We start from the raw sequence: 71,251 nt of genomic DNA on the forward strand, positions 1-71,251 counted from the left end.
TAGATCAATGAACTTATGGCCTAATGGTACTAAATGGATCTCTCATATGGGAGGTTATGTGTTTGAGTTTTAGTAGAGTCATTATTAAATTTCTGTGCTTCATAGTTTGAGAAATTAATTATGAACATACACTATATTGTAACAGAGACCACCACAAGGGAGTTTTTTGCACTTTTAGTCCCACGACTATAGTGGCACTGGCAGAATTGATCCACGACTTTTGAACCTTGCAATTTTAGTCCACGACTATTGATTTTTTTTGCAAAAATGGTCCTTCCGGCCACTTTTCCGTCAAAATTTTACCAGAAAAAAAAAATTCTCCATTTTTAGCCGGGTTAAAATTGACATTTTACTTATCTCAAAAAATTAAAAGAAAAAAATTGATATTTGACTACATACAATATTACTGGGCTACATACTACTGCCCCAGGCGGCGGAGTTCCTGGAGCAGGCAGGGCTGTCAGTAAGCGGCGGAGCGGCCATGGCGTTTCCCGGGCTAGTTGGGTTATCCGGCAGCAGCATTGGACTGCTCCAGGAACTCCACCGCCTGGGGTAGTAGTATGTAGCCCAGTAATATTGTATGTAGTCAAATATCAATTTTTTTCTTTTAATTTTTTGAGATAAGTAAAATGTCAATTTTAACCCGACTAAAAATAGAGAATTTTTTTTTCCGGTGAAATTTTGACGGAAAAGTGGCCGGAAGGACCATTTTTGCAAAAAAATCAATAGTCGTGGACTAAAATTGCAAGGTTCAAAAGTCGTGGATCAATTCTGTCAGTGCCACTATAGTCGTGGGACTAAAAGTGCAAAAAACTCCACCACAATGTTTGGCTAATTGAATTAGTAACAGTTTTATAGAGTACATGCACCTAAGTGCAAAGTAAAATGTATTATAATTTATAAGTGCAACAATATAATATACATCATGCAAATCCAATAAAGTAGCTCAAGTGTCAAATGAGCTCTCTTTGTGACAGTGAGATTTGGGATAGCCTTGGGTTTGATTCCCACAAGTGATGATTTCTTTTGGGCCAGCTCCTGTGCCTCTCAGAGCGAACCGGGTGGACCGACAGAGAAAAACCTGGACCACATTGTGGTTTACACCAAAAAAAATATACACCAAGCAACAATATTAAGAATTTATCACTAGGTGCACCAATGTTAAAAAGTAAATTACATTATTAAAAAAAAATACCATTGTATTTTTTTAAAATTACATCCGTTAGATTTGGACAGATGGGCACCTGTGATTAGTTCTCATTCCTCTCATGCGCACCCGTTCTGATCACCTGAATGTGCCATGTTGTTAGGTGTGGTCATATGGTCAATTACAGGCCATTAGATTAGGTAAATCCAATGAATCACATTAATCAAGATTCTTCCAGTATTTTCGCGCACGTTCTCCTACGCAGCCAACTGTAAGGGTAAACTCCTCACAGGGCACCCGGAATAAGGGAAATCACATTGTTGTGTGTTTTATTTGTGTAATTGGTGCATTATTAGCCTTACTCTGGTATATTTGTAGATTCCCATTGGTGCCAAGTTCAGGTGCGGCAACGCCTTCCCGTGTGGTCAGTGCGGCCGCACAAATTGTTATACAAATATACATCATCCATGTTATGAAATGCACAACAAAAAATATACACAAATTAGGTACGCATCACCAAAAACGCGCCATTAGATATGAATAAATACATCATACAGTGTTCGAAAATATACTATTGGTGTGCTTCACTGTAGTGTGTTTTATTACACTATTGGTACATGTTGTCAACACTGTTGTTGTATTCTGGAACCCGGCCGCTATATATATATCAATAAATTAATTATAACAAACATCACAATTTAGTATAGATGTTCTAACGATAGAGTTCTCCGATCCATTTGATGAGGTTGCTTTTATACTCACGTCACTAATAAAGTAGACAAAAAATATATATATACTTTTCAATTTAGCAATGCTCTTCTTTTTTCTTTTTTTTTTTTGAAAACAATTTAGCAATACTCTAACAGCACGTTTGGTTCATATAATGGATTTGGAGGGAATAGGAACGCTATTACACAGAGATTGGAATAGGTAAGGAATAGAATAGGAATTGTATTCTATTATTTAGTTGGCTGAAGGAATAGACTTTAGTAATTGTATTCCAGTGTTTGGTTGGTTAAAAGAATAGAAATGGAATATGTTTTAAAGACATAAATACCCTTATACAAAATAATAATAATAATAATAATAATAATAATAATAATAATAATAATAATAAAAAATATGATTATGATATACTGAATGTTATATATATATATATATATATATATATATATATATATATATATATATATATATATATATATATATATATTTATTTATTTATTTATATACATATTTATTTTTATTTTTATTTTCTCACTTATCCCACTGATGTGTAGCAAAAATGAGATGTGGTGAGTGTACGGGTGTGTTATGTCGTCCTTGGGGGATTGGGGGATATGGCACGCAATACGCAATCACAAGAAACTAGGCACTAGCACTAGGCAATCAACAAGAAGCTAAGCAAACTACAAGTTTAAGGAAATGATAAGACTAACACATATACACAAAGATAAACACAAAATAAAGAAATAGGACTCAATCTTGGGAGCATTATCATCTAGATGCTTTAACAACCTAAGGGATTAGGGAGAACAAGTAAGCAAGGAATCAAGCGGGAATGCACGTAGGTATCCTAGTCTATGAACCATTTTCGTGATTAATAAACAAGGATTAGAACAAGAAATTGCCCCACTTTCGTGGTGAATCAATTCCAAGTCCATCAAGCACAAAAGCATCTAAAGCCCCCAATTTCCCCTATTTTCGTAGGAAGAAATCGGGTCTATGCTAGGGGTGGCTTGGATTCATCACCCAACTCTCGTTGAGGCAAGGAATCCTCCAAAAACAAGCTAATGAATGTGTACATCAAACATTAACAAGATATAAATACAAAACCTTCACAAACACATGAACCCTAGGTTGGAGTTCTTCCCCTTTTTGCAATAATCACAAATCAAGCATCAAGATAGATAATACAACCCTAACTCAAGTCCATAAACTAACTACTCATGATTAAATAGCATAAAGAACACAAAAGCATAAGTAACAAACATAAATCTTGCAAAATAAAGAGATAAAAGGAAGAAAAGCTTCTCTATTGAAAATGGATGGTGGAATCTTGAAATGTTGGAATCCAAGCTTCAAATCCAAGATTACAAGCTTCAAAAGTGTTAAGAAACATAAATCTAAGCCTATTCTAACCTAAAAATATGAAGGAGAATGAAAGAGAGTGTCTAGGGTTCTAACAAGAGTCCAAACCAAGTAGAAATGACTAAAATTCGGAGTTTATAAAATTGCAGAGCACAGTGACACGGCCATCCATGGCCGTGTCCAAAAAAGCAGTGCACACTGGAATTGCTCAGAAATTACACGGCCACAGACACGGCCGTATACTTGGCCGTGTATTTTGTCCTTCAAAACATCAGAATTTGGAACTATGGTCTTCATGAAAGTTGTAGCCCTTCAAGTCTTCTTTCCAATGGAGTAAGAATCATTTCATTTGGACTTTCGTAGGCCGAGATATGGTCCAAAAACCAAACAGTGGTCAGTTTTGGATTGTAAGTTTGGAACTCCAACTTCAAGGATAATTTTGACCCCTGTGGCTTCCTTTTTAAGCTTTGATGCATTTATATGAATTGTAGCCCTTTGAGTCTTCTTTCCAATGGAACAAGAATCACTTAATTTGGATACTTCTAGACCGAGATATGACCCAAAAACAGAACAGTGGCCAATCCATGCGAGAATGTCAGCTTGTTGACACTTGTTCCACTTTTGCCTTGGTTTAATTTGTCCATATGATCAACACCATTGAAAACATCACTCTTTGGCTCCTTAGGAAGTGTTGCATCCATCTCCTTAGCTTCACCTTGGCTCCCCTTGACTCCAAATGCATCCAACATGATCTAAAATCCTTCATTTCTACTCAAAGATAATGAATTGTGCATAATGGATCAAATCAGCAAAATAAAGATCATTTTGAACAACATTGTGACACTTGATAAGCAAAACAAGGCTAAATATGGGGTAGACATGGGGTATAAATATGAACAATTATGCACTTATCACCCACATCGGTTGAAGAAGTGAGAAACGTAGCCTTGAGGCTCCTATAAAAGGAGTCTCAAGACTCCATAATTTCAATTGCAATGCTCATCCGCTAGACAAGCTTGCAATGCCCATCTGCTAGGCATGCAGATGGGCAGACTACTTAGTTTAGGAGCCTAGGCTCCATAGTCAGGGACGGAGCCAGAAAATATGTTGAGGGGGGGCAAAGAAATAAGGATGGATTCAATGGCGGATTCAGAAAATTTTTTTAGTGAGGGAAAAAAATTAAAATAAAAGAGAAAGTTTAAAAAAAATGAAATACTTAAAAAGTATAACAATAAATATTGTTGGATATAGTGAAAAATAAAACATATTAAAACTTTATAAAAATATTTATAACAAAATATGAAACATAATTAATTTGATAAAACAATTCGAATATAAAACACATTATAAATTACACATTCCATTATTAATATAAAAAAAGTTATAATGGAAGTTATATATATCATGCCAAAATTTAATTGTGTTAATCAAAAAAGTGAAGAAGACTGTGACATTGTCAATGCAAAGACTCGAACCCAGGTCATTCCGAAACTCATACATATTAGCTACCACTTTGTCTATTACAACTTTTATTTACATAATCTGTTTTATAATACTTATATGAATAATGTACTATATATACATATTATATACAATATAGGGTAGGGGAGGGGAGGGGTGGGGTGAGGGGGGGCAGCTGACCCCCCTGCCCCCCCCCCCCCCCCCCCCCCTCTGGCTCCGTCTATGTCCATAGTTAAGGAGTCTTATACAATTTTATATTATTATTATTATTATTATATATATATATATATATATATATATATATATATTAGTTTTTATACTGTAGATTCATAAAATTTATAACGTAAATTCATAATTTCTATACTACACATTCATAATTTTTGTACTGTAGATTCATAATTTGATAACTATGTGTTCATAATTTGATAACTAACATTTTAAAAATTATGAATCTACAGTACAAAAATTATGAATCTACAGTACAGAAATTATGAATGTGCAGTATAGAAGTTATGAATCTACATTATAAATTTTATGAATCTACAATTTAGAAATTATGAATCTATAATATAGAAATTATGAATGTACAGTGTGTCCACTATGCACATGATAAACACGGGTCCACAGCATGATTTGCCAGGTATCTTACACCCCGGCCAGCAAATCTTGCCAACACAAAGGGGTTCTCATCTTAATTATAAATTGAATACCGAATACACATGTATACATTTTTCTCCCAAGAAAACCATAAATGAATAAAATTTCTCTACTAAAGATTAAATTGTTTCCAAAAAAGTTAAATCCTCAACCCCCCCTCATGCTCCAATCCGACAGAGCATCTGGGAGAATGTAAATCATGGTAACTTCTCTGAATACAAAGGCTAGCCATTTGCTTGCACCTTGCTGTGCACAAGGAGCCCCTCACCTTTGCTTGCACCTTGTTGTGCACAAGGAGCCCCCTCACCTTAAGAGATTGCTCCCAAACTTCACTCGTGTGACAACTTGAGCTATTAAAGGTCCCCCAAATCTTTTGTGGCAATTCATCTGTCACTTCGATGCTGGCTACTGCCCGTCAACGAGTCAAGCCTCCTTTAATTTGGGGCAATTCTCTTCACGTCGGCTGTAACCTTTATTGCTGTTACTAATTGTGCTTTGCCGAGATGCACGTGTCCGCTCATGGCGGAAACTTTAGCATGCAAAGAAGTTCTTTTATGGTTGATGGATCGCAGGGTGACATCTGTTAGACTGTACACCGATATAATTGTTCTTTCTTACACGGCAATTTAACTGAATCCTACGGTTGAGCTCCGATTATGTGTTGGCATTACTGTACCACAGGTGATAATCAGGGGGTGTGGCTGAGTGAAAAGGACTCATTTATCCTTAATCAAAGGTTAAGGGTTTGATCATTGGCTTTGAGTATGGAGCAGCCATTAAATCTCCAGGCCAACTCTTTTACCCAAAAGAAATGCCTACAATCCAGTGGGGCTTTGTCACGTACTGTGTCCATTTACCGATTGTTTTATGACTTCTATCCTTCTAAGGCTCACACTTTAGCTACAGCGACCTATTCACAAGCTAACCCATTCAGCTAGCAAAATCCTCACAACCACAAAGGGTTCTTATCTTCAAATAATCAAAAAGCATATACACGTTGTTGCATTTGAAAGTACCAATAATACAACATTCATGTTAAATTCTAAGTATATATCTAACTCCTTCAATATTAGCCCAACAGTTGCATTTCAAGTTTGACTATAGAAACACTTTATTGATCTTCTTGGTTTGAGATGGTCATCAGTTATAGACCATCTAAACTGATTTCTTCTTTGTAATTTTTTTCAGTAAAAAAATTTAAAAAAAAAAAAAAAAAGTTTCACCCGGAGTACACATTTGAGTAGCGGTGACAGACTTTTTCATGAATCAAAGTCAAATTAAAGTCTAACTCTACTACAAAAGTTAGTTTAAAGGTGAAACTTTGACCCCAAATTAATACCATTCCACAATTTTGTGAAGTCGATGTAATACCATATCATAGTTTGATCTTCTTTTATATCAAAAGAAAAATACAAAATACACTAATTTTCAAATATATTTTCAGAAAAAATAACAAATGAAATTTATTTTAATGAAAATATATATCAAACACATATTTCAAACGTGTTTCTTCATTGAGCATGTCTCTACCACACAAATCCTAGCTTGGAGAATTCGAGAATCGCATGGTCGATCTTAATTATTGATTGAGTCTTGGGGTATGGGCCTAATCATAATTCGGCCAAAATGGGGTTGAAAGATTGTATGGTTATACCAACTCCGTACCAATAAAAATTAGGACCCAGTACAATATCTTAATTTGAGGTTTTTTTTTTAAAGTAATAATTTCTATATATAAATCATAGTTGTTCAAAAAAGTTGTATATATATATATACATACCCACACACACAAATATATGTACTTTTTTAAATTTTTAAAGTAATTGCCAATTAGGCTCAATTTCACCCTATCACAGATTGACTCAATCTCCCTACACTTAACCTGAAATCATGTATACTATATATACATATAATTTTTTTTTAATATGAAGCCCCCAAAAATTGGGAGTCCTGTGCGGTTGCACATGTTAGACATGCTCAGAACTGACCTTGGGTTATACTAGAATCTGCAGAAAAATAAGTCATTAATTTTCAAACTCTATATAACATGAAGAGGACTGAGGCCATGTTCGAAGAAAATGGAGCTAACATCGGTGTTAGGAGTGTCGAGTTCCAATCTACTAGGAGAGTAACCGAATTGGTCATTTATTACTTTGGGACTATTAAAACTATAAAAAGATATGTTTTATCAAACTCAACTAGATCAATTAATTTGACCAATAACTTTAATGTCTTTTTCAAAGGGACGAAGATTTTCATGCACATGCCATGTTGTAAGCTAAGCTTCATGCAACCAAAGCCCGCCCCATGCGGTTAGCGGATCGATACTCAATTTTTTTTATTTATTTTTTGAATTCAAAGTTCAAAAAATAAGTAAAATCTACAAATAATATTAATTTTTTCGTAACTAAAATTTTTTTAAAAAGTTACATTTTTTAAAATGTTTATATATATATATATATATATATATATATATATATATATATATATATATATATATATATATATATATATATCAAAAGAGTGATATTCACAAAGGATTTTATCAAAAGTATCAAACAATTAAAATTTTGAAGTATTCAATTATTTTCATTTTCCTACTCATTTTCTGAAAAATGAACCAAACATACAATGACAGTTTTCCGTTGTGTAGCCAAACACTAGAACGGAAAATATTTTTTTAGAAAATGAGTCATTTTCTAAAAAACATTTTCCAAAAATCATTTTCCTACTTTCTAATCGGAGCCTAAATCTTTTTTCGTCTTCTTAGCTAACCTCGAAGGAAAAGGAGGTCAAGAAACATAATTAAATAGATCAGAATTTGTATAGTAGAACTTACCTTGATATTCTCCTTCAGTGTGCTAAAAGATCCTAAACCCTATACCCTTCTTCTTTATTTAGGGTGTCTTTGATTCACACATGGGAATTAAAATTGGAATGAGAATTAAATACTTGGTAATGGTAATGGGTTTTGGTGAAATTATTTTGCATTTTTGGTAGTACTATGGAATTAGAGTGATTATCAATATTGATGTTTGGTTATGTATGACCCTATAATGGGAATAAAGGTTTTAAAAATTATTTAAAAAAAAAAACAATATAATGACATCCAAAGCACTAATATGAACAAAAAAATCAAAACAAAATTTAAAAGCATTAATCCAAACTTAAAAATCATATTACTAATGAGATGAAATGATACTTGTTTTTAATTACAGAATGTGATTTTTAATTGAGAGGGTAATCAAATCTCATAGTTAGTGTTTTAAAAAATTGTCAACTAAACACTAACAATAATGATTTTGATTCCCATTACTAAAGCGCGCGCACACATATATAATGGGGCTGGTGGGGGGGGGGGGGGGTGAGGGGGGCATGAGGCTTGTTTAAGAGTTAAGAAATAATTAGTTATTCAATTATGACATAGAACAAAATATGACATCAAGTTTAATTTTTTAGCTAGTTAATCACTTAATCAAAGTTGGAGCTTTCATGAAATTGTTGATCCATCATGCATGCATATTTTATTGGAAGATAATTGTGGTGTCTCAAGGCCTAAGAAGGTTACGTCTTGAGTTGTACTATACGTTGAGTTTTTTGTGCTCTCTTCTTTTGGATTAAAACGATAGAGAGAGATGCAACTAAATATGTTGAGCTAGATGTTTAGACAATTGATAGATTCACTTAACCATTAATTAATTCAACAATATATATATATATATATATATATATATATATATATATATATATATATATATATATATATATATATATAAAATATCTAAAAACATAATAAGCTTCAATCCAGGTTATACCCCTGGTTTATGTCCATGTTTTCCGTTAATTATTTTTGTACCTTGTGCTATAAAAGTTGTACTACATAATTTTTTGGACAAAAATATCATTGCCATTATAACTTCTGTTATCTTTCCACATTATTATTACCATGCACATGCATACACAATATTTTTTCTTACATCCTTCAATGGTAAGTTTGAATTCATTTAGGTTTTAATTAAAATATGAACAGATACTACAATGTAATAGAGCTAGTAGCATTCAAAAAAAAAAAGTTTTAATTAAAATGTTAACATAGTTATATTTAGTAATTTATCATTTTTATAATTCTTACCTCAATAATATTAATATGAATTATACAATTATATATATATATACACACACACACACACTCACACACTAACACACTATTATTTTTAAAAAATTAATATAACTAAGATTTTAATATTTAATTTTAATATTGGGCATATATTTTTTGCGCATCGCGCATATCAAATACTAGTATATAATTGATAAATGTCAATAAATCTCTAATATAGTGGTCAATCTCTATTAAGACACAAAGCAGATAAATCAAGTAAATAACTTATTCCATAAAAATAAAAATAACTAAAAAGTATTGTTGTAAGAAACTCATCATCCATTCTAGAGTTTGAAAGGAAAAGTACGGTGCTGAAAAAATCTATCAGAGTGTGGACAATTTTATTAGATACAATCATTTTTCAACAAAAGAATGAGCTAATAAGATTATGGAAATGCATTAATTAGCAGTCAAATCCAGATTGGAATAAAACCCTTCTTAAATCCATTATGACACCAATTTATTGTCTCTCCTTCACAAATTCTATAGTATTATTGCTGAATGCCGATTCTGCATTAATCAAGATCCTTCAAAATTTTAATTAAAACCCCAAATTACATAAAACTAGATTCAACTCTTTCAATCCCTCATCACACCTTTATTAACATAATTTTAAAGTAACATATTAGCCAAATAAAATAAGCTAAGGAGGGAAGCTACGAAGTAGTAATCAACCATTACCGATAGTATTTTCATTACAGAAAAATTTATTTAATTAGTATATTGTAGTAGATGATGGTTGACTACACGTAGAGATTTTTGGACAATCGCGGTTTCGCTAATGCAAATAGTGGATTTTCAAGAAAGAGATCATGTTTAGCCTGAGTTAAGTCTATGCATGGCAGGTCAGCTGGAACACTCCAAGTGAAGCCTTGAACAAGCCTAGCCATCAACATTGTAGACATCAAAGAACCTAACTTCACACCCGGACATCCTCGTCTCCCGGCACTAAACGACAACATCTTCAACTCCGAATCGGTTAATACTACTTCCTCTCCGTCCCTTTTGAGGTGACGCTCCGGCTTAAATTTGAGAGGCTCCTCCCAAGCTCTTCCGTTCCGGCCAAGCCCAATGCGACTGATGAGCACTTGGCTGCCCTTGGGGATGAAGTAGCCGCCGACAACGGTGTCCGCCACGGAGACATGGGGGATGTTGAATGGTGCGACTGGGTGGAGCCGAAAAGCCTCTTTAACACAGGCTTTTATATAGTTTAGCTTAGGTAAATCGGACTCCTCAACAAGCCTCTCCCTCCCCACCACTTTGTCTACTTCTTCCACTGCTTTTTCCAATAGTTTTGGTTGGTTTATCATCTCTGCCAGCGCCCATTCCACAGCATTCGATGGATTGTCCAAAGATCCTACCATTATTTCCTTTAAAAATATTATGACAAAACATGGGTTAGTTGATAAACAACATTTTTAACCATTATTTCCTTTAAAATATTGACAAAACATGTGTTAGTTGTTAAACAACAATTTTAACCATTATTTCCTTCAAAATATTATGACAAAACATGTGTTAGTTGTTAAACAACAATTTTAACCATTAGGAAATTATAGAAGAGTAATACTAGATACTCCTATTATTCCCTTCATGGACACTATATATATATATATATATATATATATATATATATATATATATATATATATATATATATATATATATATTGCACCATTATGTATGCATAAATGCACTACAACGTGTTCAGAAATGTATCAGGGTGAAATACACAAATGCACCACAATCTTGGGACGTGCACTCATGCACCATTAGATATACCTAAATGCATGACAACGTATACGGAAATGAACAAGGGTAAAATGCACAAATGCAGCACACTTTGGTGCATTTTTGAACATATTGCGGTGCATTCTTGTATACATAATAGTGGATGACTGCACGTCTGCACGAGAAGGTCTGTGCGCACGAAAACCAGACCCTATATATATATATATATATATATATATATATATATATATATATATGGTAATGTTTGAGTACCCCTGTTCCCGACTTTCCGTGAGAACCTGCAAAAACTTGTATGTAAATTTACAAAAACATCAACATAAATGCACATACACAATCTCATATTCATGTGTACAATGCACTCAATCTTCAATTTTTATGCATTTATGTAAATATTTTTGTGCATTCATGTTGGTTCACAACTCACAAGTTCTCACTAGAGGAAGGTTATGTTGTTATTTGATCATGCATTAATTAATATATAAAAGTGGGTTTTATATTACCAGAAGTTGTGTTTTGATCTCTGCATCACTCAACATTGGTCTTCCATCATTATCCTTGAGCGTAACAAGAACATCAAGGATGTCTTCTTCGGCAGTTTTACTCCCATCTTTCCACATTTGAATCCTCTTGTCCACTTCGGAATCAAGGTATTTTCTCGTGACCGCCAGAGCTTTCTTGATCATGCTTTTATGGCCGTCAATATCGAATACACTCAGCCAAGGAATGTAGTCGGAGATTCCCATTCCATAAGTATAGCTAAGAATTGAGAACATGGCCTCAACCACCTCTTCATCTTCTTCGGCACTGCCAAAGTATCTCTTGTTGAAAAACATCTTCTTAGCGACGTTTCCGCAGTATTGTCGTGTGGCGGCTCGCACGTTAACCACCACGCCCATGTTGCTGGCCTCCGAGGTCTTGCACTGGTCGTAGATGTAACGAAGGAGATGATCGGCTTCTTCCACCCTTTTATCGTGAAGCCAATGGAGAGTCGCCGGAGAAAGCACGTGGGAGGTGAGAATTCTTCGCATTTTCGTCCACTGATCGCCGGAGGGGAGAAAGAGGGAGCTCAGGTATCCGTTGCTGACAAGATCGGCGGACATGCAAAGGGGCCTTGACGAGAAAATGGAGTCTTGCTTCTTCAAGAACTCGCATGCCAGCTCCGGGGAAGTGACGGGAATCACGTAGGTGCCCCCGAGACGGATGCATGCGATTTCAGTCTTCATTTCGTCCATGAAATTGTGTATCCACCGGAAAGCAGGCTTGTTCCGGAGAATCTCCGGGAGAGATCCGACGAACGGCCAGGGTTTGGGCCCCGGAGGGAGTGGCTTTCTTTTGGAACTTAGCCAATTGATTGTGACACTAAGCATTATAATAAGTGCCAATAATGGGAGAAAGATAATAAAAGGGAATCTAATTAGGTATAGCATAATATCGGAGATGGCCGCCATTTTTTAGATTGTAAATAGCAGCTTAGCGAGGTTGCTAGCTTGGATTGGGAATAAATATGGATGCAGTTTACCCTATTTATAGTTGTCCGGAATCATTGATATATATTTCGCTTCCTTTGTTGTTCTTATCCAATTTTTTTGGTTGATTTTTCTTTTTCCCACTGGGTTGGGAACCATGCAAGAATATTCATGTGCATGGAATTAATTTCTCCCCAACCATTCAAAGGCTATGAAAAATTAGTTCTTTCAACGCAATCCCCATCAAGTTGATCAGGTTGCTGATTTGATAATCACAAGATTACAAATTTTATTTTTAGCGAGAGTGATCCATTGACCTTATTGGTATAAGCCGGTCAGTTCTAGACAATCTGGACTGGTTTAATTTATCCTATCATATGGTCTTTTGTCGGCTAGGATCACAAAATAGACTAATCCGATGCATATTTTTAGGTAGTGAATACGGATTTTTCTAGTCTTTTAAATGACCGTGGTAGGCTGTAGGAAAAATATATTGACCTAGAATAGTATTTAGATCATGGATAAGGGTCAAATATACCCTCCAACTATATACCAAAGTTCAATTAGACATTCAAACTATTAAAAAAAATCCAACTAGACCCTTAAACTAATTAAATTTATCAATTAACTTATTTAATAGGTTACCAAAAGGTAACTTGTTAACTTTACTTACATGACATGCATCTTTTGTGGAATCTTATTTAAAAATATTAAAAAAATAAGGGAAAATGACACTTTTTCCCCCTATGTTATATACTTATAGCATTTTTTCCCCCTCAATTATTTAAGTGGCTCTTTTTCCCCCTGAAATGTTAAATGGACATATTTACCCTTAAAATAAATATTTCATTTATTTTTATTCTCCAATAAATTATTACTATAATTTGGTTCAAACCAGATACTATAGTAACCAAACCAAAATATTCCAATTACAATTTATAATCAAAACGCGATATTTAGAGTTTATTAAAATCGCGAACTGGAATGGCCGGTTCATGTTCCGAACTGAAAAAATAAAATACATTTATTGTTGAATTTAAACTATTTTAAAATAAAAAATAAAATTTTAAAATAAAGACGGTTCAAAATCGCGAACGGGATCCGGAACCGCCGGTTCATGATCCAGTTTTTTTTTATTCTTAAATTTAATAAATTGAAATCCAAATATTGGGTTCTAGATCTGAATCATAACTGAAATTTTTAATTCGATTGCTATAGTGTCTGGTTCAGTTCGAACCGAACCGTGGTAATCGCTACATATACGCAATAATTTGTTGGAGAAGTAAAATAAATAAAATGTTTACTTTAAGGGTAGAAATGTCAATTTAATATATTAGGGGGGAAAACCACCACTTTTAAAATAATTGAGGGGACTAATGTGCTTACATAAATAATTGAGGGGGAAAAAGTGCTATAAGTATATAACATAGGGGGAAAAAGTGCCATTTTCCCTATAATTTAAAAAAAAAAAAAAAAAACTTTCTATCTAAAGAAAGAAACCCGAACTTCTCCGTTAAGCTTCTTCGTCTAAGCTATCATGGACGACTGCCAGGCAACTTAGCTGCCATGGCGGGCTTTTCTGTCTAGGATGGAGATGCCCGCCAAAATTCTTCGTGCTGCTTTCGCAGCCAAGCTGCCATGGACGATATCCGTGGCAGCAGCCAAGCTACCATGGACGGTTTCCATGGCAGCTTGGCTGCCATGTTTTGTTTGTTTGTTTTTTTTTTTCTTTTAATACTTTAATTTAATTTTTATATAAATATTGGCAGTCAAGATGCCATGGACGGTTTCCATGGCAGCTTGGCTGCCATGTTTTTTTTAATAATTTAATTTAATTTTTATAAATAAATATTGGCAGTCAAGCTGCCATGTTTTTTTAAATAAAAAATTAATTTAATTTTTATAAATAAATATTATTATTTTAATTGTTATACAAATATAATTTTTTAAAAATGTTAATCTAAGTGGCATTTAATAGGACCTTTTTTGTTCAACTATTTGACCCTTTAGATGATGATGAGGTGGTTGGATTTATAATTTGTACTTGTAAATGGTCCGTGCAGCCTCCGTATGTATGAAGAGTATACGTGAATGTGGCATGAGGAATAAAACAAGAATTGTTTCCTTTTTTTGAATATGGTGTGAACTTAAATTATGCAGGAAAACAAAAACGTATGGAGAAAATTACACAAGAACAAAGATGATAAAATTAATAGATTACTTGTGGATCAAAGCTCATCCTATTAACAACTTTCTCCAAGCTTGCTACATCATTATATGAAAACGTACAAAGAAAAGGAATAAGGAAAAGTGAATACAGCAACGAACACAACAATTTCAAAACATAAAAATAAAAAACTGGGCCAAATAGAACTTGCCTTAATGTTCCTAATAGAGTAAAAACTAGGAAGTAATCCTGACAAAAGAAGCTTTCAAGAACTGGCTTTCATTTTCAATCTGTAGCAGCAAGAGCTGACTGCAACACATCTTCAAGGTACTTCTCAGCATCACCATACTGCCTTTTCTTCTCCTCAATTGCCAATGCAGCCAAGGCTTTATCCTACATCATAAGCTCCAGAATTCAATGGCGAAGCATGTGAAGAAGGCAATTTAAAAGGTTCAGATAGAATTCAGTCGATCTTACCGGAGGCAGGTCTTGGTAGCTTCTCAAAGTATCAAGAATAGGTTTTGTTTTGTTCTCCAAATCCTTTCTGTGCTCCGCCATTTCAACCAGCACTCCATGACTTATCTCTGGGGTATAGCCAACACGGTTGAGCATTGCCTGCATATGGAACATTCGTCGTAACTATATGCATAACAGGATAACGTGGATTACAGGTTTCAGATTGATCAAGCATACTGTATCCCTTTGAGCAGAGCACATGCCTTTCAAGTGGACAAAAGGAACCTATAAGGTGGCTTGTAACTTGTTAACACCCAATTCCTCTATGTTGTCTCATTTTCTCCCTATAAGGTGGCAAGATGGTAAAAAAGCTCTGCATCTATTTGGACACTATTTCCAGAGAAGATAAATATTATCTAGCAATAGCAGCATAAATATTGTCACCAAGTTACTGGCTTTTAAGTTATACATCCTTTTTGTTCATGTAATATTTAGTTCCAGAACTTCATCACTCAAAACCATCTCAGTACCTCGCCACCATATGCGATACTTCAAAGAGTCTCCATACCGTAATCAACACTTCCACAGCCAGCTCAAAAAATGGAAAACTTATGTCTTAGAGCTGTAGAGAAGCAAAATCTAGCATGAATAGTTGTGGCTCAGTTAGTAGCTGCAGTTAACTCAGGTACAACTCATTTGGTAATGGATGCATTTTAGTCAAGTTTGGCTTTGTTAATTAACCAAGCTAACAAGTTTGCACTAGGGGTACATAGCTTGGTATATTAAGCAAAAGAAAAATGCTCCAAACCACACAAGATTGTCAAACAGTTAGCTTTGCAAATAGCTTGGTGTTTACCAGACATCTGCCTATCCCTCCCAAAGGAAAACTAACCCCAATATTAAACACGTATCTCCGAGCTTTATTTTGAAACAGTCATTGAGGTTCACTGCTTTCTAGAATAAAATTTGAGAGGCACCTAGAGTCTAGACTCTTCAGAGTTAAGCCACAAAAGTCCAGCAGAAGAAGCAATATAGTTTGATGCTTAATGCACTTCAAATACTACTACACCTTGAAGCTCTATCACACAGAAGGAGGTTAGCACAACATAAGAGTACCAAGCAAACGGAATACTTTTCTTTAAAAATAAGCCCCAACTGTGGATTTGATAGTGTAAATGCTATATGCAGACAAAGCATTTGGCTAAAAATGCAGAGTTCATACAACTTTTTCCTTAACAAAAAATAGGATAAATCAAGCCAGAGATGATTGGAAAAATTAGGCCTTTGATCTCTAAATGATGCTTAAAGCAAAATGGAGTTACCTTGTAATTAGAATACTGTTGAAAATATTGCCTCTCTTTGGAATCCATAATTGTCAGGTTCGTTTTCCAATTTTCCATTTGTGCTTCACAAGGAGCAATGTCATCTTCAAGCTGAGCAAGCGTTCTACCAAGTAAATAATTAAAAATCAGTAATAGAAACATTACATACCGGTCAACCTTTCTGACATTCAAAAACATATATTTGCCTCAAGTATTGCAATACAGCATAACATTTGATCAAACCATAACAAAAGCCCTCAATCTAACTGTCTCTAGATTTACCTTTTCAAGTAAGTCAATCTTGCTATTGCCTTCCGAGTGTAATCAAGAAGAACTTTAGATTCCTGTTGCACTTTAGCCCTCTTCTCTTCTACTGCTGTTTTCCTAAGAGAAAGATCTGCCATTGCTACAAGAAAGCTACAATTTTTTGTTCTTTTGTAAGACTACTATGAAATCCCAAACAAATAGAAAGCGAAAGAAGATGTAAAACAACAAAGCCAACCCACCTACTCAATTCAGTGTCTCTAATATTCAACAAATTCGCCATACTGGCAAGCACTTGTGCAGATGAAACCACATTCGGCGTCAAACTCTCTTGGGCCAATCCCACATTTTCTAATACCTCTCTTATCCTCGCAGCTACAATCATGACAGATTCAGTTCGTGGAAAAGTTTAGGCCGATGAACAATAGATCAAACTAAATATATAAGAAAAAATAGGGCGACATAAAATCATCCAAAAACATTGAGAAGGTAGATCCTAGTACCTTGAGACCTATACTCGGCAGCTTTTTGACGGAAATCATTGGCTACGATCCCTGCGGCTTGATTTTTGGCCTGAGAAATGGTCGCAATATTGTGCAAATGCGCAACGCTTCGTGCAGTGTACTCGAAATCAGGGACGTCCTTCCCAACAGCGTCGAATTGGGAAACTAGCCATGATTTTACCTCTGCGATTCGGCTCGCATCTAAAGCACTACTCCCCTTCGTTGTTTCCGTCGATACTGAAGGATCGCTTCCGCCCAACATTTCACTCATCTTGCTAAAATGCAGACAGATAAGTTATATGTAATTGCTTAGAAAAAGAAATCACAACGCCGGTCTTCCCCGCAAAAACTTCAATTTTCTTTCTGTTCGATCGCCGGCGAAGCTGAGGGTCGAGTGTCTACTTCAATTTTTGAAAATATATTCTACAGCTTTTGTATGTCTACTCAAAGTTTTCTTTAATAGTAATCAGGTCCCTAACTTTGCCTATAATTTTAAACCAACCATATATCTTAAAAAATAAAATTAAAAATATTATTTAAAAAATAAACAAACAATTAGGGCATGTTAAATTCTTTAGATCGCAATATAATCTATCTTGTTAAATTCTTTAGATCGTAATATAATCTCATTATGTCTCATTGTGACTAATTAAATGCGGGCAAATTATTGTGCGAATTATGAATATGCATTATATATTTTTAATAGAGTTAATTACACTTTTAGTCCTATGACTATTGAGGTCTTGTTAATTTCAATCCACGACTTTCAAAATTAACAATTAAGTACCCTAACTATTCAATTTTTCTTAATTTTAGTCCTTCCGGTCAAATTACCGTTGAAAAGTAGCCGGAAATTTTTAAAGGCTAAAAAGATGGGGGCAAATTTGTCTTTTTACATCTATTTTTCTGTTCCTTCCCTTCCACCTTCCGTGACCGCCGGTGCTTTCTCCTCCATTACCCTAACTCTTATTTGCACATATTTACCAAAGATTTTTTGACACCATACAGTTTCAGGAAAAAATTAAAAACAATTCAAAATGAACTGAGACCTGCGATTTGATTTGGCCTTGGAGACTCTGTGGGGGAACTCCACAATTTTAATACATAAACAATTGATGATGATCTTTTAATTTGTTTGTTCAAGAGGGCAGACAAATGCCCCCCACATGATCTGATCTCTCCTATTTTACCTAGGATAGAGGTTAACTAGCATGGTGTTGACGCCAATCATCAGCTCCAGCCGCCATCGCCGCCGCCGGCGACGGCGAAGGAAGATAGGTGGTTGTGTGTTGTAGGTGGCAGCCTCCACAAACTAAATTGCAGGAAAATTTGATTCTTGAACATACACTTGACCAATGCAAAAGCAGGGGCATCAGTGTTGTCATTCCTCATTGAATCCAACAAAATTTCATGGAAATTTCATTGCCTTTACGATGTGATTTCTTCTAGTTTAAAAAGGCTCCTCAACTCCATGGAAAAGGCTCCTGGACGGTGGGTCGGTCGTTGGCTTTTGAGACGGCGGCGGACGGTGAGTTGGATGTTCAGAAGGCCGGCGGTGCCAATGTAACCTATTATGTCGGAGAAGGGAGAGAAGAATAGATGTAAAAAGACAAATTTGTCCTCATCAATTTAGCCTTTAAAATTTTCCGGCTACTTTTCACCGGTAATTTGACCGGAAGGATTGAAATTGATAAAAATTAAATAGTTAGGGTATTAAATTGTTAGTTTTAAAAGTCGTGGATTGAAATTAACAAGACATCAATAGTTATAGGACCAAAAGTGTAATTAACTCTTTTTAATATTTGTAATATAATAAAAATATATTATTTGTATACTTAATATACATTATTTGATAATATATAAAAAAAAAATTATGTACTTTCAAATATACTTTATATATCCAAATAATTTACTTTTACTATATTTTTCAAATATACTTTATATATCCAAATAATTTACTTTTACTATATTAAAAATTTACTTTTTTATGTATGATTCACACAAATGTGTTGATCATGATCCATAGAATAATGAATAATGAAAGACTGATTAAACAATGGTATGATCCACCTTATAAAGAAAAATATGTATATGATTCATTATTAATATATTGAAGATTTATTTTTAATATATTATTTTTTTTTAAATTGTACTAAAGGTTTCTCAGTTTTTTTCTTATCCTGAATGTATTCAGCATTTATGTTTGAGTGATTAATAAATCTCGTTTTTCTTGGTTTTCAAAAAAAATTAAGTTTACTATTTAAAAATAAATTTGTAATACATTAAAAATGAACATTTAGTATAATAAAAATAAACATTTATCTATGATTCTAATATCATAGTATAATTTGCCTCAAAATCGCAAAAGGACTTAAAAGAGGATAGGAGAGACACTTGATATGATGTTAATAATATCTGAATGCACCCTTAAACATTCCCCCATAAATCAAAAGATGGCAACAAGGGGTTATTGTCATGGCTAGTTGGCTACTACACATTGATAAACATCATACAAGTCACAAAATGTTTCAGGGGGATCCTAAACTAATACGACATTGAATACAAGTACATTCCATTGGGGTTTGCTAACCCTGTTTGGAGGCGGTGGTGGTGGTGGTGGTGGTCGTGGTGGTAACAGGAGAGAGCAGGGTGAACTGGAAAATTCTTACACGTTCCAATCATTTCTGCCATGGCAGAGAGGAAGCCGACAACTGGATAATGTTATATCATAAGAGCATCACCAAACACAGCGATATGTAACATGTGTCTCAATGATCTCACCGGTGTATGTAACCTTCACAACCTGGCCCTTCTCGAGTCCAAAGTAGCGGGCAATTGCGTCCTTCTGTGACATCCGAGGGAGCTGAAAATTTTCAAGAACAACTACTTTAACTGCTCAAAGATTTCAAGAATAAGTGACTTAAATAAGAGAAATGAGATCCACATAAAGCTATTATCTTGCTAAATGGCCAGTAAGCATAAATCATTGACTTTAGTATATATGTAAACTCCAGCAGAAAGAATGCATATTGCATAATATCATCCATTTCCTGCCTAAAGATGGAGACTGTAACAGATACAGTACTCACAAAATGGTACCCTCTTTAGCCTCCAGAAAAAAAAAAAATCAATTACTATGTGTTTTCCATAAGGAAGTAACTGATAGTACTTTATTCAACCAGATTGGAGATGTGCGAGTGGCATAATCTACCAGACACCAAATTTGTTTTTTAATAAGCGTATAATCCAAGTAATTATACTATTGCATTAAGTGAGGCCAACAAAATTTTGGTGCCAACACTACAATGATACCAGCAAGGCTCGTAAGAGAAAATTACCGTGTTCAAAATAAATCAAGAAAGCAATACTCTTACACTAACCTGCTTGTCTTCCAAGCTGTATTTCTGTAACAATTGTTGTTTCTCTTCATCAGACAGCACTTGATGCTTTGGCTTCAAGGCATGCTTTGTGATGTTGACAAGCAAGTCCTTGACCTGAAGATAATAAGCAAGAATGACCTAACAAGTCAATATGCTGCAGGAAAACAATCTGTAGCCAGTAGCCCAAAGTACATTATAAGCTCATATTTCAACCATTAGGCATAAAAAATGGATCTTCAAAAAACATAATTAATCAGAGAACATACCTGGAAGATTTCAACTTTGCACGAAAAGAGTTCCACAGCTTTCATGGCTTGGTTGGTTAGTGTGCTTTGCACAATCAGTATAAGCCGATTCAAGGTCTCCTTGTTGACTATCTGAGTTAAAATACCTCGGATAATATTTACTTTTATCACACTTGGACCACAGAATATGGCCAGAATCTGAAATAAACATTTGAACATTATAAGGTTCCAAATAGTAAAGGAAGAAATACATAAGGCACCAAATGAGATAAAGTTATCCCAATTCCCATCATTCTAGGAATAACAAATTTGGCCCTGCTAAGCCTAAATACCCCGTTAACTCACACTCAAACACAGAAACACTACCTATTGATCTTTTCAAGCATTCAACTGCAAGGGAGTAGAAAGAATCTTAAGCCAAAGCACATGTAATGGCTCCATCCTTACCATTCTGTACAAGAAGTCAATAAACCACATTTCTTCCTTTAATTTTTGGTAATTTTTTGTTGTTCCTGAGACTAATTGTAATGGAGTTACCAGTTTATTAGAGGATAATCCCCCCACCCCCTCCAAAACCTAATCTCTGTTAAGTTTAAGCCCTTCTTCGTCGATATTTCACAATTGAAATTAGAAGCATCCATAATAATCTCTTCCTTTTTCTAAACATTTGAATGAATTTATCGAGAACCTGTGATAAGGATTGAAGAAAACAACAACTGGACAAGTAAATAGGAATCTAAATTCAGAATCTAGCGAGCAGAAGAGTACCTTATTGTCAGGATCGTACTTGTGGAGAGCGGTTATCTTAAGGCGGTCAATGTCGGGTCTCTGGCCGTATTTGTCGCGGAAATCTTGGAGGGAAATATCAATCTCAGCCATGGGGACGGCATAGCCGCGATCCCTGAGCATCTCCAGCACCGTCCTCCGAGAGAGGTAATAGCGGTGGCTCTCGACGGTTCCGTCGTCAATGAAGCTGCTCAAGCACTGCCCCAAACTCTCCATGTCCATCGGCGGCGACCCATTCATGTCCATTGCTGATTTCCGGAGGTTCTGTTAGGGGTTTGGTCTGAGCAGCCCTCAAAATTCTGAAAATCTGAACGAGAATACTTCGCACCCAGTCCCGAGATGATGTAAGCAATCTCACTTTTTTAATCATTTTTTTTTCTTTTCTTTTAATTATAATTTCTCTTTTCTTTTAACATTTACGTTTTCTTTTTTCTTTTCCCATAAAAATTTTGACCAAAATTTTTAAATTTTATATCAAGCTAGTACAGTGGACCTCGTTGTGTGATTTATGAATTATTCCGTATAACACATAAATAGTGTTTACTCGAAATACATCATTCGTTCATTCAATAATAATAAAATAATTTTATATTAGACTTTTTTAATTTGTTTAATTTAACTAATCTTACAATCCAATCTAAATAATGATCTATAATTCTTGCAGTGTGGAAATGTTAGAAAATTTTGGTTAAAAATGTGGCTTATGAGTTAGGTAATGAAGATGTTAATGTATAATTTCTAAAAGAATTTTTATACCAAGAAATTGACATGTAAAATTTTTGGTATAAATTTACTGATTTTAAAAATGTTGGCCCAACTAACACACACACACTCAAGCCAAAGCATTAAAATTTAGTTGACGTTAAAAAACACATCAAGCCAAAACATAATTTAACTAGTTGACTAATCTAAAGAAAGTTAATAGTTTTGTTTTGCTGGCAATCACATAGTATTTTTGTTATTTTTATTTTTTTGTTTTGTTGGCAGTCACATAGTATTTCCTTTTTTTTTTGGTCAAGGGGCAAAGTACTGCCGAAGGGGACGGTCATTCACGTCATCCAAGTTGGTAATATCTGTTCTATATTTTCTCTAACTAATGCAGCTCAAAGAATCAATACCCCACCACCAGGTTCGATCCTGTGACCTTCTCTCAAAGGGAACCATAGAGATACCATCTGAGCACAAGGTTCTTGGCATATAGTATAGAGTTTGGTTGTTAACATTTTAGGAATATAGGTCAGCTCTTCCACCTTTCTCGAGACCAAATTCCCAAAAAAACAAATTAAAACCTCCTGAGGGATACTCTCCCTATATGATTCTCTGCAATATTCAGCACAATATAATTGTGAATTGGGACCAGTTTTGCAGGTTATATACTCAATCCTATAACCCTAGTAGTTAATTGGCATCATATTCATATCAAACATAGCAATGAAAGAACCTGTAAGTCTCTGAATAGAATACACAGAATGTTGAACAGACCCCATCAATGTGAAAATCAGACATGGAAGAACTAAAGAATGCCTCATTGTACAGCTTAAATGTATCTGTGATTTGGAATCATAAGCCTACATTAGTTAAAGTTACAGCAGACAGACATCTCATGTCATCAGTATCCAACAAGAATCCATGTAACAGAAAGTGCATAGTTTCACTTCCATAGTTAGCATTTTATTCCTTAGAATTGTTCAAAGAGACGATGAACATAACCGGCCACAAGCTAGATAATATAAACAGTTGATGAGATAGAGAGGTCTAGAGCACAATATACACAGATAATTTAGAATAATACAATATTGTTGTACCATTCTCAGGTATCCTCACGAAAAATTGATCAAGAATGTTGGGCACCAGTCAATGAAGAACTTCTAACTTCTAAGGGTAGCAGCTGGGGCATCGAATCAGTCCGTTCTCGTTGCAGTCCGGGCACCTCCTCAACTTCCCTTCATCGTCTTCAAACACTTTTCGACTCCCGTAGCAATTTGGGCATGGCAGGAATCTTGCATCGCCACAACTTTCACAAGCGAGTCCATGGTGCTTAACGGGAAACCCTTCCAAAAGATTAGCCAATTCGCCTGACTCGTTAAGTTGTTTAATCTCCTCCACTCCACCAATGTACCTCCCCTTAATAAACACCTGTGGCAAGCTCACCCCTCTCTCTCCCAACACGCCCTGCAACTCCTTCCTATATGATGAGTCCATGGATATATCCCTTTCATCTACACAAACTCGATACCCTTTAAAGATCACCCGGGCATTACAACAATCTTCATAGGTCTTCCTAATTCCTCTTAAACTGGTATAGTACAGAACAATCCTCTCCTCACCACCCTTTAGTCGAACATCATTGTCAGGCAACACCAAGCTCAATAAACTCTTATCATTTTCATTGAACACTTCAGATTTCGGTGTTTTCGGTTGTGGCATATCGATCCCCTCTCTACACCCCGATTGTTTAGCCGACAACGCTTTCCTATAGCTCAAAGCTACATTGGGATCCATCTTGGCCAACAAGGACTCTTCAGACAAGTGCTTCCACAATGGCTTTGAATCTGAGTGCTCAACAAACTCATAGGACTTCACATCAAATTCTTCTTCAATTTCAAGACTTTTCACACTGGGCTTCTTGGGAGACTCCACTACATGAAAACCAAACTCATCATCCAGGCCTTCCATGAGCTCCCAAGTGTTGATTACTGAGTCAAGGGACAAATGACGTAACGGGTCAGTCCCATTTTCGGGTTTCCCCATCTGGGCATTCCGGTTCCCACCCTCCGGACCACTGAACTTAGGGTTAGGGTTCGGGGCTCTGGGACCGTCAATCAGCACAAGAGAGCCGTACGTGGTGGAGGTGAGCGACACCAGGTGGTTGGTGTCCCCTCTCCTGAGAGGCGGGTGGTGAACAAGCGGCGTCGGCAGGGAAAATGTCCGGGAAACCGGAGTTGACCCGGAGTCGGAAAACGAATACGGCGACTGTGGGCGCGAAGAACCCGAATTGGAGGGATTCCGGTGGTGAATAAACTCATGCGAGCGCGAAGCAGAGCAGCCCATCTACGAAAAGCAGAAAGATTGCAAATTTGCAATGCCTTGTTGTAATCCTTTAGTGGGTACAAGTGAAAATGGTGGATGGGGCGGAGAGAAGAAAGGGAGAGTGTAGGTGAGAGGAGGCTGTCAAGAACAGTTGGAAGAAGAAGATTATTGGGAAGCAGAGAGAAGGATGGAGTTAATGGAGTGGACCTGTGATGAATGGTTGCCTGCTGGGAAATTAAAATGGAGTTTGAAGAAGTAATTGATGAAGACAGGAAACTAAGACTCTGGAAACTGTTGCTAGCTTTGCTTGCCCAATAAAGCTCAAATCTACTCAATTTGGAAGTTATACTTGTTAGTTGTTGCCAACTATTAATAGTATATATGTGCAAAACAGGATATTCGTGTTATAATTAAAAAGTTCTAATCAGACTTTATTTCAAGTAAAAATTAAAATCAACTAATTTGAGATTAAATTTAAATTAATGTAACCGTAGTGAGGAACAAGTAATGCATACAAGGAAAAGTTCTCTTTAATGATTGAAGAAATTGAAAAAAGTTGCATTATGTTCATTACTCATTAGCCTATGAAGCCAAATATAGAGAAAATGTTCACATGGACATAAATGCATATATCATCATCTTACTTCCTACTTGCGCTTTTCATTTTCTTGACTTCTCACAACCTCTCCAAACACACATTTGTGCTAATATGATTTCAAGACACATCTGATTGAGGTTTAATTTACATGATTTTATCATCGATGTATCCAAATCACCATAATGATATAGATATCAAATATGTACATATTTAATTTTTAATTAACACAAAATTATCATATAAGATTGATGTCAAATTTACATATTTACACATAATAATATAAAAGTAGTAGCAATTAGCACTGATCAAAAGAGATATTTTCATTGCTAACTCGTCACTATACATTTGCAAAGATCTATAAAAATTAAAATCTAGAATAGAATGATGTCGAACTTTATTAATGCAATTAATAAATTAATTATTTGATGGGTAAGTTTGGGCCTTAAATGGCACCATTTAAGCCCAAAGATATATATATATATATATATATATATATATATATATATATATATATATATATATATATATATATATATATATTATCATTTCTTATTGGGGTTAAGCAAATATAGAAAAATAATTTTTCGTAAAACTTTTCGTGGTCCTAGAGAGTAGAAACTGAGCAATTGTTTAGTTCGAGGGGGCTTCTACCACTCCATCAAAGCACGCTACAAGGGTAATCTCTTTGATCTTCTTTTGAATAAAAACAATAGAATTTGTTTTATGATGATTTCGCCATGCGTATCCTTTTTACAAACAAACAAAAAAATCTTCCTTTAGATATGGAAGAAGATGAAGCGACAACATTATATTGTTTTTCTCTAGATTTAGAAAAAGGTGAAACAATAATATCGTCTTCCTCCATATTTGGAAGAAGATGAACCAAAATAGTTGTCTTCTTCTAGATCTGGAAGAAGGTGAAAAGGCAACTTAATCTTTCTCCAGATTTGAAAGGAGGTGAAAGCGGCAATGTCATCTTCATTAGTACTGTCAAAGCGGGTTGGCCCGCCTATTAGGCTCGTCCCATCGCGGGCATAATTTTTTGCGAGCTTTTGCGAACCGACCCGCTAAGCCCGCGTGTTGACCGTAGCCCGTGCGGGTTGCGTGCTAGGCCCATTAGGTCCACATTTTGTATGGGTAAGTTTGGGCCTTAAATGGCTAGCACAATTAAAGCCCAAATATGTCTATATATATATAGCTATTATCATTTCTTACCAGGGTTAAGAATATATAGAAAAGTAGTTTCTCGTAAAACTCTCTATTTTATTTCTCTCTTGCCTAGAAGGTTGTCAGACTAGAGAGTAGAGACCGTGCAATTGTTCTGTTCGAGGGGACTTCTAGGCTTCTAGCCTTCTACCACTCCATCAAAGCACGCTACAAGGGTAATCATTGCGATCTTCTTTTGAATAAAAACAATAGAATTTGTTGTATGATAATTTCGTTATGTGTACCATTTTTACACACACACAAACAAGCTAACCTTTAGATATGGAATAAGGTGAAACAACAACATCGTCTTCTTCCAGATCTGGAAGAAGATGAAGCGACGACAATGTTGTTTTCCTCTAGATCTGAAAAAAGGTGAAACGATAACATCGTTTTCATCCAAATATGGAAGAAGGTGAACCGAAGTAGAAGAAGGCGAAAAGGCAACTTAATCTTTCTCCATATATGAAAGAAGGTGAAAGCGACAAAGTCATATTCGTTAGTACTATCAAAGTGGGCTGGCCCGCGCCATCGCGAACTTAATTTTTTGCTGACTTTTGTGGGCCGGCCCGTGGGCTAGGGTTCATATGGCCCTAGCCCGCCTCATGCGAATTGGTGGGACCTTGCGTCTACTTTTAAAAAAAAAAAAAAAAAAGAGTTTGGCCCATGCGGGTTGCGTGTCACAGCGGGTCAGGCTCGTTAGGCCCGCATTTTTGCAGGCCAACTTTTCTACAGCCTTAATCCACCCCACCGTGGGGCGAGTACGAGGCTTCGGCCCAATTTGACACCCCTAATCTTCGTCTATATCCGGAAGAAGGTGATCAAAAACGTCATCTTCCTCCAGATCTAGAAAGAGGTGAAGGAAACAACGTCTAGATCTTTAAAAAGAAAAAAAGATGGATTTAAAAAACAATCACAATAATCACTGTTTTGTCAACGTATCTCTCAGTGTCATTCCTCATAATCTTAGCCTCTTAGGGGTGGCATTATTCGAATTATCCAAACTACCACATAAATTTGGAATCGGATTTTGAATTCTGGGTGAACCCAAATAGGTATTAGTTTAGATATTTTAATTATGGTATATCTGAATTTAAATATCGAGTATTTAAAATTTATCCATACTCGAACTAATATGATATTTTATTATAATTAAATATAAAAAAAATATACATTATATATTGACTATTAATTGTATTTCATAATTAATATTATATTAATTTTAAAATTCTAATACTTAATTATTGGTACCAATAATTAAATTATTTTAAAACTTGCTACTATGAAGTATTATATACTTTGATGGCACCTTTATTACTATTATTAATAGGCAGTCATAAGATTGAGCCACATAATGAATTTGAATACTTTTGTTTCAAACAAAAAATAATTTTAAAACTTCAAAACTCAAAGTTGATCCAAACTAACCCGAATTTTGGATATTTAATAATAATAATAATAATAAATCTCTATTTATAAGAATATACTTGTGAAGATTTTGTCTTATTATATTACGCTTTTTGCGGATTCTGGGATTTTTATTCATGCCAGGGAAAAATGGATCCTGGCATCCTGCAATAGAAGAGTATGCTGCCTTTGAAGAGAAAGTAAAGCGCAGTGTGCTGATTGATAACCTTTCTCCTTTGGCTACTGAGGCTGTCCTGAGAGCAGCTTTTAATCAATTTGGGGATGTCACCAATCTTCATATACTCCCCAACAACACTGCATGTGCAGCTTTGGTGCAGATGAGAACATCAAACCAGGCAGAAAAAGTGATCCATGAGGTCAGCAATTCCCCATTTATGACCTTAGGGATGCCAAGGCCAGTCAGGGCACGTGCTGCACAAGCAGAGATGTTTGATCATCGTCCTGCAAAACCTGGAAGAAGGATACAATGGCGTTGGGTGGCCCCTGATGATGAGCCTGAGTTTGAGGAGACAAAGAAGATGAAGGCTCTGGTGCGCAAACATGCTGCTCAGGCTCACTGTTTAATGAAGGTATATATATATATATATATATATATATACTGTCCATAATCAGGTGCGAACTGACCTTAACGTGCGAACCTGTGAATGACTGAATGATTGCACTGCACCGGATACTGCAAAGTTCATCCAGGCATGTGGTAGTCGTTGCGGTGCAATCCTTTAGTTTGCAGGTTCCTAGGTTAAGGGTGATTCGCATCTTATTATGATTATGTGTCTCCCTATAAGAAATGTTTGACCATTCTAGTTATTGTAAAGCCTATGATTTATGAATTAGCTTCTTTATTTTGGCCCTGTTTGGTAAAAAATTGGCCTATAGGCCAATTTTAGCTTATTTGATCACTATTAATTGTTTGATTTAGTTAAAATATCAATATAAATGTTTGGTTAATTAGCTTTTTGCAACTCCAAAAGGCTAAAATTAAAAAAGCTACTCCTAGCAACTTTTTTAATTAACTTTTTGAGAAAAGAAATTATACCAAACAGCTATCAGCAAACAGCTAATTTACCAAACACTTTTCTACAATCAGCTAATGTTATCAACTATTTATACTCTCTAATTAACACAATCAGCTAACAACCATTTTACCAAACAGGACCTTTATTTTTTTTAAAAAAAAAAACATAGCTTTTTCATTGATTTTATAGCATTTATCATTCTTCCAAAAGGTTGAACCCCAACCCTAAGGGCCCCCCACACCCCGGCCCGACAGAGCATTTGGGATGATGTAAATCATGGTGACTCAACTGAACATGAACCACAGAGGCTAGACCGGTGCTAACTGCGCACAAGGAGCCCCCCTCACTTTGAGAGGTTGCATTTATCATATTTGCATATTTAGTTGTTAAAGATTGCTTATTTAAGTGTGATAGTGTAATTGATGATAATTATTTCCCTTTTTGCAGATGCAGGGAAAGATGGATCCTGCAATTGAAGAGTGTTGGATATTTAGTGGTAAACACTCAAGTTTTGCTGGGGAAAATGAATATATTTATTCCATTCTATCTCTGCTAATTTATACACAATTAACAGAGAAAATAACTCAACAAACAACTCTAAAATATCTCAACAACTTAGAATTAAAAAAGATAATGAAAGACTAATTCAAAATAAAACTAATATGCAGTAAATATAGCATTTCTATCACTCCTCGCTATTTTTGCTGCAAACTCTCATCTTCTCTCTCAACACTTCAAATCTTGATCTTGGCAATCCCTTTGTCAGACTTCAAATCTTGATCTTGGCAATCCCTTTGTCAGAATATCAGCTAGTTGAACGCCAGTACTGCAGTGAACCAAGTTAACTTCATTTGCTTTTTGAACTTCTCTAACAAAATAAAGCTTAACTTTGAAGTGTTTAGTCTTGCCATGAAAGACTGGATTTCTTGAAATTTCTATGGTTGCTGGTTGTCCACAAAAATTGTTGTTGCTTCCTCTCGGGTCATCTTTAGATCAGACATTAACTTCCTTAACCAAAGAGATTAATTAAAAAGCTAAAGTTGCTGCAACATACTCAGCTTCAGCTGTTGATTGTGCCACGACGTCCTGCTTTGTTGAACTCCAACTAAAACAACCGGATCCAAAACTAAAAAAATATTCGGATGTACTTCTCATATGAACCTGCCCAATCACTATCAGAATAACCATGAAGAAACAACTTCTTTGTTTTTTCAAACTTCAAACCATAGTCTAGAGTTCCCTTTATATACCTAAGAATCCTCTTTGCTGCTGTATAATGCAACTCACTAGCACAATGCATAAATCTTGATAATAAACTTACAGGAAATATTATATCAGGCCTTGTTGCTGTCAAGAACATAAGGCATCCAATAATACTCCTATATGTGGTCTCATCAACTTTCTCAGCACCATCATTTTTGCTAAATTTTGCATTTTGAGAAAGAAGAGTACTTTCTGACTTGCAGCTTTCCATATGGAATTTCTTCAACACCTCCCTAGCATATTTTTGTTGTCCAATATAAATTCCATTTTGAGTTTGTTGAACCTCCACGCCTAGAAAAACATTCATTTATCCTAGATCTGTCATTTCAAAAGCTTGCATCATTTGAGTCTTAAATTCATTGATTAGCTTCACATTGTTTCCTGTCACAAACAAGTCATCAACATATAGTGAAATAACAATCAGATCATCATCAACAACTTTAATATACAAGGTTGATTCACTCTTGCTCTTGTTGAACCCCATGTTCCACAATTCTTCATCAATTCTGCTATACCAGGCCTTTGGAGCCTGTTTTAGGCCATACAAGGCTTTCTTAAGCAAGTAAACCTTACCTGAATCTGTTGCATGCAAAACCTTCAGGTTAAGGGTGATTCGCATCTGATTATGATTCTATGTCTCCCTATAAGAAATGTTTGACCATTCCATGGATAGTTATTGTAAAGCCTATGATTAATGAATTAGCTTCTTTACTTTTTTTTTTTTTTTTTTTTTTTTTAAAACATAGCTTTTTCGTTGATTTTATAGCATTTATCATATTTGCATATTTAGTTGTTAAAGCTAAGATTGCTTATTTAAGTGTGGTAGTGTAATTGATGATAATTGTTTCCCTTTTTGCAGATTCTGAGATTTTTATTCAGGGAAAAATGGATCCTGCAATTGAAGAGAAAGTAAAGCGCTTCAGAAATCCTTTGGCTACGGATGGAGGGTGTCTTGAAATCAATTTGGGGATAGATATATAGATGTCACCTCAGTCCTCACTCATCATCTTCATATACTTCCTTCAATTCCCAACAACACTGCAGCTTTGGTGCAGATGCGAATTGAACATCAAAACAGGCGGAAAAAGTGATCCATGAGGTGAGCAATTCCCCATTTATGGAGATGTTTGATGATCATATCGTCCTACTATACAAAAACTGGAAGAAAGATAGAATGGCGTTGGGTGCGTGGCCCCTAACGAGCCCGAGTTTGAAGTGGCCTGGCAAAGAAGATGAAAACTCTGATCTGATCTGATCGGTTGGCTAAACATGCATTATGGGTTGCGTACGTTCTGGGGATTCAAAGAAGTTTCAGTGAATTTCCTTTCTTTTCTAAGCTCATTGGCATGCATGGAGAGCAATTATATTGATGAAGAAGCTATAGAATAAAAGTATGTCATATTGTGAGAATGTGAGTATTGAGTCTATATATATTATATATATATATATATATGCATGCCATTGTACAGTGTACAGTAGTATATATTCATCAGAAATTTTACCGTCTTAATTGTTTTTTAATTACTATTTGGTGCAGGTGTTGTGCAGTATTAGTGTATCTTATGAATTCTTAAACATTTAATTACTATTTGGTGCAGGTGTTTTGCAGCATTAGTGTATCTTATGAATTCTTAAACATTTAATTACTATTTGGTGCAGGTGTTGTGCAGTATTAGTGTCAAAGACTGAAATGGGAATAAAATTTGTTTTGTTGATAAAAATGAGAAGATTTTGAAATTTGGACTAAAATAGGAAATGAGCGTTTGGGACATGTTTTTGATGTCAGAAATGAATGTCTCAGGTGCGTTTGTTATTTTTGATTTTTTTTTTCAACATTGACCACAAACGCAAGTGGGAAATGCGTTTCTCGTACAATACCAGAAACGCATTTCCAACATGCGTCCCTCACCACCGGCCATTGTGTTTCTTCGTTTCCTTCTAATAACTCACTCAGTCCGCCATGGAAACCATAGAAGCAACAAATAAAGTTCTTTCCAGGATTCAGTCCTTTGATCCGCATAATATATGCCTCGAAAATCTTGGGTTATATTCTGATTCGGGAGCATGGGGACAAGGATGTTATCAAATTAGCACACGGCCCGGACATTGTCCTCCTCTGGCTCGCTTAGGGCATCCTCAATAGTGTGAAGATTTTACCGGTGTGATTAGGAAAGAGAAAATGGGAGGGGAAAAAAAAAAAAAAAAAAAAAAAAAAAAGAAGAAGAAAGCGTGCACCGCCTGGGCGTGAGAGTTGCGCCTCACGTGCGTGAGGCGCAACTCTCCTCCTCCATTGGTGGGACCCACTCACCTGCAAAATTCCCATTTTAGCATGACCAACTCCCCCTCTCTTTCTTCCCCCTCACCCCAACTTTCTTAAAATCTGGTCCAAAATCCCCTTTAGGACTTTCTGCTTCTGCAACTTCGACGTCTTCTCCTCCTTCCCCAAGTTTAGGCTCGTTTTACCAGGCGTCCCTGAGAATCACGATTCCCAATAACGCCTTTCAATTTCATTCATTCTCCCCCCCCCCCCCACCCACCCACCATTACCAATGTTTCTCCCGGGCTTCCTCTCCCCTTTTGCAATGCACGACTTCGTTGATCAGTTCTGATTTCTGGATGAGTCTTCGCCGAAGGAGGAAACGCACCACCAGCTTCACAAGTAGAGATGCTTCGCGAACAAGGTTGAATTCGCCAGTGATTTCGACGATGTCTCTGGAGAGACGCAAGTTAGAAATATGTTTCTCGTATTCTGCGAGAAACGCATTTCCCACTTGCGTCTGTGGTCAACGTTCGAAAAAAAAAATAAAAATAACAAACGCATATGTGACATGCGTTTCTGACATCAAACGCATATGGGACATGCGTTTCTGACATCAAACGCATGTCACAAATGCTCATTTCCCATTTCAGACCAAGTTTCAAAATCTTTCCATTTTTATCAACAAAACAAATTTTATTCACATTTCAGTCTTTGACCCTCCCTACATTGCCTTCCTCTATATTTGGAAGAAGTTGAATGTGACAATATTAGCCTTTTTATATATGTAATTGAATTTTAAATAAAGAAAAAAAATAATAATAAAAGTGGTGAATTGTGTGTTGTACACGTACTAGCTACGTGCAATAAATTGGCGAGCAACTACTATTTTTTTTAAAAAAGTATTTTTATATTTATAGGTAACGCTACATAATACTCGTCTCATTTTATCTGTCATACTCATTATTCATCAGTTAAACCAACTATTTCTTCTTTGTTTATTTTTTATAGTATTTTTTATTTATTTTTAAATTTAATTTTTTTTGTGTGTTTAATAGTACTCTTAATGTAGTTTCTAAATATATAAATTTTGTATACTAATACTAAATTTAATATTATAATAAATTAAATAAAAATAATTTCAGTAAAGTCTCTTTAACCGAACCAGATACATAAAATGCGTAGGATGGAGTATGTATTTAGGAATGCATTTTATATGAAAAATAAAATAAAATAAAATAGTTCAAATAAAAAGACCCGAAAGAAAATTATAAGAAGCAAGTCAGCAAGCAAGGGAATAGCAGTCACCGAGTCACGTGAAGCGGAAGGGAGAGAGACGAGCAGTGAAGAACGAAAGAGAATTGTCTGAAGGTAAAATGTCCGAACTCCATCTTTGTTCTTGTGATTATGGGCTTTTCTCTTCTTATCTCTACGCCTAAATATGCATACAAGTTTACTTCTTTTTCATGATCACGTCGTTATTAGCTTCACATTGCGATTTTCTCACACCCCATTTCATAATCCTACATATTATGTGTGACTTTCACTGGATTCTCACCATGCACTAACTCTGATCTCTAAAGTTTGTGACTCTGTGTAAAGGTAATAAAATGGAGTGGTGGGTTCTTGCCAAAAATGGGTATATCATATAGGGTTTAGTAGCCTTGAATATGAGAAATAAGTTAGCCTTTTTGAGATTATGGGTGTTGATTTCTCAGGATGGGTTGCTTGAAATTTTTGTTTTCTCTTTTAAACTGTGAGAATGGCTCTACTGGAAGGAGTTTGTGGGTGTGGGTTGGGGTGGGGTTTACGTTTCTTCTTGCAAAGTGGACTTCTTTTTATGTCGTCCCTGTCATATGATTAACTGATCCCTTTATCATTCAGCCATTTGTATATGTGTTAATCAAATATTTCTTGGTATTTTAGCCCTGGAATTCTTGATTGTGAGCTTATGCAAAAGAAGAAAGAAAAGAAATTAATGATTTTTGTGTAATTTGAACATAACCCAATGCAGGGTTAATTGAGTATTTTGGCAATACAAAATGTGCCCTCTCAGTCTGTTAGTCAATACAGGGTTCTACATTTTTCTATTTTGTTGCCCATAAAGCAAGATTTTGTCTCTCTCTATATTGTAGTGGAAGTTTCTATTTGTTCTTCCCTTGTATCCAAAAACAAAGTCTCTATTTTGAACATTTCCAAGAAAACAAGATGGTGATTATGGGGTTGTTCTGTTGCATATCAGGGGAATAGAGAATGGAGCTATTTAGTGTATTTGTATGATTGTATTAATGTTTATTTTGGAAACCTGCAGATTCTGGGATTTTTGTTCAGGGGAAAATGGAACCTACAAACGAAGAGTATGCTGCCTTTGAAGAGAAAGTAAAGCGCACTGTGTTGATTGATAACCTTTCTCCATTGGCTACTGAATCTGTCCTGAAGGCTGCTTTTAACCAATTCGGGGATGTCACAAGTGTTTATCTGATTCCCAACTACGTTGAGCCCATCAACACTGCACGTGCAGCTTTGGTGGAGATGCGGACTCCAAATCAGGCTGGAAACATAATCTATGAGGTGAGCGAATCCCCGTTTATGATCTCAGGGATGCCAAGGCCAGTCAGGGCACGTGCTGCAGAGATTGAGATGTTTGATGATCGTCCTCGCAAACCTGGTAGAAAGATGGAATGGCGTTGGGTGGAGCCTAATGACCCCGATTTTGAGGTGGCAAAGAAGATGACGGCTCTTGTGCGCAAACATGCTGCTGAGGCCGACTTTCTAATGAAGGTATAGTATACACACACACACACACATACATATATGTTGATTCACTATCACTCGCTCATATACTCTGAATTTTCATTTCTGTGAATAGCATCAACTGGAAGAGGAAGAAAAGCTCGCGAAGAAGCAGGAATTGGCCTTGAAGGCAAACCACAAGAAGTATAAGCTGTTAGAAAGCGTGAGTGGTAATGGTCCTAATGGAAATGCTAATCAGTTGGCTAAACATTATGGCTTGCCTTTCGGAGACTCTAAGAAGTTTCACTGAATTGCCATACTTTTCTAACTCATTGGAGACCAGATTTTATGAAGCCAAAGAGTGTAGTGTTAAGCAATTCTCCTGCCCTGTTTTGTGCCCTTTTTTGTGGTGCAGGTGATGTGCACTACTGGAAATCTGGAATTCACTATTATCATCTATGGATATGGAATTGGTAACTGTGGACAAATGCTTATAAATCATCTAATGCCTATATTAAACTCTTTCTGATTTCTAGTTAAAAGATTCTTCTATTCCTTGGTACTCTAAAGATTTGTGAAAAATAAAAAATACAACCCTTAAAAATGACCCAAAAAGTGAATTAAATTAGGTGAACAATAAAACTCCATGACAATATTTATTATTTAAGCAGGAATAGTCTAAATGTTTAAAAATTAATTATTTAATATTTTTGTAATTCATAACTATGTTACAATGTAATACCTGTCCATATATACCTTCTCAACCTATTGAAACACAAATAGTTAATGTCTCCACTGGTGTTTGAACTTGTGACCTCTCACAAGAGTATTTCTATAGTTTAAAAGTTATATTATAACGTAGAACAAGATGAATGTTAAAATTCAAGCGATGGTAAGAGCAATTAAGGAAATGACTGTCAAGTATTAATTGCTTTTATAAGCTTACAAAAACTGAAATTCAGAAAATACACAAGTATATGTCATAAGCGACATTTCTCCAGTGGAGAAACTAACACTAGAGTGAGGATTGTATCAATTACAGACGCAATTTACAAACAAACATAATTTTCATCAGTGGCTCCCTGTCATTCTGCCGTACAACCAAAAGGAAATCACGTGCCTTAATCTACCTGCTGCATAATCACAAACCAAAATTTGAACATAAACCATACAAGAATAGAATAGGTTGTCAAAAGGTTGAGTTGTGAACAAGTATGTGACTCTCAAGTCTCAACCACTAGTGTAAAATTAGGAAGTTACCTTCTACTGGACCGGGTAGTTCTTCTAGTGGAAGTGCGAGTATCAACGCCTTGGTCAACTTTGTTGGTTTTCTTGGCTCTTGATCTAGTGGCAGCTGCAAATGGTGACATGGGAATCAAAATTGAATCCATAAAATAGTATCAAGACATCAAGACATAGAAGAAAAAGACAGAAGAAGAGCAGGTAGTACCTCTTGTTGGATGAACAAGAGGTGATTGAACTTCACCCTCATCCAATTCTGAATCTGTCACCTCGCTGGAAGCATGAGAATGTGTTTTTGACTCGGGAAATCTTGTCTTCGAATGTGTGATTTCGGTTGTTCCTTCAGTTGACATATCAGTGAGTTCACTCTCTGTTCCACCTTCACAAAATTTAAGTTACTGCTTATATAAACATTTATGCCATCTAATTGGTTCAAACACTTTAAATTGTGAGTATTATGTACTGGGTATTTATACTTTTCCCACTATAACTAACATACTTTTACCTTCAGTAACTTCAGATTCACTGCTTTCCTCTACCTCTTTCTTGCTCACCATAAGGCTTGCCAGTTTTTGTTGATGATTTTGAGCATTCTTTGCAGTAACTTCCTGCTCTTTCTGTTCAATGTGGAATTTGTTGATCTTTTCTTCAAACTCTTCAATGCATGACTTGAGTTCTGGCTTAGAAAACTTCTTCCCCTGATGATTGAAGAATTATTCAAACAGGAGGAGTCAGAAATACTATGTTGAAATAAATCTCCAGAAAAAAAAAAAAAAAAAAATGTGGTGATGCCAAGCAACAAAAAGTACCTTGCTTATAATATTTCGGAAATGATCCATCACAGTGTCCTGAGATAAGGCATGTTCATATGTCTTAAATGACTCTATCAGCTTTCTTATGCTCTTCTCATTGAACGTTAACTGAGAGACGCAATATGAAATATATTCCCATTGCCTAACATCTGTAGCAAGAAAAGAGATAAATAATGTTATCCTGATTAGATGATTTAGTACACTGTTGAAACAGTGTAGTGAAAAATTGATTCTGAAACAATAATCATAAGCAATTAAAAAACGTCATACCTGTAACTCCACTAAATCTATTGCAAAGCTTCTCAACAAGCGCTTCCATCTGTTTGTCCTAAAAATTCAAAATATACAAGTCAGTGGATCCTAAAGCACAGCTTGACAGCATATCAAGTAAACCAATGATACCTTCTTTATTGAACCAATTAAAAACTGCATTATGTTGTAAAATGATTCTTGCTTCAGGTTCTGTGTAGATAACTTGCCCAGGATATCTGGAAGTAGGTTATAAATTGGATTGCTCCCTGAAACAGAAACCAAATGGGTTGCTTCTACATGACCTGTGCTCACTTATAGATTAAAACTGCCAAAGAAATTCATCAACAAAGAACAGATGGATATGAAATATTACCCTTTTTTGACAACTCATTGAAGAACAGTTTTGCCAGGCTTGATATTCGTTCATCTTCATCTTCTAAACAGATTGTCATTTCATTTATATAACCTTTTACCTGCACGCAATAGATAAAATAAAAAATGCTAACATAAGCTGCAAAAGGATTAAAGACAATGGGCACTTGGCACATTGAATGGTAACTGTAAGTTACCCCCCCTAACCTTCATCATGTCATTTAAAATGAGGTGAGACAGAACCAGTACAGCATTCTTCCTGACAGAAACTGATGGATCTCTTAGACGTGCATACATGTGCTCAGTCCATGGCTCTAATAAGTTAGGAAAACGAACTGCCAAATCTCCAAGGGCAACTGTGCAATTTGATCGAACAGTCTCTGATGGGGCATTCTCCACAACAGTGAAGAGAAGTTGGAGATTTGCATCACTGTAGAGAATCATGAATTCAGACTATTTTGCTATAACCACCAAGATAAAAGCATAGAGGCAAAGAGCCAACTAACCAGAAGTCAGCATCAATTATCATAAATCGACATAATGAAAGCATTCCGGATGCTTGTAGTTCAGGATACTGAAAGATTGAGGAGCCAAATCAGTATATGGAAAAGATTTTGTATCCAAAAACTATTAAAACATGAATAAACCATCAGTCCATAAGACATTCTTCAAATAGAGTACAGACATTGAACTTTAGACTTTTGGATGCAATAACTATGCTTATACAAATTAAGTCCATTTTATTACTGATTTTTTGCGTAGTATCTCAAAGATTTGCACACTCATGCAAAAAGAATGCAATTACCTTTTGCATCAAAGCATAGTTCCTACATAATTTTGAAAGAAAAGGTGCACAATGACCAATCAAGTTTTTCCCAGCAGAGCCACCAGAAACAATTTCTTTTTCTGCTTTATCAGAGAGTGAATCCAGTAAAGCATCTTCAGAAGCTGCCACACCTAGCTCAGCATTGATACCTTTATCCTACAATTTGTCAGTAGAAAAAATTCAGAACAACAAATTATCTAAATTCAAACAAACTGTGCAGTTCCTCACAAAATAGTTACTCCACATAGTGCAAGTGTGAAATGCTGATCACCTTCTGAGCATCAGGAGTGGTATTATTAGCATCAGCATTCTGTTCAGAAACGATTCTCTCTCTCTTTGCTTTCTCTTTCTGAATCTTCCGAACTCGTGATTCAATGTAAACCAATTGGTTCATAGCTACATGGCTTACAATAAATAGATATCTACTAAGTTTTGTAACATTAACTGAGGCAAGCATATTAGTGCTTCCATTCTCTATATCATTTTGTATCTCATCTCCCCCACAACAATCAAATACAGAACTAAGAGATCTTCTCACCAGGCTAACAGCTACATTTTCAGGAGAGGGATGAATAGTATATATAGTAGCTATTGCTTTATCAGCAGTTGCATACCATATACTTTCAGAAAGCCAATATCCCGTAACTAAACTTTCTAAAATACTAAATACTCGACTTCCATTAGCAGACAACAATTTTTTTCTATCTTCTTCAGACAGCCTTTGCAATGCAGTGCATGCTGTCCTTGCAAGTAAGGGTTCAACCTTTGCCCAGCGACCAAACCCAATGTCAATAATATCTGGAAGGTGAGAGCTAAAAACCATAGTTGACCTTTTTGCTGCCATGCACAAGACAGACAATGCACCGCGACTTTGTTCGGCTGTTGTTCCACTGAAATTGAAACAAAAGAAATCCCACAGTGCTGATAACTGCAAGACAGATAAATTATTTCAAAGTCTTTCCTCGAAGATTTCAGCAAAAGAGGAAAATCAGAGAAGTCCATCCAAATTGCTACAAGAATTAGTTACAGATGTGTTCAGGGAGGTATAAGTTATGCAGATCAATCAATTCTTTACAGAAATCCTTCAACATATAGGAGATATTTAATTATTTTACAACAATCATATTCAATGCAGTATCTTCAAAAATCTTTCAGAATTCAGACAGACATACTTGAACAAGGATTATCATATTTCTAGACACCATTTACTTTCTTCATCAGGGTCAACAACTACAAGTCTACAACCAACTACTTTTTCAATTGTTCAGGAAAAATGAAAATACCCTATATCTGCGTAAGGATCCTATTAGAAATAGTTCATATAGTTGTTACTATGATCAAATATTTGTTTTTGTTTTTTGTTACATCAAAATAATAAATAAATATCAAATATATAATTCAAACATACCATACTAGAAGTTATATCGCCTTTGGATATCAAGGCTCCAATTACAAGCTCAAGGGCTGCAAGATCTCCAATGTTTGAATCTACAGCAAGACTCAGGAGATTCTTTGCAGTTTCTATGGGATTCTTCTGTATGTAAATCGTTATGAAAGCATTCTCAACAGCTTCATAAATTGCTTTGTCCTGTGAAAATACCTGCACAATGCCATATTTGGCCCAGAATTTGGTCAGAAGAGCATTAAGGTTAGGCAGGGAGGCCTAATTCCTCTGGGTAGCAATTAGCATTGAGCTCTTATTAGAGGGGACCACTCCCAATGGATATTCAGAGGGGACCCCTCCAGGCTGAGATTCGGGGTCCGCCCTAATTCAATAAAACAAGAAAGATCTTCACTCTAATGATGCTAATAAGCAATTACCAGTGGCAACATCTTGCGTAGGCATGCTTCTGAGCCATCAATCTGAAACTGCCTGCACCTCATTAGCAAAAGAATTGTGTTCTCCACATCTGTGGCAGAAGATGAAGCCATTAATTGGACAAGAGTTTGCATTGTAGCAGAAACACACTTGGAAAATTTAAGCCCTGCTTCTAATGATGCAACCAAAGTCCTTGTTTGCTCCAAGTTGCCAACATCTGGCACAGAAATATCCTCCTGCGGGATAGGATCTTGCATCTGAGACAAGCAACTATCAGTTAAGCTATCATTCAGTTCCTTGGACATCCTTTCAGCACCTTCCTCATGTATCTCACCATCCCCATTGCAATCTTCATTGTCAGAAGGTAACCCATTTAAAACAGTATCTGATTGAGCCATCGGTCCAAGCTCATTCAATTTCTTATTATATTGTTTTAAAGTGGCTTCGAAAGAGGATGTTCGAAGTTGGGGACCAAAAGGGTTATGCTGGAGCATTATGATAAGCAAATTAAGTGCAGATTTCCGGACAATTGCACTCTTATCCTCTAGCCTTCCAGCAGCTAGTGCTGCGACCTCATTCCACATACCAATTGAAACAGAATGTTCTTCGCATAGTTCAGCCCAAACTTGAAGAACCCGACTCCTAGTATAGGCTGAGACATCCCTACAACGTTCCAACAAGATCTCCAGCATTGCCTGCTTCGTTCGAAGACGAATAGATTTTGAACTCACTTCACCTTCAGCATCATTAAAAGCCTTAGCAACCAATTTCCCTAACACTCCAACAAGAGCATTTCTTATCTTATATGACTCCCCACCGAAGTGTGGGATTAACAAGCCCACATTAGTTGAAACTAACTTAGGCAATTGATCAGCTAGCTCTACAAGAAACCTTCCTATATTTTCAGCCCCAACAGTATCTTTCACATAATCTTTTGGGTTTGTCCTTCCAATCTCTCTAATAAGAGAAGTGGCAAGGCTTCCATCTCCATACTTCTTTTCAGCCCCAGCAACAGCATCAGCCAAGTGAGAAACAGTATAGTCATATTTGTGAATTAAATGGAGAATTGAAGCACATGACTGTGCTGCAAAATGGAACTTAGTTGCACATGTTGCAATTATCCTGCTCAAGGCACCTTTTGTGTCTGAATCCTTTAACAGTGTAGCCTTCTCATACATGGAGAAAGTATTCCTGCAGAGATTCATATAACCATTTTATCACTGTCTACCTATACACAGCTACAGCAAATTACCTTTTTAAAGATAAAAGATTCTATGACTTACTTCACAATGAAAGACAAGTAATTTTCATCAGGCTCTGAAGATCCAAAGAGCAATGAGAGGTTGATCTCTAATGAATTAGCAATCAAAATCAGCATCCTTGCTCTTTGGGGCTCCCAATTCCATGAGCTTGCGAGTTGCTTCTTCCGACCACTAGCCATCACCTAAAATCATCATCCACCAATCACTTAAAATTCCAACTTCTATTACATGAGAAAAGAAATACACTAGTACATGCAAACATCAGTGCCAACAACCACCCATGCCATAGTACGATCAAAATGCAGATACAGCATTAAGAATAAAAATTAGAATGACGCTTCTTCCTTGAATTTTTAATTGCAAAACTAAACATTGATGTATGAATCAATTACTGACAGCAAACAATGACCAATTCATCAGCAAAGAAAACTAAGGAAATTCAAATTTTCAAACTATGCAGTGTGCATACTAATATAGAGGCGCAAATAAATAAATAAATGCTGGGGGCGAAATTTACTTTTGTATTGTTGTTTGAACTTGAACTAAACTCCTCAATGAGCACAATATGAATGAGGAAGAAAGTGTAAATCTTGAAAGCATTCCGATGTGAGGCCAAGCGATCACTAACTGAACTATCACAGCCATCGCTTTCCTCACTATCATCATCACTGCGATTATCATCTCGATTTTGAGAAGCCCTTGAAAACAATTCCACATTCGGGAGCAAAACACTGAGGTTAGACCTAAGAGACTCCACTAAATTGAGCTTACACGGGGGAGGCAAACGTGCGAAATCCTTCACGAGCGAGTAGACGCGGTCAAACACATCCTGCTCTTCGATGCAGAATAGCTCTTTATCCGTTAGGTCAAAGGAAACACCTATTCGAATGCAGAGAAAATGGAGGGAAATTTGAACGCAATTAGGAGCTGATGAGTATCTGAAGGAAAGGAGAGGAGCGGAACTGACCTTTCACGAACTCTTCCAGTTCAGAAGGGCGAAGAGACGACACCGATGTGGGATTTTGGACAGTGAGACGGCCGCCGTCGGCGTCTTCCTCCTCCAGAGATTGGAGATTTGGAGGGAAAATGAAAGGTGGAGCCATTCCCGAGAGAGAAGCAGAGTGAATTCTAGAGAGAGAAACAGAATCAGTTTCTCCGGCTCCGGCGCTGAAATTCAAAGCTTTTTGGGTGAATGGAGAGGGAGAATCAGCATCTTCTGAAAGAGAGAGAGTTTGAAATGAAAAGAAGAAGAGCAAGAGCGGGAAACCGGGTATGCGCATATTGGGCCGGGGGCCCAGTCTAGTGGAACAAGCATCGGATTTTGCCCATAGAGTTTAGCCCAGCCCTATCAGTGGTTTTGGGATCTTGGGGAATGTATGGTGGCCCATTTGATGTCTCTCCTCAATTTTCTCTCTTACTCGGTAAATTATTCTGTGGACTCGGATCCAAAATATTCACAATTTACATACTAAATATTTACAATTTACCTTTTAAAAATTTACAATTTGTATACTACAAACACACAATGTTAACATATATGTAATTGATTACATTATTTTGTATTTACAAGTTCCTTTCAAATACTGCAGTCACATAATATTAACATATTAGGATTTGATAACCCAGTATTGTATTCACAAATTCTCTTCTACAATTGTTATGTGTTTTGACTTAGAAACACAATTTATATTCTAGAAGTTCACAATTCTAATACTAAAAATACACAATTTATACGTCGTTTATGACCATGGTCCACCTACAATGTGGACCCGAGTCCATGGTATAACAACTCATCTTACTCTCTTAGACCGCAAATTATATCGGGGACCCTAGTCCAAATGATATCACTTTATATTAAGTTGTTAATGGCGACAACCAATGCATTATGTTTAATAACATTCATTTTCTTCCAAAGGCTGAACCCCAACCCTAAGGGCCCCCACATCCCGATCCGACAGAGCATTTGGGAGGATGTAAATCATGGTAACTCAACTGAACATGAATCGCAGAGGCTAGACCTGTGCTCATCTTGTATTATACTCATAATATTTGTTCTATATGTTTATAAACATGAGTCAACATGATGTAAGTGGGATGTCCATAGCCCACTAAGAACCCTTCAAGATTGACAATTTGTTGACGGGTTATGAACGATATCTCGAGAACCTGTTAGGTGAAGTACAATGTTTCAAAAATAATTAACGGGTTATTCACGACATATCAACTGACTGTTCCATATCCCGTTTGCGTCATATGATTTGATTTGACAATACATGTAACACCATATGACATAAATCTTAACATATGACTATTTATAATAAAAAATGAAAGTCAATGTATCTGTTTTGGTCTAATAAAACTAAAAGCTACAGGTTTTCAAAGCCAAATACCCAAGAAAATAAGTTCTCTTATATATACTAATAAAAAAGAGAATGCATGCAGAACATTACTAACTCTCCTGCATTAAATCCCTTATCTAACAACTACCAAAGCTTTACAATAGTCAGACTGATCTTTCAGCTATAACAATGGCAACTTTTCAGCCCCTATTAGATCAGCAAGACAAAATTTGATGAACTTCTTTCATCATATAATATGTGTACAGATCAGTCATATAGTCACAAATCTTTTTTTTTTTCTCTTTTTTTCTCTACAATTCTCAGGACCTTTGTACCATCCACCTATGTAACTAAAACAAGTAGGAAAAAGGGTAAAGATTATCACTTATCAGAATCAAATTCAGACTGAAAAAGGAACAAAGAAAGAGCACAGGTGGTTAGGTTAGAGATTGGTGAGACCATTGTATCTAGTTCTTGATCTATCTGGTGAAAGGCCTTCTTCCATGGTCTTCCTCTTGTTACAATTATTGTTGTTATTATCGGGTGGCGGTTGGTGCTGTTCTGTCTCAGATTGTGGCTGTTCTAATGGTAGTTGTGGCAGTTGTGATTGAACAACATCTGTTACACCAGACTCAACTGATGATGACTCTTCCGATGATGTTTCTTTGTGTTCTTGGGTGTCATCAGTCCCTGCTTTCTGGTGATTTTTGCCCTTGGTTTTCATCATATGAGGTTTAAGCTTATCCACATCTGACAACCTCACTGGCTTCAGGAAAAACTCTTCTGCCCCTTCCTCTAAGCATCTGTAAATTTTGCAAGATCCATCCTCATTAATTCATCCTCAACAAAGGGAAAAAACAAAACACAGTTCAGACCAGGTAAACCAGCCTAGGTTGTCCATAGCTGACCAGCTCAAACCAAGAAGGCCTTTAGGTCATTGAAAGTCGAACTTGTAACCTTATGATTATAAAGTCAACAATCTGACCAAGACTAACTTGGTTAAACCAATCTAAGGTTGTACATAGCTGACCAGCTCAAACTAGAAGGCATTTAGGTCACTGAAAGTCGAACTTGTAACCTTATGGTTACCAAGTCAAGAATCTGACCAAGACCAACTTGGAGATTGTTCATGCTTCATACCTATTGATTCTTGAAGGAACATTCTCAGATGACATGATGACAACTGGTATGTTTCTCAGAGATGAAGATTCCTGTCAGGGAAAAAGCAAACACCCATATCATTCCCAGAAAAATAAGAAGAAGAAAAAAAAAATCAATGTAGCCATTACAATGCACAAAATAAAAGTAAAGAATAAAGACAATAAGGAGGTGAGTGCTAGAGGTGACAGTAGCACATGCCCTTTCAACATCTAATTATGCAAAAATAGGTGGGCAAGATTTTTTGCCAGATTCCCACTGATCTCAAAAATTGAAAGCTGAGAAAAGGACCCACTTTGGAGGAGGCTATACTACTGGCTACAGTACAGCTTGGGTATGGATGGGAAATTTTTTGTCATGGGCTTTATTTTCCATGAAAGGAAAGAAATTTATAGAACCTCTCTCTATTTCTCAACAAAGCAAAATATAAAATCAGTGGATAAGAATGGCCCTCCAGAAATTACAAAACCAAACCAATATACCTTGATTTTCTTGAGCAAATCATAGCCTGTCATCCCAGGCATGCAGTAGTCTGTGATGATAAGATTGACTTCCACTTCCTGCAAATCCCAGAAAACAATAAGGAAATTTTACAGAAATTCTGGAATTCCTAAAACCAAGACAAAATGAAAAAAGAGAGAAATTTTTACCTGATTGTGGTTGGGTAAAACAGAAGGTTGGGTTGGGCAGTCCTGGCCATGTTCTAGTAATCCAAGAAATTCTAAGGCCTTACTACCAGAATCAACTGCAGTAACTGCAATGTAAAACACCCAAAAAAAAAAAAAAAAAACCAGAATCAGTATCAATGCAAATACCACAATCAAAGCCCAGGAATCAAATCCCACACTCACATCAATGTATCTAACCAAGAAAAGATCAGACCTTGACAAGAGGAAGTTTTGAAGAGCCTCTCAATGAGCTTCCTATCCAGGAGGCTATCATCAACAGCCAGAACATGAAACTGTGGATCTGCAGCTGCCATGCCCATTTCTCCAAATTCTTCTTCAATCCCCAGAATCCAAAGAGAGCTTTAAAAGCTAGAATAACCAAACCAGAAAAAGGGAAAGATGGAAAAAAGGTGCCTTCCTTCTTTGTTGGGGTATATATGTGAGTTCTTTCCCCTTTTTTCCTATTTCTTTTTTCCCCCTACTTTATAATAATGAGATGAGAAGAAGAGGGTATATGGAGAAGGAACTTTGTATTGAAAACCAAGACCCACCAAAATCCACAAACCCACAAAGCAAGATCTGACCAGATTTCTTGCCAAGATATCTCCACCCCGGTTTTCCAATCCTGGTTTTGAATTACAAGGCAAACCAATGGGAAAGAGACAATAAAAGAATATGTTTATACAAAGTTAACTAAAAGATTGCATATCCAGAAACAACATGGGGCTGCTAAGAAGTATAGTATAGAATATTTCTTTCAAGGTTGGGCTTTCATGTATATATGCGAAGAAAACTAGCAACTTTACTCATGGGGTGTTGTCTTCACAAGAAGGCTTGGGGAAGAATTTGAGACAAGGTTAAAGCATATATATAAATGCTGTTTTTTATGCTATGTAGTACTGTTCGTTGGAGCTTCTCTATTGTTGCATGATGTGGTAATTCAAATATTTGTTTAAAAAGGAGAGAAAATTAATGGACTAACTTTATAATTTTTTGGACCATGACATCAATACATCACAAAGTAAATAGTTTTTTTTTTTAAATAACTATTTATATAATTGTTTACGTGTGTTTATTTATTATATATATGTCAAGGTTAAAATATAACTTGACTGGTGTAGAGGCTGAATGACCATAGATATCATGTATTTGATTCTAGTTATAGAAGCATCAACATAAATAGCGTTTATAACATTTTATTTTATACTTTTGGTGATCATAGTTTTGTAATGTCGAACTAATTTTAAATTCACATGACCCCACTCCTAGAGTCATTGTAGAGGTAAATCACGAGTTGCACAATCAGTTTATCGGTAAAACTACCGCCTTCAGTCATGACATTAATTCAGTTCACCGGTAAAACTACCTCCTCACTGGTTTCCCACTACCGCCTTCAGTCGTGACATTAATTCAGACGACGCTAAGCCCTGACAAACCAATATGCTAAGCCCCATGGCATTTATAACATTAATTTATAATGGAATATTGTTGGTTTGTCACTTTCTTTTTGGTGGAGAAAGAGAGGCTAAGCCTCGGGATTATCTAACTCTACAAGTAAAGGCACCTCATATGAGCACAGAATCCCCCCCGAGGCAAAAGCTCTGCTTTAAAAGCTATGCCTGTCAATCGAGTAGGTGATTTTGGATTAACTCCTGGGATTTCGGGTATCGAACCTTCCATAGCAGTGATATCCGTTTTTCTAAGTTATTTAGTAATTCATTTGCCAGGTTCCATGGATCCACGTGTTCCTAGTCGAGCGGCCCTTCCCCATGCCGCCCTCTGCTTTTGGACTATGGGCTGGGGGAAGAGCTTACTCCGGAGCAATAAGAACGAAAGGGTTGGTGTGGCCACAACTACAACTACTGGCGCTTCAAAAGGCCCAAGGGTGCCTTAAAGTTCCTCCCCCAAACTAGGGATGACTTGTGGCTAGGGGTGAAAGGCCAACCAAGATAAGCTTACTCCGGGTAGAGGGAGCTTACCGGTCTGTCCGAACTTCAGACTTGAGTTGAGAAAGAGGGATCGGCCCCCGGGAGGGCTTTCAAGGACTGGGGAAGACGGGTACCCCTAAAAGGGGATAGGGGTAAGCGGAGCGAAGGGTTCACGCCCGTCTCTTTAGAGTTATTTAACACCCGAATTCTAAACTATGTTTACCAAGATTTGATTGATCACGTCTGAGGAGGGTATCAAGATCCTTCGGAGTGTCAGTGAAGATCCAAGTACCCAGTCTTTACTTTGTGCCAAGTTCGCCAAATAGTCGGCACATTGATTTCCTTCTCTGAAGATATGTTTGAAAACAATACCATCAATTCATCAAATTTGCATTTCCTTTGAAAGCAATCACTTATGGTCCTTCGAATTTTAATTTTCTACAACTTTAGTGGGGAAAAGTTTATTATTAATGCGGGACAAGTGCTTGTTTCAAGTCTTTCCATCTCTATTTTCTAACTCAAATTGATCTACTTTGAGAATCAATTTCTCATTCACACATTATCTGTTTTGAACATACAATATATTGATGTCTTCATCTCATTACGAAGAACCTGAATCCATTTTGACCCGACTCAAATCAAAAGTAGACCCCACATATATTTGTACCACAAAATAACCACTTACAATGTCATTTATGTTGTTTTTTCCAACAAAAGTAATCGAAAAGACAAAAATGCCCCTAGATTAAACAACCAAAAGTGGACTAAAAGTGGTAAATCCACAACCCTCCTATAACTAAAAACGATATTAAGTATATTGAATACTATTGATTCTATTATAAGGTATTGTATGTATCTGTTCTAGACTTTCTCTAATTCTACTATCGGGATTTGATCCTATGACCTTCCTTTAAGGAAAGTACAGAGGTGCATGGTATATGATCACAAGGTGTTTGACATAAGTTGTATTATATTATTCATTATTCTATTGAAAAAAGAATAAAAATATAGTAGTAGGGTTGGATTGGTCCACCAAAATCCTGCCAAGAGATACAAAGTGATGTAAGCAGTGCGGTCGATTTATGGTGGTGCGAAATCATGTGCGCTTACCATATCATGTCTTGCTTGGGGTGGGGAAGAAAGGGGAAGAGACCCAATTTTGTTTTCAAGATTTGCTTCCCATGCCCATCCAATGTCTGCCCATCTTCATCATCTCTCTACACTCTACATTGCCTATTCCTCATGTCTTCTTTATTCATGCCTCTTTTTATTTCCTAACAATATAATGGGCCACTCTTTCGCCCTGTTTGATAAATGAATGTTAGGAGTAGTTATGTTGTGCATCTGTATACACCCGGATGCAAAAATGAGGTCGTTTTATTAAAAATGCGCGTTTCCCCTTAAAAAAAAAAAATCAGGTTCGATTTCCAGCAATAACATTATGTTGTTAATTCATTCTGGAATTATAGTTCATCGATTCTGGAATTGCAGTTCATCGATTCTGAAATTTTAGTTCATAGATTCTGGAATTTTAGTTCATCGATTATGGAATTATAGTTCATCGATTCTGGAATTTTAGTTCATATGTTGTTGCTGGGAATCGAACCTAAATTTTTTTTAAGGAGAGACGCACGTTTTTAATAAAACGACGTCATTTATGCACGCACAGCATAATTTGCCGAATGTTAGCTGTTATCTGATTGGGTTAATTAGAGGATATAACTAGTTAATAACATTAGCTGATTGTAGAAAAGTGTTTGGTAAATTAGTTATTAGTTGTTTGTTATAATTTCTTTTTCACAAAAAGCTAATTGAAAAAGTTGATTTGAGTATTTTTTTTTTTTAATTTTAACATTTTCGAGTACAAAAAGCTAATTAATCAAACATTTATATTGATTTTTAAACCAAATCAAACAACTAATAATGGTCAAATAAATCAAAATTAGTCTATAGGCTAATTATTTTACCAAATGGAACCTTTAATTCTTGTGCGTTGTGAGTAGAATTCAAGTCGAAATCATATTAGTATCACAGTATTTCAGTGGTGAGAATACTAGATACTAGCCACATGCAACAACAACAACAACAAAAATCAAAATCAACTATCAATATAATGGGTTAGTCTTTAAAAAAATAACAAGAAAAATATTAATTATACTAGATTTTTAATATAATTATATCAAACTGTATATGAAAGAACTGAAGCTATATGGATTGTCTTGATTTCATTTAAGAATGGGACCTAGATGATCGAATTCAAGTTTGAAGATTAAAATCACCGTTTTTTATTAAAAATAAAAGATGAAAACCTTAATTGAATCAACAATTCATGAGCCACAACTCTCTCTGGTCATCGTCATTAATATCCGGGCTACAATCTCATGATTCTCATCTTATGCATATATTTTTTAGCATCTTTATTTGAACTACTAACAATGCAACATAATATAATATAAACTTGATTAATTATAAGGTCAATTAGGCTAAATCTCAACACCTTAAAAAAAAAAAAAAAAACATTGAATATTGTTTCAGGAAGTTGAATACAATTCACGCATAACTCATGAGGTGTGGATGAGATGGCGCGAGTCTCTTCTAGTTTAACTAAAGGTATTGAGTTTGAGATCTAAGACTGCTTTCAGTCTTTTAGACATAACTATATAAATAAGTTATTCTCATAAGACTAAATTGCTCGGATTTGTAGAGTTAATGATACATTTTACATAATATAAAAATGAGAAATATTAAGTAGACCTAATTTAATTAGATAAAAATGAATTGAAGTGTAAAACGGAATTATGGTTTCTAGAATCATAAATCATAATATTAGGTCAACATGAACATAATTAGATGATGAATACTAGGATTTATCGCTTTTAATTTGATTCAATTTCTTGTACTAAAATACACGCTTGTTGACCCCACTCATAGGAAATTTTGCTCACATTTAATTGACTATTGCATCCGGAGAAAATATTCCATTACTTTTAAAGAGCGTTTACTTCAAGAAACGTTTTAAAATATTATTATTGGATTGTGATCAATATGAGAACCAACATTTTCATGAGTGCATCAAAATTAATCTCATTCATTAAAAAAATAAAATTACGGATAAGGTTAATTGGAGGGATTAAAAATATGTGTGTATATTAGACATTATAATGTGTAAATATTGGGTTGTGTGCAACATAGAGACATGTTTAATATACACACATTATTATGCCTAATATGCACACCGGTGTTTTTAATCCCCAATTAATCATTTATCAAAGAGATGAGATTAATTGGTTCTCATGGACTCATAAGGAGGGAGTTCTCATAGAATCGCATCTATATATATATATATATATATATATATATATATATATATATATATATATATATATATATATATATATATATATAAAGGAAAATACTACTCTCACTCCCAAATTCTATTCCCAACTGTTACTCTATCTCACAAAATTTTGATATTGATATTTCATTGAGACCCACAGAATGAAGATAACTAATCATCAATTGTCACACAAGGGAGTAAATTAAAAGGAATGAATAGAAATAGAGAGTACATGTAGACATGTAGTATAACTCAGAATCATTGCCTTAGAAGTGACTTTGCCACGTGCAACTTATTGATATAGTATGACCTCACAAGATTAACAAAAATGTTTAAGGGTGCAAATGAGTTGAGACAAGCTCGAACTAAGCATGACTCAAGTTTAAGCTTGAAATAGCAATAGTAACTCAAGTTTCTGTTGAAGTTTAATTGAGTTTAAAAATTTAGACACAAGCTTACCTCATCAATTTTGATAAGACTCGAGTTAAATTCGATTGATTCAAATTAAGCTTGAGTTCGAACTGTATATATAATTTGATGAGTCACAAATCAACAAATTTTAAACTTTAACTCAATTCAATTAATTACTTAATCAGCTAACTTGAACTCAGTTCAAATTCGAATTTAAATAAATTCAAATCAAGCTTTGACTAGCTAAAAAATAAAGGAATATATGTGATTTTAACCATGTAATTAATCAAATAAAGTGACATTATATTATATTGACCGGTCAACATAGATCAACTAATGAGAGAAAGGATGAGCAAATTGGTACATATACCATATGATACAGTTAGTAAAAGGAATTAAAAATAAATAAATAAATTTGTAGGTGATATAGGTGATATGTAGCAAAAGATTTAAGTGAAGAAAAACACAAAGCAAGCGGCTCCCACCAAAGATTCTATGTTGCGAATGATATCATGCTAGTTGTGGAGATTAGTCTTCTAAAATTCAACGTTTGCAAACTCTAATAAGAAACTAAGAAACAACAGATATAAAGATGATCTACGTATGAGGATTTGACCAAATTAAAGACCCTTTAATTTCTTTTTGTATATTTTGGATTGGTTTCTCAAGAAAATCTCACATTTTTCTACTCTTTAGATTTGATTTTGATATTTGGCTTACCAAAAAGATGAAAAGTTCAAAACAATGATGTTGGCTAATAGTATTAAGAGATAAGCTCTGCTGTTTTGTGTGATTTTTGACAATATTTTGTTGGACCCTTTTCTTGTTCACAATAATACTATACTAGTGGTGGAGCATATCCATATAGCCTTATACGGCAAATTATGTTGTTAGCACGTGCCCAGTTTGCAAGGTGGACACGATTCTATATTCATGATTTTTATACTGTAGATTCATAATTTTTATACCGTAGATTTATAAAATTTATCCTTTAAATTCCAATTGCTGAACTCTGTTTTCACAAATCAGAGAATTATATGTTCATAATTTGATAACTATACAATTTAGAAATTATGAATTTACAGTACAGAAATTATGAATCTATAGTACAGATATTATGAATCTGCAGTATAGAAATTATGAATCTACTGTATTTAAATTATGAATCTACGGTTTAGAAATTATGAATCTAAAGTATAAATTTTATGAATCTACAATATAGAAAGAGTAAATACCCAAAATGGTCCCTCGACTATAGCTAAATTCACAAATTGGTCATTGATTTTCAATTTTAACCAATTAAGTCCTTAACTTTGCAATTTTAACACGATTTGGTCCTTTGTCTATTTGACCGTTTGTTGACTGTGATTTTTGAGGATATATATGTAATTTCATGGTCCATCGTCGATTTTTTAAGGTTCCGGTTGCATTTTCAGACCGCACTGTTACATTTGAATCCACCACCGAAAGCAATCTACCAAATCCTGTCGCCTTTCTTCATCCTCCCTTTGGATTCAATGTAGTTGAGTTCGTACCAGAGTGAAGAAGACAACGTGTTTCCGAACCGGTGCAGCGTCATCCTGGAGGCCTCCATGTGCTCTGGTGAGAGCTGCGGGTTCTTCTGGAGATCGTCGATGACGGCGCGGGAGCCGGCGTTAATGTAGAAGTGTTCGAAGGACCAAATCGTGTTAAAATTGCAAAGTTAAGGACTTAATTGGTTAAAATTGAAAGTCGAGGACCAATTTGTGAATTTAGCTATAGTTGAGGGACCATTTTGGGTATTTACTCATATAGAAATTATAAATCTACAATATAGAAATTATGAATTTACAATATAGAAATTATGGATATGGAACCGTACGTGCTCACAACATAACGTTCCGGCATATACTATACTATAAGAAGATATTAACAATTAAGAATTGAGCCCAAAATTCACTGTGATTTTTATATACAAAAATCATGCACCACTCACTCGTCCACCATTTTCAAAGACTTCAACATATCTTTGTATAGTAAATGATACTACGGGTGCTACTCGCATGAGTACTGAGGACTAAGTAAGGTGGTTGCTCTATGTATTTAGCTTTTTTTTTTTGTTATACTTGATTTTAATTAAATAATAATATTATTATTGTACCCTCCTTGTCACATTAAATTAAAGTACTTTTATCAACAAAAATTTATAAATTATCAACGTGTTTGCCTTGTTAATAAATAATGATATGATCTTGAATATATATAGGATAAATCCCTTGATCCTTTGACTATCATACTTAATGATTTGAATCTTTCTGGTTGCAATTTTGTATGAACATTTTATTACTTATTTATTTAAAATATTTAAAAAAACAGACTAAATGATTTATAAATTCAAATAAGAAAGAGAGAATAGTTTTTTTCCAATAATTCAAACCTAACTCTAAGGGGGCGTTTGGTTCAGGTAATCTTTGATTACCTAGGTAATCTGAGTCGGGTAATGTTATATTACTTTGTTTGGTTTAAGTTATGAGATTACCTGGTAATGTTATATTACCTGAAAGCTGATGTGGCGGTAATGTTTCAAGGTAATGTGATTACCCCCATTTTTTTAGGTAATCTTAGATTACCTTGAATTATTCCAACTTTACCCTTGTTAACTAATCCTTATCCTTATAATAATAATAATAATAATAATAATAATAATAATAATAATAATAATAATAATAATAATAATATTATTATTATTATTATTATTATTATTATTATTATTATTATTATTATACTATAAAATATACATGTGTATATTTATATATTTAGTTTTTTAATATTTGAACATTGATATACATTCATACATATAAATAAATAAAATAAATACACACACATAATATATATATATATATATATATATATATATATATATATATATTATTGAGGACATTATTGTAAATTGATTCATATAACCTAAAATATAACCCTTAACCAAACACGGTAATATCATATTCCACAATCCAAACCAAACACATAAGGTAATCTTACATTCCGGTAATCTCACATTACCTTCTTGGAGGTAATCTTATTACCTGGGGTAATCCAAGATTCCGTGAACCAAACGCCCCCTAAATGCTAAGTACATTCCAAAAAAAAAAAAAAAAAAAAGGAAATGATGGAGCACGTTGATATTGTCCATAAAGAAGGTATTCAAAATAATTTTAAAGAAAATAAAACTTTTAAAAACTAAAATATTGCATATTACCAACTTTGCATCACAAGTTTGACTCCGGAACGTCAAACGAGGTGAGCTTTGGTTGGTTCCTAGCAAAAAGATTCTTCGACACACCATAATGTTTGGTACAACCTATCACACTTAATCCACAAGATATTCAATTTATCAAACTTACAATGTAATTTTATCTTTCAAACATCACTCTAATGTAATCGAAATTTAATTAAAATAACGTTAACAAAAATCAATCATAACTTTTAAATACGATAATTATTCTACACCTACTCGACCACCTCTTATATACATACTTTATTGTATACTTGCAAATTCTTTCCATATTTACCATTATTTATTTTCCTTTCCTCATAATCTAAGTTGTTAAATATAATACTCCTTAGCTTATACATTGTAAATACTATTTTGTACACTTACAAAAAAAAAATTTAATTTTTTATTTGTTCATGATGCATTTATTGTTTCTATTATTCTTTTCTCTTTATAATTTTATTATCATTTTCTTATTGAAATTTATTAAATCACACAATATAGGATATGATATTTGATTAATAATAATAAATATCACATAACATATTATATTCATTAATTAGTTCATGAACTATCAACCTGTCATATGACAAAGAAAGCGAAGAGTCCGCACGAGCATAGCTCAATGGTTCAGTAGGTAGTGTTTGGAAGAAGAGATTAATGTTTGAACTTCGACGGTGGTAGTGTGAAGATTATGTTTAAAGTGGACATATCCTTTATGCGCACTGATATTTGGCCTTGTCTACTGAACCATTGAGTCCTCCTAATTTAATTTTGTCGGGCCAGAGTGTGGGGACCCTTGAGTTGAGAATTCAACTTGTTGTGAGAAGAAAGCAAAGATTATTAAACAATATAATCCCTTAGTTACAATAGACACAAAATCTTCACGAAAATAGAAGAGAGAGGAATTGTACAAAGTCATTATCATGTCCATGTACAAAGTGCATGTATTTGAGCTCTTTAATTGATGAGGGATGGCACATATTTCCATTTTCAGTACCAAGAATCGATAGGAATCAATAACCCTGCTTCAACTAAATGGCTTGTGGTCACTTCATCATAATTATAGACATGGCATGCTACAAATATATGTCACTTCTTGATTTATAAATAATCCATTAATGCCCACCGATTTACCTTAGCTTTATATAGAAAAAAAATCCAATAACAATATTTAGATTGTCTGTACCACTTTCAAGAGTGTGAATTTCAATCTGGTGTGTCACATGTCATGTTTTATATTATATCAGTGAAAGGAAAACGACGTTTTAGAGGCAGTTAAGTAGGGTAATTGTTGGTTTCAAAATTAGAATATTAGAGGAATTGATAGTGTTATTTGACCCATTTATCCTTTTTAAATAATTAAAAAAAAAAGTTTAAATTTAGTGAATTACGCTTTTACCATTATAAATAGAGAGGTTGACTATTCACTTCGTACCCCTACTATTACTTACTCTTTTCTCCCTCTATTTCTGAGATGAATAACCTGAGCTTGTTTCTTCCTGGATTTCGCTTCCAACCCACTGATGAATAGTTGGTTCTGCATTACCTAAACCCCAAAGTTCTCAACTCCCCTTTGCCAGCCGCAGTCATTCTTGAGATTGACAATGTCTACAAATCTAATCCTTGGGATTTGCATGGTACATTGTTAGTTTCTGATCTTCGTTTCTGTTGTAAACAAAAACATACATAATATAAGTTTTACAAAATTTAAAGGTTTGCAATTTAGCTTTTGGTCGTCTTTGGCAAATTTGTCATTTTGTATTTTAATAAAACTATAAATGTTATTATTATTATTAAAAGTGAGTCGAAATTGTAGAAGAATTAAACAATAATGAATTGCAAATGTGATTATACGGCAATAGGACCCATGCACTAATATTGAAGGTGAGAGTATTAATTACAAGGATTCAAATATCCATATAATGTAACATGTATACAATACAGTCATATTTGAACTTAATTAAAAATTTTATTAGATAAGAATTTCATATTCTAATTAACTTCATAGAGTTGATTTTGAATGGATATTATTTATGCAAAGAATAATATATGCCTACTTAATAGTAAAATTATGTTACAAATATGTTTCACTTCTTTTGATTTACAAATAATGCACTAATTAATGCCGGCCTGCTAATTTACTTATTATATAAAAAGAAAATCTAATAACAATACTCATAGTCATATGACGTATAAGGTCATATTCAAATTTCAAAGTTAATTAGCATAATATATTATATATGCCCACTTAATGGTAAACTAATATTACAAATAAATGTCACTTCTTGATTTATAAATAATGCACTAATGCCCGTTGATTTAATTTTATAAAATATCACATGAATAACAATATTCATAGTGCTTTCAAAAAAAAAAAAAAAAAAAAAAAAACAATATTCATAGTGTTTTCAAAAAAAAAAAAAAAAAAAAAAAAAAAACAATATTCATAGTCATATAAAAAATATGAGGTCATATTTAAACTTAAAATTTCTATTTAATTAGATAAGAATTCATATATTAATTAACTTGATTACATGACCTTAGAGCATCCACAATGGTTGGGGAGAATTGGGGGATAATGTAAGAGTGATTAGGAGAGAGAATGTGGGAAGGGGAGGAAAATAAAACAAAAAAAAATCAAAATCTAAAATTAAAAAGCAAAAAAAAAATAAAAAAAATTGAAGGGTCAGGCGCGCCTGACGCGCCCGTGTGGGCTGGTTGCTGTGCGCAAAACGCGCACAGCAACCCTCTTTTCTTTTCTTCCTCTTTCTTCTTTTCCTGCCATTCTCCCCAATTTTGCAGAACAAATATTTTGATAAATAACCCCACCCCACATTTGTTATTATCCCCACCCAAGATAATTCATCTGACATTATCTCCATAATATCCACTGATGTGGATGCTCTTATAATTACAAAGAATAATAGATGCCTCCTTAATAATAATAAGATAATGACACATTAATATATAAGTTGCTTTGTGTTCATAAGGCCTTATGCTCTCTTTAACTTGATCTGAGTCGATTGTTTGTTACCAAGCGATGAAGGTTGGTAATAATAACTTCAACAATAAGCAAGGTATGTGTATGATATAACTGCAAAGAAATAAGAAATGGACGCACATTGCAATGACCAAGATGTTTTAACGATAGATAGGGGTGATTAAGTTAATAATATTATGATTTTAAAAAATTACATAATTATGACCAGAACGTTTTAACGATAAATAAGAGTGATTGAGTTAATAATATTTCGATGTAAAAAAAAATTATATAATTATGGCGGAATTATGAATTGATAATATAATTCTCCACCCAATTATTATCACTATGTAAATGTAAATGAATATTAATTATATGTTTTTGTACAACATATATCATCATCATAATAGTAGGTAAAACATCCCATTTCTTAAAATCTCTACCTTTTTCTTCTCTCAAAAGGTTGAATCCCAATCCCGGCCTGACAGACCATTTGGGAGGATGTAAATCATAGTGACTCAATGACTTAGCAGACATGACCAAATGTACGTACAAGGAATTTGCCCAGGCCACTTTGAGTATGATATTCCTCACACTGTCACTATTAAGGTTCGAACCTTAATCTTTTTCTCCCAAATATTACCTACTGAATCAGTAAGCTAAGCGGTGCGGACACCTTTTACCTTTTTATTAACAAACAATGGGTTGTGATCTTTATTCCTTTTATATATAATCTTTTGACTTTGTTCCTAGTAATTCAGAGGCAATATGCAGGCAAACGTCATGGAGATATCTATTATGGATAGCTATAACTTTTTCATTGAAAATTAAAGTATGTTCATAACAAGTTATCCATAAATTTAATACATACGAAAATATTTAAATCTCAATTATATTATTCTTCATATATAAAAATATTAATATATGTGGGGATAATCCTAATCAATTGGTCAAACAGTTGATTTAGTAAAAACAATGTTATAAATTTGATTCCCAACAGAAATGTCCTTTTTTTTTTTTTTGAATATGTTAGCTATGGACAACCTAAATTGATTTACTTGTTTGTAGTCTTTTACCGTACACTTGCTAAGTCACAAGACGGATTTATCCAAATTGTACGATGTCATGTTCGTTGTGCTTAGTACAAATTTGTAATCCCCGGAAACATTTTTAAAAAATACTAAATAAAATATGCTTTTCAAATTTACTTTATTTGTTAGCTTGAGGACAAGGTTTATGATATTCTATTTTGTGTTAACCCATGTTACTTGTCCATACCTGAATAGCTAATTAGCTAGCTAGGGATGGACCCCTTTATTTTCAGGACCACCATGCATATATGCCTTCATCTTTAGGACAAGATTGAAGATTATCTATCATCTGTTATGCACGGCTTTAGATTCCACAGGATCGTTGTCCTGCCATCCTCATGTGGAACCTCTTCACATTTTCCCCTTTTTCCATTTTGAACCATCATTTTGGCCCTACCATGCTTAATTAAAAGGAATTTCTCTTTCCTCTTAAATTTTCTCAGAGTGTTCACCTTGTAATATGAGAATATAATTTTTTAAAATATTTATTGGGCTATCCCAAGTTAAAAATGAACACACATAATAATTAAAAACAAGCAATTCAATGAAGTATATATTGAATATTTATCGTTTACTCGAAAGGAGTGACCAATTGAATAGATGAAACATGATTCTCATTGATCAAAATATTACATGTTTAATTTTTGTTAGTACACTATCTTTTACCAGCAATTATACTGTGGACCATGGTCCAAAACGCAGACACTATAGTATATCTAAATTGACATTGTTTTACGTATTATTTTTATTATATTATCAAATGAAATTGCAATTGAATTGAAATGAAACTGTAGTTATGTTGAAATGAATCTGCAGTGTATACAAAATGAAATTGAATAACAATTTCACATATTTGAGTGTATATTGTATAACGAAACTGTAGTTTTATCAAATGATAATGTGGTTGTGTTGAAATGAAACTGCGATACATATTTGATGCCTGAATTACAATGCATTGTGGACCGCCGCCCACAATATAATTTGTCATCTTTTACACATGCCGTATAGGCCATATTTTTTATAATACGGTTTGCGAGATACAGGACTATAAGTGTTTTTATTCTTTATAATCCAATAAAAAGAATAATAATTAATAATATAACTCAATATTGTGTTATGCCGACAACCTCTGACATGATGGTACATTAATTTGTGATATATATCATACATTATATTGTTTTTTTTTAAAGTTAAATAAATGTAAATTATATTGGATTTTTTACGGTACAAAATAAATAAATAATGCTATGCGTAACACTGGATCCATATAAAAGATTTATTGCTTATAAAAGTGGAAATGGTTTTGGATTTTAGGCGGAAAAAAAAAAGGAATAAAAAGGAAACTTGATTCGTCCAATCGTCCTATTTAAGGAATCTCATGATGTGGTTACTCATCAATGATAAAATTGGTGGTTTAAGCATGGGTCCCTCTTAAGATTGATTGTAAATAATAATAATAATAATAATAATAATAATAATAATAATAATAATAATAATAATAATAATAATAATACTTGCACTATTTCTTTTAAAAATATGGCACCTTCTAAAATTGCTTTATATAATTAAATTGTAGTACACTTACTAAATTCATGGATAATCATATTATGTATAAAATATTTAGCACAAACATATGAGTCCACCTTTTTTTTTCTTTGCATAAGACACTGGCTATTTGTATTTAATACTATTAATCTAGTCAAACTTCAAAGTCCTCAACCAAACCTCATAAAGAATAACTCTTATAGTGTCCTCTCACGAGCTTAACTCAATGATTCAGTATATATACAATACTTGAAAAAAGGAATCAATGTTTGAACCTTAGCAGGACAGTGTGGGGATTATGTCTAAAGTGCGCAGATCCCTTATGCGCACCGACATTTGAATGTCTGTTGAACCATTAAGTCATTGTGATTTACATCTTCCAAAATGCTCTATCGGGCCGGAGTGTGGGGGCCCTTTGAGTTCGGGATAAAACCTTTTGGAAAAAGAAGAATAACTTGGTTAAACAGCTAATATGAGTGTTTGGTTTATTAACTTTTTGTAACAGTTTATTGCTCCAAAACATTAAAATTCAAAAAGTTGGTCAATACAACTTTTTCCATTACTTGTGAATAAAATAAATTATACCTTTAAAGATCATTTTGCATGTAATTAATTAGGTATCAACTAATAACTAATTTACCAAACATTTTTCTACAATCAGCTAATGCTATCATCTAGTCAAATCCGCTAACAACTATTTGTCAAACGCCCCCTAAATCAATAATTACTAATTTTAACTAGTAGGTAACTTATTAAAAGTTCCAATTACATACTTATATATTGTTAGTCATCATTATTTAAAAAGTTTTGAGTGATATTTTGTTATAAATAATGATAACATTCATCACGTAGTCATGTAGTAACTACTTTTTTTTGTTTTGTTTGTTTGAATCAGGAGAGGTGATTGTTGACGTTATAGGCTATAGAAAAACTCACAACGTTCCCATAAACAATCTACATGATATCCTCAGTGACTGGCTCAAGATATTCAATCATACACCTATATAGTAGACATTTTTGTCAAATAATCAACAACACATGCCAAATAACTACATTAATTTGTCATACAATGAATTGTGTTCTAATTACTGTTACAAGCAATTAAAAAAAAATAGTAGGAGGAACTTTTCAACCAAATCGAAGTTTAAAAAAGTAAAGAAAATTAAAGTAAAAAAAAATAAAAAAAATCAAAGTCATATATATGTTTTTTTGTTTAAAATAATAGCCAACATATATGGTCAGCACTTATTTTATTGGTCACAAATTGTTGTGGTGTCAATCCAATCCTTTTAAAAAAAACCTTGTTGATAAGAATCATGGGAAATCTTAACTAAAAGCTTTAAGATTCTGCGTCGTACCATTGAAAGCCACAACTAATTAAAACAAATATTTTAGAATTTGACTTAACAACTATGACATTAATTATGTATTATCACAGGTTAATGTCAATGGGAATTGACATAACCGATACGCCTAATCTCGTTTTATGTTTTTAATAAAGATGTCATTAGATATGGCTGGCAATTCTTGATGCTCTACTTCATCCAATTGTAACCTTGATAGATGCGCTTATTTTTTAAAAGTTTATTTGCACATGATATATATATATATATATATATATATATATATATATATATTAGTGATCAAATTTAAATAGTAAAGTTGATGATAATTACGAAAATACCACCGTGTTTCACATATCTGACTTGTACACAAACACATCATTAGACGTAAGTCACATGAAAAATAAATGCACACGCATATGTACTATAATGCACAGACGCGAACACTTATATATTGAATTTTGCACACATTCATATTGAAATGGACACATACATATCATGTACCACTACCAAGGAAAACAAGGATAAAAATCTCAATTGATTCACATAACTAACTACAACACAAGCACATCATTAGATGCAAACAACATGACAATCAAGTGCACGTCTTTGTACTATATATAGTGCACAGACGTCAAGTTTACAATACGCACACACATCACATGAACATAAAGTACACACTAGGGTATGACGAAGTGCACATATATAACGAAAATCCATATGCAAGGAATCAATAGCGCAAATGCTCACATATAGAGTCATAGTACACACCGGTACATTACCTATGAAAACTACACATAGGTCAATAACAAATATAAACAAGAAATGTAAAAGAAGAAAAACCCAAATCAATATGAAGAAAAAACCCCAAATGAAGAATGATAGTATATTAGCATAGAAATTCAAATTTACCATAAATTATTCAACCCCTAAAATCAAGCATAACCTTCGTGTATAATCATTCCAGCCCGCAAAACACAAACCAAATTTACCAAATCTCCCATATGTAAATGAAAAGGTAAATAAATATGAAAAATCATTTAAAAAATCACAATCATACACATACATAATGTGGACATCCTTGATTTGCTATATGTATGTATGTGTGTGCGCGCGCGCATACGTGAGAAAACATATTTGTCTATTAATTATTATAATTGTCAATTTGGTCTTTCGCATAACATCAGTAGCGTTAATTTCAATTAGCGTTATTAAGACTTTATTCTCATTCTTTTTCCTCTTCGGCGAAACTTTTCCAACCCTATTGACAAATTTGCGAAGGGTTTAGTTGTGGCATTTCTTATTGCTTATTGCACGGGATATATTTGTAGTGTGATTTACCTCTCATGTATAATTTGCATGTTATTACATACATACATTAGATAATGGTTGCGGATTTAATTTCCATATTACCTAAAAATTTGCGAAGGTTTAGTGGCATTCTTGTTGACTACGAGGGTGTAGATTTAGAGCTTCGAAAAAAATTTGTTGCTTTTCTTGGGAATTAACAAATAGTTCGGAGGATTATTGTAGTGTATGTACCATTCCATACCCTAATCAAGAAATGTGATTTTTTTTTTAAAAGGGTCCTCGTATACAAAACCTAGTTGTGAATGCCAAAGACCAATTTGACAATTAACTTTCATCACCATTAAAAGATCAAATTAAATGCATGATGCATTCATGCACCGCCTCTACACATATAAAATTTTGACTTGTATAAAAAAATTTAGATGTCAATTCAGATACATGAATCTAAAATAATACGGAGTAATACCGTAACAAGTGTTTATACATTAAATAAAGTTATAAAGAAATATATAATTAGATTGGATCTTATTAGTTTATGAATCAATATTAAAAGTTGATAGAGTGAACCCTCCAGCGTGGCCATTTTGCTTTGGTGTCCACATTAAAATAAAGAGGTAGTTAAATTTTTATTTATATTAACGCAATAATATATAGCAGTAGGTTTAAAATTAACATCATCAACAATTCACGTTCAATTTATATATGTTTATATAAAATATAAAATACTAGTCACGAGAGATATCACCCAAAAAAAAAAATTTCGATCAAATTCATTGCATAAGATTTTTTTAATGTGATTTGTGGACTATTCTATTACATAAGAGTAAAGTAGGATTTACCTAGTGCACACTCACCCTTAGATAGTGACTATGAGTTTCTCTCGTAATTTAAAAATTAATTAATTAATAAAAAAAAACAATTCCGTGATCCTTATTTAGTTATTTTAAGTGTTGCATGTTTTCTCTAAGGCATTAATCATTTAATTATTACATAAAGGGAAAATGACACTTTTTCCCCCTGAGTTATATATTTATAGCACTTTCCCCCCCTCAATTATTTAGGTAAGCACATTAGCCCCTTCAATTATTCTAAAAGTGGTGATTTCCCCCCTAATATATTAAATTGACATTTATACCCTTAAAATAAACATTTTATTTATTGTATTTCTCCAACAAATTATTGCGTATACGTAGGGATGACCACGATTCGGTTCGAACTGAATCGGACACTATAGCAATCGAATTAAAAGTTTTCGGTTATGATTCAAATCTAGAATCCAATATTTGGATTTCAATTTATTAAAATTATGAATCAAAAAAATTGGATCCTGAACCGTGAACCGGCGGTTCCGGACCCGATTCGCGATTTTGAACCCTTTTTATTTTAAAATTTTATTTTTATTTTAAAAATAGTCTAAATTCAACAATAAATGTATTTTATTTTTTCAGTTTGGAACATGAACCGTCCGTTCCGGAATTTTAATAAACTCTAAATATCGAGTTTCGATTCTAAATTGTAATTGGAATATTTCGGTTTGGTTGCTATAGTGTTTAATTATTTGGTTTGAACCAAATTATGGTCATAATTTGTTGGAGAAGAAAAATAAATAAAATATTTATTTTAAGGGTAAATATGTTCATTTAACATTTTAGGGGGAAAAACAACCATTTGAATAATTGAGGGGGGAAAAGTGCTATAAGTATATAACTTAGGGGGAAAAAGTGTCATTTTCCCTTACATAAATCTATAGTATAGTTTTATATATATATATATATATATATATATATATATATATATATATATATATATATATATATATATATATATATATATATATTAAAGTACTGTTTATTAATATAATATAAGTATGAAAATGGAGTCAAATAGCTTGTAGTTCAATGACATCAGTCATTGATTCTTTATGCTTCGATAGGTTCTCTTGCAAGGACAGATTCAGAAATCTTCGCCAGTGGGGACGAAAGATTAAAAATCAATGAGATATTTAAAAAAAAAAAAAAAACTATTTAAAGGTCGAGTCATAAAAAATTATTAATTAGGATGAAAAAATAAAATACATTAAAATGAGATTTAATGAATACTCAAAGCAAAATGTGAAATATAATTAATAATTATGTATATATATAAAAGGGACCTGTACATACAATATATATAAATGGAATGGGGGTGGAAAAAGTAGGGAGAGCTGCCCTCACTGTCTCTATTGTGGCTCCACCACTCTTCTCTTGAGAACATTTACAGGTATGTTAATGAATGACAAAATTATAACAATTTGATTTATTTTTTATTTCAAGTTCTCTAATTATAACTATTTTAAAAATATTTGGTGAACGTAAACTTTGCCCATGCTAATAAATCTTGAACACATTTGAATAAATGAAATTCATCCGTAAATAAGATGATGTAAAGTAGAAGAAAGATGAGAGTAGGAAATTGCAGGCGGGGCGGAATGGGTTATGATGAAGAATATAATGGTCCCAAATAAAACCGGCAATCACCTAAAATGTATGAGCTCTCATTTCAAGGGAGGATTTGGTGAATGGTGATAAAGAAGAATGCAATATAATGGATTCCTTTGAATTCTTTGGTTGGGACATTTCAATTCAAATCAATGATTCTTGCCGGGGATTGTGGGTCTCCTTTCTTCACATTAAAGTACATGCGATTGGGATTGCCATTGCCTTTCTATCCTCGGGGGTAGGGTACCTTGGTTTTCATACTTTATATATTAATTCAAGTTAGAAGATAACACATTACAAATTATAAAAAGAGGGTTAAAAATTCATTTTGAACAACCAGACATAGAAACGGACGGCTTGACTAATTATGAATTGTTCAATTCACTTATCGTTTAACAAAAGCTAAAAACACATGGACATTGTCATAATGAAGTTTCTTTAGCCAAACTTAGCTTCGCCCCCGCTAATGTCTCTGCTTTCCTGGGGGAGAAATTAAAACACCCCTCCATTGAACTCCTCTAGCATCAACAAAACCTCCATTTTCATCTAAAATCGCAATCACTACTTAAAACGTGTGCATTGAGTAAATCTCGTTGTATGTAATATCTAAAAAATCACTCAATTTCTATAGTGACATTAACTTATGATTGATTTTAAGTAGAAGGAAAATTGCATCTTTAGTCCCTGAGTTATAACCAAGTTCCGACTCAGTCTCAGTTATGACCGTTTTCGAGTTTAGTCCCTCAGTTATGAGCAAAGTGACGAGTTTGGTCCCTAGCGTTAATATTCTGTCTACAACTAATGGAAAACTTAAAAACAATTTAATAATAGAGGGGTAAAATAAGAATTTCAAATTATAATCCTCTTTTTATGTTGAAACTCGTTGTGCAACAGTCATTATTTTCTTCTTATACCTACAGTTGAAGGTCTTTTTCTTCCCCAAGCTCTGAAATCTCCCACTTCCGTTAGATATAAGAAGAAAATAATGACGGTTGAGCAATGAGTTTCAACATAAGAAGGAGATTATAATTTGAAATTCTTATTTTAACCCTCTATTATTACATTATTTTTAAGTTTTCCGTTAGTTGCAGACAGAATATTAACGTTAGGGACCAAACTCGCCACTTTACTCATAATAACTTAGGGACTGAGTCGGAACTTGATTATAACTCAAGAATTAAAGATGCAATTTTCCCTAACTAGAATTAATATTAGATTTCTTATAGCTTAATTTTAACCTTGTGTTATAGTAAAACATTAAAACCAAAACAATACATTATGAATTTAGTCACCCGAAATACTAAATTTTAGTAGACTAATTCCCCATGCCACTTCATCTCCCAAACCAAAACATACTTAATTCCCAGTAATCCACCCCCCCCCCCCCCCCCCCCCCCTCCCGGAATCCTTTCCTTCCTTAAACTCTGCAACTCGAGAATAAAGTAGGTGTTGTCACAAACATCAGTGTTCCTCCTGCAAAATATCGTTCTGCAAACAAATCTTTTCACACCCATATGCATTGATCATCTCTTTTCCTACATACCCTTTGTGACAGAGAAGCAAATCTTTTTGCCAGCTCCTATTTAGGTTTCTTGCCTTTATTCTCAATTCTTCTAATTCCACCATTAAACAAAACAAAACAAATAAAATAAAAATATTATCCTAGCTAATCACAGCTTCCTAGTGCGTGCACCATGTTCTGCAGCAAAGAATCCTATATATATGTACATATAAATATAAATATCTTTTGTTTTTAACGTTTATTATCACCGCATTAAGATTAATCGAGATTCAGTTTAGATCAAATTTTAAAAAATATCGATCTGACACCGAATTCTTCACCTTGCACACATACAAGAGTCAATCCTTTTTGAGTAAATACCTAAAATGGTCCCTCGACTATAGCTAAATTCACAAATTGGTCCTCAACTTTCAATTTTAACCAATTAAGTCATTAACTTTGTAGTTTTGACACGATTTGGTCCTCTATCTATTTGACCGTTTGTTGACCGTGATAGACGATCTCCAGAAGAACCTTCAGCTCTCGTTGGAGCACGTGGAGGCCTTCAGGATGACGTTGCACTGGTTCGGAAACACGTCGTCTTCTTCGCTTTGGTACGAACTCAACTACATTAAATCCAAAGGGAGGATGAAGAAAGACGACCGAATTTGGTAGATTGCTTTCGGCAGTGGATTAAAATGTAACAGTGCAGTCTGAAAATGCAACCAGAACCTTAAAAAATCGACGATGGACTATGAAATTACATAAATATCCTCAAAATCACAGTTTGTACAAACGGTCAAATAGACAGAGGACCAAATTGTGTTAAAATTACAAAGTTAAGGACTTAATTGGTTGAAATTGAAAGTCGCGAACCAATTTGTGAATTTAGCTATAGTCGAGGGACCATTTTGAGTATTTACTCATCTTTTTTTACAGTTATTTAACGGTCCGCTTACAAACTAACTTGCTAGCTAGGTTTATGGATAAATGCAAAACTAATTAAATCCCAGGGTGCATATAATAATAAAAGATGGGAACAATATGCCGTCCTTTGTGATTGTCTGGAATATTTTTCTGGTACGAAGTGGTAAGTTGTGGCCTTAGGAAGAGGTGTAAGGGCATTTATGGGTGCATATATGCCCTTAAGCAGTGCCTTTGGGTCACCAATGTTTTCCACCAACCACAATTGTCCTGCCTTATTAGATTCACCTAATCACCTGCCATTCACTATTACTTACACCAAAGCATTACATGTCCTACGATACTTACATTATACCCGGCGTTAGTTCTTGAAAACTTTACAATTAACATGCAGACATACATATATAATCTCCGGAAAATTTATAATAGCATGTTTTGATAGTGAACTAAGTAAAAAATTAAAAATTAAACCAGTTTGATTGGCGTGAATGGTCGTTGTGCACTTTCATCGTTTAAGATAGGTCAAGAGTTCAGAATTCCATCTTGTATAAAAAAAACTATTTGGACTTACTTGTGCGAACGAAAATTAGTTTGAGTATGGTCTGAGTTTAAAGTGTCTCCTATAGTTAGAGTCTGAGTTTTTTGCAATTTTGGTCCCACGACTATAGTGACACTATCAGAATTGATCCACGACTTTCAAACCTTGCAATTTTAGTCCACGACTATTGTTTTTTGGCAAAAATGGTCCTTCCGATCACTTTTCTGTCAAAATTCCACCGGAGTAAAAGTTCTTCATTTTTAAGAGGGCTAAATTTGACATTTCCCTTAATAATTCTTTCTAGATCAAAAACAATTCTTTATTGCAAAATATGGCAGCAAACAATCAGTAATACAAGCCCTCTTAAACATGTCAAATTTAGCACTCTTAAAAATGAAAAAATTATACGCCGGTGAAATTTTGACGGAAAAGTGGCCGGAAGGACTATTTTTGCCAAAAAAACAATAGTCGTGGACTAAAATTGCAAGGTTTGAAAGTCGTGGATCAATTATGATAATGTCACTATAGTCGTGGGACAAAAAATGCAAAAAACTCGCTAGAGTCTACTCAAGGCACATCGTGATTAATAACCACATCCTAGGTCACTTTGACTCTGAATATTCAGACTTGAAATCTTGGGGTTACATACCAGGCCAACAACCCAACGAATTATATAACTCTATCATTTAACAAATTTTGAAGAAAAGTAATGTATTTTTTTTAGGTGACGAGAGAAACACGTAGTCACTATTCAAGAATATGCATTGTGTAAATTAATTGCGCTACTGTGTAATGGAATATCTTATATGACAAGCTCGATCAGGTGGGCGGGTATTAATGAATTTTGTTTATATTAAACTTTAATATTTTGAGTATAATAGGACGGTGACGCCCCATTGAATCAATCGTTATACCTGCACCATGGCGCGCGCATCACTGTGCGCCCCGCGCCTCCCAAAACGATGTCGTTTTGGGAGGCGCGGAAGGGAGTCGACGTGATTATGTGTATTTGTTTATATCATTATGTGTATTTGTTTATACAATTATGTGTATTTTTTATACAGTTATGTGTGTTTGTTTATACAATTATGTGTATTTATTTATACAATTATGTGTATTTTTTTATACAGTTATGTAAAACGACGTCGTTTTGCATCAGGGCGCACAATGCAATGCGCGCCCTGGTGCACGATATAAATTGCCCCATTTAATGTGGCTAGCTTAGTTATAAGTACGTATGTATTGTTTAGTGGGCCTTAGTCTGTATGGGCTTCTACTGTTTGTTGTGTTCATACAGGATTTGCTTGTGTCCCCCAATTCAACGTTCTCTTCTATATATTACTTGTCTACTAACCTTTACATCTCTAAATAGCTAGAGGAGCTCACTTGTGGGCAATCTAGTTAACATGGTAGGGTTGACCACCCGTCACGAAGAGATGAAACGATAAGTTATAATAGCTCCCAAACCATACAAATTAAGAAAATCAAGATAAATCGTATTAAGAAGATCATGTACAATAAGTTCAATTGAAAAAGTATTAGCAATAATCAAGCTCGTAATCATTAATGTATTGAAATCGTGTTTTACCCACTCATGTACTACTTCCAAGACTGCTATCTTGTGTTTTTTTTTTTTTTTTTGGGTACATCATTTGAATATGCATTGATATTGAAAATTCAGACTTATTTTTGGTCGTTAAAATAGCATTTAGAAAACATTTAGAACAATAATGACGGTTTGGCCGAGTGGTCTAAGGCGCCAGATTTAGGCTCTAGTCCGAAAGGGCGTGGGTTCAAATCCTACAGCCGTCATTTAGCCGTTTTTTGTTGTGTTGTATACAATTGGTTGGCACGGCTGCATCACTAGGCTAATTAAGTTCACATTCACAGCAAAGTACAAACCAATTAAGCATGAGGTCGCAGATTTTGACAAATTAGGCTTCCATGGAGCACTGTAATCCACAAATAATTAAGTCTCAATCAAACCAAAATTATCTTTCTCAGCCGGTTCTTGCTTGGCCAAATGTCCATTTATGACTAGTACATCTATCTGGTGGGCTAATTAAGCATTTACTAATGCATATATGTTGATCTTATTGCAAGCTAAGGATCTTGAAGCTCAAAATCATGACTGCATAAGCCAGCCATTTCTGTAAGGTTTCTGGTCTAAAAAATGGCTTGTATATAAACTCATGATGATGATCTTGATATATGTTACCTTTATCATAGTAAAAATGAAAGTGATCAGACAGAATAATCCTCTTACAAACATGCAGGAAATGGAATGAGATCGAGAGCAACTAAACACGTAAGATGAAGCATTAATTGACATATCATCATATCATATCGTTGTGTGATTAAGTAATGACATTTGGAGCATGCAGCACCATTATATTAATATTGCCCATCATCTCTTCCAACCACCTCATTATATATATTGCCGGCCTCCATCATCTTCAATCATAGCGTGATGGA

General features: G+C 34.5%; 8 protein-coding genes and 1 non-coding gene across 11 annotated transcripts; 2 read left to right on the forward strand and 7 right to left on the reverse strand.

Moving 5' to 3' along the window:
• Window positions 1-10,107: 10,107 nt before the first annotated feature.
• LOC109181364 (isoleucine N-monooxygenase 1-like) lies at window positions 10,108-12,731 on the reverse strand. Of its 2 annotated transcripts, XM_019331113.1 has the most exons (4): window positions 12,699-12,731; window positions 11,768-12,668; window positions 10,248-10,885; window positions 10,108-10,144 (listed from the first exon to the last, which is right to left on the reverse strand). In XM_019331113.1, the coding sequence occupies exons 1-3, from the start codon at window positions 12,713-12,715 to the stop codon at window positions 10,259-10,261; spliced, it is 1,545 nt and encodes a 514-aa protein (XP_019186658.1). In that variant the 5' UTR covers window positions 12,716-12,731; the 3' UTR covers window positions 10,108-10,144; window positions 10,248-10,258. The 2 variants fall into 2 exon arrangements, with proteins under 2 accessions (XP_019186658.1, XP_019186657.1); XM_019331112.1 differs by having other exon boundaries at window positions 11,768-12,725.
• A 2,198-nt stretch (window positions 12,732-14,929) lies between these two features.
• LOC109181002 (AUGMIN subunit 1-like) lies at window positions 14,930-17,845 on the reverse strand. Its single transcript, XM_019330750.1, has 6 exons — window positions 17,446-17,845; window positions 17,185-17,317; window positions 16,961-17,095; window positions 16,679-16,802; window positions 15,378-15,515; window positions 14,930-15,293 (listed from the first exon to the last, which is right to left on the reverse strand). The coding sequence occupies exons 1-6, from the start codon at window positions 17,714-17,716 to the stop codon at window positions 15,186-15,188; spliced, it is 909 nt and encodes a 302-aa protein (XP_019186295.1). The 5' UTR covers window positions 17,717-17,845; the 3' UTR covers window positions 14,930-15,185.
• A 1,947-nt stretch (window positions 17,846-19,792) lies between these two features.
• Window positions 19,793-22,186, reverse strand: LOC109180900 (DNA-directed RNA polymerase V subunit 5A). The gene is made up of 4 exons (XM_019330612.1): window positions 21,839-22,186; window positions 21,092-21,268; window positions 20,826-20,939; window positions 19,793-20,308 (listed from the first exon to the last, which is right to left on the reverse strand). Exons 1-4 carry the CDS (start codon window positions 22,100-22,102, stop codon window positions 20,183-20,185), a joined length of 681 nt encoding a protein of 226 aa, XP_019186157.1. The 5' UTR covers window positions 22,103-22,186; the 3' UTR covers window positions 19,793-20,182.
• A 1,201-nt stretch (window positions 22,187-23,387) lies between these two features.
• Window positions 23,388-25,220, reverse strand: LOC109180933 (uncharacterized protein At3g28850). Its single transcript, XM_019330652.1, has one exon. It carries the CDS (start codon window positions 24,905-24,907, stop codon window positions 23,732-23,734), a length of 1,176 nt encoding a protein of 391 aa, XP_019186197.1. The 5' UTR covers window positions 24,908-25,220; the 3' UTR covers window positions 23,388-23,731.
• A 4,940-nt stretch (window positions 25,221-30,160) lies between these two features.
• LOC109181144 (uncharacterized mitochondrial protein AtMg00810-like) lies at window positions 30,161-30,704 on the reverse strand. The gene is made up of 2 exons (XM_019330899.1): window positions 30,283-30,704; window positions 30,161-30,239 (listed from the first exon to the last, which is right to left on the reverse strand). Exons 1-2 carry the CDS (start codon window positions 30,702-30,704, stop codon window positions 30,161-30,163), a joined length of 501 nt encoding a protein of 166 aa, XP_019186444.1.
• Window positions 30,705-33,964: 3,260 nt separating this feature from the next.
• On the forward strand, window positions 33,965-35,929 carry LOC109181356. The gene is made up of 3 exons (XM_019331106.1): window positions 33,965-34,025; window positions 34,966-35,435; window positions 35,524-35,929. The coding sequence occupies exons 2-3, from the start codon at window positions 34,992-34,994 to the stop codon at window positions 35,695-35,697; spliced, it is 618 nt and encodes a 205-aa protein (XP_019186651.1). The 5' UTR covers window positions 33,965-34,025; window positions 34,966-34,991; the 3' UTR covers window positions 35,698-35,929.
• A 329-nt stretch (window positions 35,930-36,258) lies between these two features.
• LOC109180897 (condensin complex subunit 1) lies at window positions 36,259-43,174 on the reverse strand. Of its 2 annotated transcripts, none has more exons than XM_019330608.1 (17): window positions 42,940-43,174; window positions 42,490-42,851; window positions 41,994-42,154; window positions 40,713-41,901; window positions 40,300-40,491; window positions 39,163-39,819; window positions 38,871-39,047; window positions 38,572-38,639; window positions 38,273-38,495; window positions 38,067-38,166; window positions 37,844-37,959; window positions 37,712-37,769; window positions 37,439-37,590; window positions 37,135-37,327; window positions 36,838-37,008; window positions 36,648-36,741; window positions 36,259-36,517 (listed from the first exon to the last, which is right to left on the reverse strand). In XM_019330608.1, exons 1-17 carry the CDS (start codon window positions 43,073-43,075, stop codon window positions 36,514-36,516), a joined length of 4,053 nt encoding a protein of 1,350 aa, XP_019186153.1. In that variant the 5' UTR covers window positions 43,076-43,174; the 3' UTR covers window positions 36,259-36,513. The 2 variants fall into 2 exon arrangements, with proteins under 2 accessions (XP_019186153.1, XP_019186152.1); XM_019330607.1 differs by having other exon boundaries at window positions 36,259-36,520.
• A 1,241-nt stretch (window positions 43,175-44,415) lies between these two features.
• On the reverse strand, window positions 44,416-47,036 carry LOC109180902 (two-component response regulator ARR9-like). The gene is made up of 5 exons (XM_019330616.1): window positions 46,352-47,036; window positions 46,120-46,223; window positions 45,952-46,029; window positions 45,452-45,522; window positions 44,416-45,114 (listed from the first exon to the last, which is right to left on the reverse strand). The coding sequence occupies exons 1-5, from the start codon at window positions 46,455-46,457 to the stop codon at window positions 44,754-44,756; spliced, it is 720 nt and encodes a 239-aa protein (XP_019186161.1). The 5' UTR covers window positions 46,458-47,036; the 3' UTR covers window positions 44,416-44,753.
• Window positions 47,037-70,508: 23,472 nt separating this feature from the next.
• On the forward strand, window positions 70,509-70,588 carry TRNAL-UAG. The gene has a single exon. It is a non-coding gene; the product is annotated as a tRNA-Leu (tRNA).
• Window positions 70,589-71,251: the final 663 nt, after the last annotated feature.

The sequence above is a fragment of the Ipomoea nil genome, unplaced genomic scaffold (genome assembly GCF_001879475.1).
Source record: "Ipomoea nil cultivar Tokyo-kokei standard unplaced genomic scaffold, Asagao_1.1 scaffold1043, whole genome shotgun sequence".
Lineage (NCBI taxonomy): Eukaryota > Viridiplantae > Streptophyta > Magnoliopsida > Solanales > Convolvulaceae > Ipomoea > Ipomoea nil.

Excerpts from the sequence above, each read along its gene's own strand:
- LOC109181364 (XM_019331112.1), bottom strand. The coding sequence starts at position 12,715 with ATGGCGGCCATCTCCGATATTATGCTATACCTAATTAGATTCCCTTTT. Across the intron at positions 10,886-11,767 it reads AGATCAAAACACAACTTCTG|GAAATAATGGTAGGATCTTT; the intron begins GTAATATAAAAC and ends ATATTTTTAAAG.
- LOC109181002 (XM_019330750.1), bottom strand. The coding sequence starts at position 17,716 with ATGAGTGAAATGTTGGGCGGAAGCGATCCTTCAGTATCGACGGAAACA. Across the intron at positions 17,096-17,184 it reads AGAGACACTGAATTGAGTAG|CTTTCTTGTAGCAATGGCAG; the intron begins GTGGGTTGGCTT and ends AAAAAATTGTAG. Across the intron at positions 15,516-16,678 it reads AACAGTATTCTAATTACAAG|GCAATGCTCAACCGTGTTGG; the intron begins GTAACTCCATTT and ends TTCCATATGCAG.
- LOC109180900 (XM_019330612.1), bottom strand. The coding sequence starts at position 22,102 with ATGGACATGAATGGGTCGCCGCCGATGGACATGGAGAGTTTGGGGCAG. Across the intron at positions 21,269-21,838 it reads AGTACGATCCTGACAATAAG|ATTCTGGCCATATTCTGTGG; the intron begins GTACTCTTCTGC and ends TGTTTATTTCAG. Across the intron at positions 20,309-20,825 it reads ACAGCTTGGAAGACAAGCAG|CTCCCTCGGATGTCACAGAA; the intron begins GTTAGTGTAAGA and ends GAAAATTTTCAG.
- LOC109180933 (XM_019330652.1), bottom strand. The coding sequence starts at position 24,907 with ATGGGCTGCTCTGCTTCGCGCTCGCATGAGTTTATTCACCACCGGAAT.
- LOC109181144 (XM_019330899.1), bottom strand. The coding sequence starts at position 30,704 with ATGAATGTTTTTCTAGGCGTGGAGGTTCAACAAACTCAAAATGGAATT. Across the intron at positions 30,240-30,282 it reads TGGGCAGGTTCATATGAGAA|TTGGAGTTCAACAAAGCAGG; the intron begins GTACATCCGAAT and ends CGGTTGTTTTAG.
- LOC109181356 (XM_019331106.1), top strand. The coding sequence starts at position 34,992 with ATGGAACCTACAAACGAAGAGTATGCTGCCTTTGAAGAGAAAGTAAAG. Across the intron at positions 35,436-35,523 it reads AGGCCGACTTTCTAATGAAG|CATCAACTGGAAGAGGAAGA; the intron begins GTATAGTATACA and ends TTCTGTGAATAG.
- LOC109180897 (XM_019330607.1), bottom strand. The coding sequence starts at position 43,075 with ATGGCTCCACCTTTCATTTTCCCTCCAAATCTCCAATCTCTGGAGGAG. Across the intron at positions 37,770-37,843 it reads TAATTGGTTCAATAAAGAAG|GACAAACAGATGGAAGCGCT; the intron begins GTATCATTGGTT and ends TTGAATTTTTAG. Across the intron at positions 37,009-37,134 it reads TGAATCTGAAGTTACTGAAG|GTGGAACAGAGAGTGAACTC; the intron begins GTAAAAGTATGT and ends AATTTTGTGAAG.
- LOC109180902 (XM_019330616.1), bottom strand. The coding sequence starts at position 46,457 with ATGGGCATGGCAGCTGCAGATCCACAGTTTCATGTTCTGGCTGTTGAT. Across the intron at positions 45,523-45,951 it reads ATTTGCTCAAGAAAATCAAG|GAATCTTCATCTCTGAGAAA; the intron begins GTATATTGGTTT and ends TTTCCCTGACAG. Across the intron at positions 45,115-45,451 it reads GTTCCTTCAAGAATCAATAG|ATGCTTAGAGGAAGGGGCAG; the intron begins GTATGAAGCATG and ends CAAAATTTACAG.